Source organism: Magnolia sinica, chromosome 14 (assembly GCF_029962835.1).
Source record: "Magnolia sinica isolate HGM2019 chromosome 14, MsV1, whole genome shotgun sequence".
Lineage (NCBI taxonomy): Eukaryota > Viridiplantae > Streptophyta > Magnoliopsida > Magnoliales > Magnoliaceae > Magnolia > Magnolia sinica.
The window spans coordinates 69,878,298-69,950,386 of record NC_080586.1 but is presented as its reverse complement, the minus strand read 5'-3'; the positions used below and the strand labels follow the sequence as shown (position 1 = coordinate 69,950,386).

Genomic DNA, 72,089 nt, shown 5'->3' with positions numbered 1-72,089 from the left:
TTGTATCAAGCTGATATTTGTTTTTTTCCCTTCATCCAGATATGCATGATCTTATGAATAGGGAAATAAACATTATAGCAGTCATTAAGGTTGGTCCTGAAAAATTTTTAATGGTGCATTCAATACCACTCTTTCCTATGGTATGGTCCACCTGTGACTTGGACCTGCTCCATAAAATGAGCCGGCAAAACTGATGGACGGCATGATATACAATACATACATTAAGGTAGGCTCCACGGTCAGGCCAGGATGGTGTTGGGTAAGGCCGGGCCGCATTTAATCCACTCCCCATTCTGCCACAATAGCGAAGTGTTTCTCGTGCAGGAATGGCTGGTTTGAGTGGTAGATTTAGTGGTATCAATGCGCCAGACTCGGGCCTATCAAAATGACAATTTTAAATAAGCCCAGCCCAACAACCCGGCCTGAAACAGTTCAAAATCTGGGACGAGCCAACCCCAGGCCCGGCCCATTGACAGCCTAGGTGGATTGAACAGAAAAGGACGAGAACTTTAATACTCTGGCAGAGTGTGATCGTTCATGTGCGTGCAACATTAATTTGTACGAGTAGCGTTCCATTTAAATCAAACCGTCGAAATTGGGGTCAAATGTTAGATGGACCCTTAAACAAAAAAGTAAGCTGAGCTAGTGTTCTAACCGACCGATTGATGGGCCTTTAATGGACCGATGGTCTTTATTCAGCCGAAAATAAGTTGTAGCAAAGGCTGCCGGAGTTGGTTTATCATGTGTCTAATTTCCAGAGGCATGGATATGATAATGCTCCTTGCCACAGAGTAAGGGCTCTCAATGGGTTCCCAGACCCATGTATACCCACTGGATCGGACCCGATTTTAATGGAAACGGATTGGCTACTCCCCTGTCACCAGCCAATGGCTGGTGGTCGGTGCTCTGTGGGAGCCACCATGATGTATGTGTTTCATCCATGCCGTCCATATATTTTTACATATCATTTTATGGAATGAGACCAAAAATGAGTTATATACCAATCTCAAGTGGACCACATTACAGGAAACAGTGTTGAATGAGTGTCATCCGTTGAAAACCTTTTGGGGGCCATAAAAGTTTTGGATCAAGCTGATATTTGTTTTTTTTCCCTTCATCTAGGCCTGTATGACCTAATCAACAGATTGGATGTCAAATAAACAATACAGTGGGCCTTAGGACGATTTTAATGGTGGATATCAAATCACTGTTGTTTTCCTGTGGTGTGGTCCACCTGAGATTTATATATCTCTCGTTTTTGGGATCAGGCCCTTAAATGATCTTTAAAAATGGATGAAACATAGACATCATGGTGGGGCCTACAGAGTAATGACCATCAGCCACCGGGCTGGTGGCAGGGGGAGTAGCCAATCCGTTTCCGATTTTAATGGGTCTGGGTCCCCTCCTTTGGGGCCGTTGAGAAATCGGTTCTAATTTAGGTCTCATCTTTTGGACCTGCTTGACAAAGTCCTGTCGGGTCCGGTCTCACCCTTTGAGCAGCGGGTTAATTGAGACCCCAGGCCCTTACTGGGGAGCCCACCTTGATGTATGTATGTATTCTGTATCTAAGCCATTCATCCATTTTTTCATATTATTTTAGGGCATTATGCCAAAAATGAATCAGATCCAATCGTCAGGTGGACCATACCATAGGAAACAGTGATAATTGAATGCTCTACCATTAAAAACTTCTTAGGCGCACATTAATGTTTCTGTGTTATTTATTTGTCATCCAATCTATTGATAAGCTTACATAGGCCTTGATGAAGGGAAATAACAAATATCAGCTTCATTCAAAACTTTTGTAGCCCATTAATGGTAAATCACCACTGTTTTGTAATATGGTCCACTTGATAATTGGATCTGCTTTCTTTTATAGGATTATGCCTTAAAATTATATTTTTAAAAATGAATAGACAACATAGATAAAGAATATGTACATCAAGGTGGGCCTCACAATAAGAGCCGCACCATCTTGGGTGAGTATAGGAGAAGCAGATTGCGTACCGCGTAAAGTAGGTGAGGCTCACCCTGATTTATGTATTATATCCCCTCTGTCCATCCATTTTCTCATATAATTTTAGAGATTGGAACCAAAATTGAAGAATATTCAAATGGACCACACCACAGGAAACTGTGTGAATTGAACTTATACCGTTGAAAATTTCTTGGGCACCGTGGAAGATTTGGATCAAGCTTATATTTGTTTTTCGCCCTTAATTTATGTCTATATGATCTTATGAAGAGGTTGGATGACAAATAAGCATCACTGTGGGGCCTATCAAGGTTTCAACAGGGGAAATCATTATTCCCACTCTTTCCTGTGGTATGATCCACTTGAGCTTTGGATTTGCTTCAATTTTGGTCTAAACCCTTAATGAGCTGGAAAAATAGGTGAACGGTGTGGATAAACTATCTACATTCACGGTGGGCCCAACTGAGTTTACTCAGTATGATAAGATCATACTGAGTAACTCAGTACACAATCCGTTTTCGTCCATTCATTTTGAAAAAAAATATAAACAAATAAATAAATCATTTTAAGTCATGGGTCAAAAACAGAGGTATATCAAAGGCTCCAATGGACAACACAACAGGATGCAGTGGTGATGATGACCTCCACTGTTGAAACCTTCCAACGGGCGACCGTAATGGTTTTTTTTTTTCATCCAACCTGGCTTATAATGTTTGTTTATTTTTAATCCAACCTGTTCATAATGTCGCATGGACCTGGATGAAGAGAAAACATAAATACCGGGCACGGATTAGCAACTGACAGGTTGAGTAGAGACCAGCTACCAAAGTGACATCATCAAGTTCCATGGGCCCCACCATGATGTATGTTTTATACCTTTCATCCATTCGGAGAGATCCTTTTAGGGCAATATCTAGAGAACGAGTTAAATCCAAAGCTCCAGTGGTCCTGGGCAGAGAAAACAGTGGGACAGTGACGCCCACCATTAAAAACTTCTAAAGGCTACAAGGTTTTAGATCAAGCTGATATTTGTGTTTTCCCTTATTTCATGTCTTTTTTAACTTTTGAACAGATTGGATTTCAAATAAAAATTATGATGGGCCTTAGGATAGTTTCAACCGTGGAAATCACTCTCCCCACCGTTTTCTTTGGTGGGGTCAACTACAGATTTTTATTTTGCCTCATTCTTTGGTTCACACCCTAAAATGATATCTAAAATTGGATGGACGGTGTGAATATAACACATACATCATGTTGGGGCCCACACCACAGAACCTGGTGATGTCACTTCAGTAGCCGACTCGCTACTCAACATGTCAGTATCTAATCCGCATCCATAAATACCAGCTTGATCCAAAACTATCGTGCTCGCAGGAGGTTTTTAATCTGTTGGTATTCAATCCTCACATTTTCTTGTGGTGTGGTCCATTTCAGCATATCAGTCTCAGTCTTTAACCCATCACCTAAAATGATTTTTCAAAATGGATAAATAGTGTGATAAAACACATACATCATCCTTAGTAGGGTTAGTACTAGAGGTGGGCAACTTAGGCCCGATCCGGTGGATCCGACCCGACCAGACCCGACTCGGTACCGTTCCGAACAGAACCGACGGTTTGATCGGGCCTGATCGATTCTGATGGTCCAGATCTGAAAGTATTTTGAATCAGGTTTGGATAGCACTGTATCCGAACAGATTCGGTCCAAATACCCGGACCGAATGGGTCCGAACCGACCCGGTTTTGACGTCAGGTATATAATAAATATCAGCTTGATCAAAAACTTTTATAGCCTCCAAAATCTACTTTTTTCCATAATATGGTCCACTTGAGCTTTGGATATGCATCAATTTTGGGTTCAACCACTAAAATGATCTGGAAAAACGAACGAATGGCACCACATGCATTCATGGTGGGCCCCAACAGAGTTTACTCAGTATGATAAAAGAGCCCACTGAGTTATGAAAGCGGATTGGCTGGTGTAACACACACCAGCTATATAGTTGTTGTAGGTACGTGTCGTGTGAAGACGAGTACTGATGCTCCTCGAGCTCCGAGTTATACGAACGGTTCAAAGGAGATCAAAGTTATATAAGCCCAATAGTGATGTATTTATTATATCCACATCGTTTATATATTTTTAGAGATCATTATAGAGCATTATTCAAAAAATGAATAATATCCAAAGATCATTTGGACCACACCACAAATAGCAGCAAAAAATGAGTTTCACTGTTAAACCATTCGTGTGGTCCACTTGATAGTTAGATCTGTCTTATTTTTCGTCTCAAGCCTTAAGACGAGCTTGCCAAATGGATGAACAGTTTGGATATAACATCTACCCCATGATCAAATCTACAAAACTCGCTAATGTGGATACACAATTTGAATTTACCCGTGCTTGCGTGAAAAGCAAGTAAAAGGTTTCGTGAAGAGGAAGTAACTTTAAAAGTTAAATAAAAACGTATACACGGAAACCGAATGTTCTTTCAGAGCCATGTGGGGCCCACCTTGATGTATATATTTCATCTAAGCCGTTTATCCATTTTGAAATATTATTTTAGTCATTGAGCACAAAAAGGAGATATATTAAAGGTTAACTTAGACCACACCATATGAAATAATTTGATTTAATTCATACTGTTCAAATCGTACCTAATGCGATCCGGCTCGGTTTTCCTGACTGAGGCGGACTCGGTTCGGGTAATGTCAACCCAACATCGGGTCTGTCCGAATTAGGTGACCCAGATCCTATCTTGGATTGGATCGGGTTCGGGTCTAACCATGGGAAATTTGGATAGGATCGAGTTATACCTAATTCGATTCGATCAGGACCGATGCCCAACTCTAGGGACATGTGCTCCATTCCACCACATGTGGCCTTAGCCCAGTTGTCCTTACTTCGATCCCAACTGGGAACTTCCCACGAGGTCGAGTTGTGTCGGCCCGCCATGATGCGTGACGTGTGTCAAACATCTACCCCATCAATAAGATGCACCATTCCATGGTAGGCCTTGGGGTTAAAAATCAAGTCAATTCGTGACTTTTGTGGGCCACACCAAATAGAAAAGTTGAGAGGGGTTACCCTCCATTAAAACATTCATACTCATTTTTTGGGCCCACCGAGATGTGGTTCACAAATCCAGCCCATCCCTTATGTGTGTCCCACTTGGATGAGGGGTCAGACCAAGTTTTAGATGCATCCAAATTTCAAGTGGGCCCCACCAAGTACTTTTATATGTTTTAGGCATGTATTCACATGATTTTAGATGGTATGGCCCACCTGAGTTCCGTACACAGCTGATTTTTAGGATATCCCATAATTTAAAGGGAACCCATCAAATGCACGGTGTTGATGTTCGACATGCATCACCGTGGGGCAGAGCTCAACCTCATGCTCGACTGCGTGTGTGTGTGTGTATGTGTGTGTGTGTGTGTGTGTGTATATATATATATATATATATATATATGCACCGTACACATGTTAAGGTGGCACATGTGTTTATGATGACCTAACTCACAAAGGGATCCAAAGATTGGACTCCAGAGTCATACTTAAGACTCGATGGGACTTGATGTAAGACTAGGCAACGATTCACTCTGCCTGTTTGATTCTCTGGCTCAAGTGTAATGACCCCGTCAATGAGTAATCATTATTTAGCAAGGTAATTACTTCATCTTTCGCATGCTTACCTGACCATTTACTTTTTAAACACTTAAATTGAGAAATTTGCAAAATAAATATGGGGCCCACTGTAATGTGTGTGGCTTATCCACACCGTCCATTCATTATGCCAACTGAATTTAAGGCACGAGCCCAAAAATTAGGTAGATACAAAGCTCAAGTGGACCACACCACATGAAATTGTGAGAATCGAATGCCTACCATTAAAAACTTATTGGAGCCCTTAGAAGTTTTTAGATTAAGCTTATATTTATGTTTTTCACATATCAATGTTATGTGTCCCTATGAACGGGTTAGATGGTAAATAACAAATATCAGCTTGATTCAAAACTTTTGTGGCCCATTAATGGTAAATCACCACTGTTTTGTATTTTGGTCCACTTGATAATTGGATCTGCTTTCTTTTTTGGGATTATGCCTTAAAATTATCTAAAAAATTTAATAGACGACATGGATACAGAATATGTACATCAAGGTGGGCCTCACAATAAGGCCGCATCATCTTGGGTGAGTCAGGGGAAGCCGAATGTGTACTGAGTAAACTATGTGAGGTTCACTGTGATTTATGTATTGTATCCACTCCGTTTATCCATTTTCTCATATAATTTTAGAGATTGGAACCAAAATTCAAGAATATTCAAAGATCAAGTGGACCACACCACATGAAACCGTGTGAATTGAACTTATACAGTTGAAAATTTCTCAGGCGCCATGGAAGTTTTGGATCAAGCTTATATTTGTTTTTCGCCCTTAATCCATGTCTACATGAACTTATTAAGAGGTTGGATGACAAATAAACATCGCTGTGGGGCCTATCAAGGTTTCAACAAGGGAAATTATAATTCCCACTCTTTCCTGTGGTATGATCTACTTGAGCTTTTGGTTTGCTTCAATTTTGGTCTCAACCCCTTGAATGAGCTAGAAAAACGGATGGACGGTGTGGATAAACCATATACATTCACGGTGGGTCCAGCTGAGTTTACTCAGTAGGATAAGAGCATATTGAGTAACTCAGTACACAATCTGATTTCGGTCCATCCATTTTGAAAAAAAAAAAATCATTTTTAAGTCATGGGCCAAAAAAGAGGTAGATCAAAGGCTCTAGTGGACAACACAACAGGATGCAGTGGTGATGATGACCTCCACTGTTGAAACGTCCCATCATGAGGTATGAGTTATATCCAAACCATCCTTCAACTTGATGATCCAAAAAATAAGACAGATTAAAAAATCAAGTGGAACATACTGTAAAAAATAGCTGAGGATTGAACGCCCTGCCATTGAAATATCGGGCGCGGATTAGCTACTGCTGACAAGTTGAGTCGCCAGACTAGCTACTGAAGTGACGTCAGCAAGTTCTATGGGCCCCACCGTGATGTATGTTTTTTATCCATACCTTCCAACCATTTGGAGAGATCATTTTAGGGCAATATCCAAAAAACGAGTTAAATCCAAAGCTCCAGTGGACCTCAGCACAGAAAACAGTGGGACAGTGACACCCACCATTAAAAACTTCTAAAGGCTACAAAAGTTTTAGATCAAGCTGATATTTGTGTTTTCCCTTATTTCATGTCTTTTTTAACTTTTGAATATGTTGGATTTCAAATAAAAATTATGATGGGCCTTAGGATAGTTTCAACGATGGGAATCACTCTCCCCACTATTTTCTTTGGCGGGGTCCATTGCAGATTTTTATTTTGCCTCATTCTTTGGTTCATACTAAAATGGATGGAGGGTGTGGATATAACACATACATCATAATGGGCCCCACATAACTTGGTGGCAAAACAGTAGTGATTGGACATCCACTGTTAATAGACGTCACCATTTTCTGTGTCAAACATCTACCCCATCATGATGCATGTCAAACATCTACCCCATCAATCAGATGCACCATTCCATGGTGGGCCCAAGGATTAAAACTCAAGTTAATATGTGACTTGTGTGGGCCACACCACATGCAAAAGTTGAGAGGGGTTACCCTCCATTAAAACATTCATAATCATTTTTTGGGCCCACCGAGATGTGGTTCACAAATCCAGACCATCCCTTATGTGTGTCCCACTTGGATGAGGGGTTAGACCAAGTTTTAGACGCATCCAAATTTCAGGTGGGCCCCACCAAGTGCTTTTATATGTTTTAGGCATGTCTTCACATGATTTTAGATGGTACTGCCCACCTGAGTTCCGGCTGATTTTTAGGATATCCCATAATTTAAAAGGGACCCTTCAAATGCACAATGTTGATGGTCGACACACATCACTGTGGGGCCCACACAACTCGACCTCATGCTTGACTGCATGTTATGGGTGGCACATGTGTTTATGATGACCCAACTCACAAAGGGATCCAAAGATTGGATTCAAGAATCATACTTAAGACTCGATGGGACTTAATGTAAGACTAGGCAAAGATACACTCTTATGGCCTGTTTGATTTTCTGGCTCAAGTGTAATTACCTCGTAAATGAGTAATCATTATTTACCGAGGTAATTACTTCATCTTTCCCATGCTTACTTGACCATTTACTTTTTAAATAATTAAATCGAGAAATTTGTAAAATAAATATGGGGCTCACTGTAATTTGTGTGGCTTATCCACACCGTCCATTCACTATGCCAACTGAATTTAAGGCATGAGCCCAAAAATTAGGTAGATACAAAGCTCAAGTGGACCACACCACATGAAATTGTGAGAATCGAATGCCTACCATTAAAAACTTATTGGAGCCCTTAGAAGTTTTTAGATCAAGTTTATATTTATGTTTTTCACTTATCATTGTCTATGTGACCCTATGAACGGGTTAGATGGTGAATAAACCTCAATGTGGGCCCAGTAAAAGAATCAACTTTCAATGGTGGACAAATTAAGTCCATTGTTTCCTTTAATGTCGGCTAATTGAGCATTGAATCTTCCTTATTTTTCGGCTCCTGCCCTAAAATATTTTAATAAAATAGATGGACGACATGGATATATCATATACATCACGATGGGGCCCACAGATTTGAGTCAAACATTTTTTGATCGGTTTTCTCGGTGGAATTATTCACTCATTTTCAAACAAGTGAAAAAGTGATAATTACGTATTTACCAGGAATTTATCATTATCATGGAAAATCAAATAGACCCTTAGCATGGCTAGACCAAAAGAAAGACAAATGGAAGCGAACTATAAATCCGTAGTCGAGGCTCATTCTTATGTAGGGCACGACATAATTAGACCTCATGCGCATCTAAATTGAATAAATTCATTTCGGATCGAAAGAAATTATCATTCTAAGTGCTAACCATAAATTAGTCATAACTTTCAATTTGGGTTGAGTTACAGGACGCACAACCTATAAATTTTGACTAGAACAAGAAATTTAGGGCCAATCGACCCACATTGTGGATCATGTCTATCCATTTCGTGAGAAAACATGCACTTCCAGCTCAAAAATAAAATTTTAGGAAAAAAATTATTATTTTTAGTATTTCTGATTTTTGTAGTATTTCTTTTTTCTTTCTTTTTTCAGAATTTTATATTTTTACCTTTTTTTACAGAAATTACTTTCATCATGTTAAAACTCTTCTAGTAAGGTTTATGTGAACTTTTTATTTTCGAAAACTAAGCTTTAGAAGAGTTTTGTTAGAATTAAGACTTTTATTATGGTTACAATTATGCTATTTTTGGTAATTATGAATTTTAATTTATTTTTTTCTTTATTAATTATGTAATTGACAAAAATAGATATTAATCAGTAAATTATTTCGAATTTCCTTTTAATTCATGTGGATTCAAGAGCCATTACACCTGTGGATTCAAGGTTTTGCACACTTGAGGTAGACGATGATATTCCTCATTATCTCTTCACAATCTTTCTTGTGTCAGTTGGTATCAGAGCTAGATTTTTCCTTGATTTGATGGCATCTAACAATGGTTCAAGCAATAATTTCATGAACTGTGCTCCACGGAACCCTATGATAGTAGTGTCGTTTGAAGCTTTTTAGCAGGAGAATCGGCGAGCCATGCAAGGATTGTAGGCAACAATTGACCATTTAATGAGAGCTTTAGGACAGACTTGCATTCATAATGATGATCGATAGAGTTCCTAATCATTATGTTCATAGTGCGACACCAGTGATGAATCACATGCCACCATGCGATAGTGGTGAATCATAAGCCACCACTATGATCGTGAGGAAGCTGTTGCATACGCCAAATGAGGAGATATATCTGCAGCAATACAACCTCTTTCAAACAAGGTGCATCGTGCGCAAAAAGGTTTGTGATGTGATCATAGATGGCAGAAGCAGTGAGAATATCATGTCAAAGTTTATGGTGAAAAAGCTACAACCAGAGATTTTTTTATTTTTTTATTTTAAAAAAAAAGCACCCCTCTTTATACACGATTGGATGGATTAAGGAGATTAGCAAGACAAATGTAACTGAACAATCTCGTATTCATTTCTCCATCAGTAAATATTATAAGGAAGAAGTAGTGTGTGACGCGGTTGATATGAAGGCTTGTCACGTGTTACTTAGTCGACCGTGGCAATACTATCATGATGCCACAAATAGAGGTCAAAATAATATTTTTATTTTTGTTAAGGTGGTAGAAATATTATCCTCGCCCCTATGAGCACGGAAAACTAAACCAAGACTTCTAAAGTAGAGGGGAGTCTCTCATAATCGAATGGAATTTAGTAAAAAAATCTAAGGAGGCAAGTGGAGATCAATGCATTTGTTGAATGTAAAAAAAGAAGTAAAACTCATGAACATCTCAGAGAAGTCAAAACCAGCGTTGCAAGAATTCATGGAAAGCATGCTTGATAAATTTTCTGATGAGTTGCCTCGCATGCAGGATATAGAACATTATATTGATGTTGTCCTTGGGGCAAGTCTGACTAATTGCCCACATTATCAAATGGGTTCGAAAGAATGCGAGATCATACATGGACAAGTGGAAGAATTGATCCATAAAAACATACTAGGAGAGCATGAGTTTGTGTGTTGTGCTAGCCTGTTGAAGTCTAAAAAGTTACAAAAGTCTAATGCTAAGGAAGTGGCTGATAAACATTATCGCCATGAGGTGTTTGAAGTGGTTGATAATGTAATAATTCACCTATGCAATTAAAGGTTTTCGACTAAGGCATGCAAAAAGCAAATGAATAAGAAGATCAGTGCCTATGTTGTTGATCCTCTTGAGGACACGAAGATGTCATGGAATTTTATTATAGCAGACCAATATGAGTATCATGAGCCAAGTCGGTTGAATAACTTGAGGGCAAGTTTTTTTTTTTTTCGAAGTGAAAGGATCTGATGTAGGACGTGGCATAGGTACATTCTTAACATGGCTAGACAAAAAAAAAAAAAAAAAGGCCAAATGGAAGTGGACGTAGTTCGTCAAATCTCGAGCTCATTCTTATGTAAGGCATGACATAATTAGACCCCACGCGCGTCCAAATCAAAGAAATTCATTTTAGAATGAGAGAAATTGTCATTCAAAGTGCGAACTGTAAATTACTCATAACTTTTGATTAGGGTTGAGCTACGGGACGCACGACCTATGAATTTTGATTGGAACAGAAAAAAAAAAGAAGAAATTACTTGTAATCATGTTAGGACATTTCCAGTAAGGTTTATTTGGACTTTTTATTTTTAAAATTAGACTTTATAGAAGATTTTTGTTAAATTTGGGACTTTTATTATCGTTAGAAACTTGCTATTTTTGGTAATTATAAATTTTAATTTATTTTTTCTTTATTAATAGAGTAATAGAGAAAAATAGATATTATTGGACATTAATCAATAAAGTATTTTGAATTTTCCTTTAATTGTTATGGATTCAAGAGCCATTACACCTTGTGGATTCATGGTTTTGCATAGAGCTGTACACGAGTCGAGTCGAGCCGAGTATTGCCCAGCTCGTGCTCGGCTCGCACTGCCCGAGTCCCAGCTCGTACTCGGCTCGACTCGACCTTCGAGCTCGAATGCTTAGCTCATGCTCAGCTCGTCCGAGTTCGAGCAGAGTTTTCGAGCAGAGTTCGAGTTCGAGTCTTTGGATGGACGACCAGCACCGTGCAGGGCAGGGACGAGCGGCAGGGATGAGTTGCAGCACCGAATGAGCTGCGACACCGGACAAGGGCACCGAGCAAGGCAAGGACGACCGGCACCGGACAGGGCAATGTGAGAGAGAGAGAGAGAGAGGGAAGAAGAGGGAGCACCGGACGGTCACTGTGGCCACCAGAAAGGTCGACGGATAGGTGAGGGAAGAAGAGGGACAGCCGAACAGGGCGATCGAGCGGCTGGGACGGCCAATGGGAGAGAGGGGAACCAGCGCCGGACTCCGAACGAGCCCTGGGATGGGCTGGATGACCGATGGGATGGCTGAGAGAGGGTAGGGGCTTAGGTTTTTTTTTTGAAGGGTTGGGGTTTTTTGTTTTGAACAGGCGCTGGGAAGTAAGCGCTTAGGGTTTTTTGAATGGGCACTGAGAGAGGTTAGCTTAGGGTTTTGTTTGTTTTAGGGTATATATACCCCTGGTCGAGTACCGAGTTGAGCCGAGTCGAGTCGATTTCGAGTACTATTCGAGTAGAGCCAAGTCGAGCAGGGTCAAGCTCGTGCTCGGCTCGAACTCAATTCGAGCACTAAAAATCAGCTCATGCTCGACTCGAACTCATTTCAAGCTGAGTTAAGTCGAGCGAGTTACCGAGCAAACTTTGCTCGTGTATAGCTCTAGTTTTGTACACTTGAGGTAGACGATGATCTTCCTCATTATCTCTTCACTCTTCTCTGCATAAAACCCAAACCCACGAGACCAAACCTGATTAGCCTTGGTATGGGTATTATAGGACTCCACATGGATGACAGTCCTACACATTCTCATTCTCACCTTCTTCTTTTCTTTTCTTTTCTTTAAAATTTTTCCCTTATTCCTTTCCTTTTTAGGTTGGCTATGGCCTTTGTATATGATTCTTGTTTCACGATCCAAACCATTTACAAGATGAGTGAGGATAACTAGTAATGAACTCTCTATTGGATGTCTTTAGCACTTTGGTTGTTTATGTATGATTGACCATTGTTTTGTGGCCATTGATTCAATAGTCTAGGATTTTCATATCCTGAAGAAGTTTGAGCTAGTTACTAAATTCGCCGTATCGACAGCTTGGATTGCTGAATATGATCCCATATCCAACTTCTATACCCAGCAGACCTAAAGCTGACCCAAATAAGCCTTTTCTTTTTCTTATTTTAGGATGGTTGTGGCCTTTAAATCTGGGTAACATTAGGAACGGACCTTAGCTAGGAATAGACAGGGCCTATAATGACTGTTGATGCAGAAATCTGGTTCACCCTTCGCCGAGCTCCGACCACTTGAGCCTAGCCCTGTGTGCCTGCACAAGAAAAGGATAAAGGAGACCCTGGCTAGAGCCGGGGAAAATGTCACCTATCGTTGAAACCTTCCTAAGGCCCACCATGATGGTCAATTTTCATCCGACTTATTTATAAGGTCACATAAAAACACAAATATCAAGTAGATCCAAAACTTACGTGGCTCTAAAAAGTTTTCAATGGTAAGTGTTTAATTCCCTTTGTGTGGTCCACTTGAGTCTTGTAACTACTCATTTTGGGCTTGTGCCCTAAAATGATATAGCAGAATGGATCTCCTTAGCGTCCACATGCTTCCTCTTTTCTCTATTTAAATCAACCAGAGTTACACATGCCTTGTGATGCTGTCACACATGCTCCAATAATTCAGGCTAAGGCATGTTTGCTGTTGGGTCGGTGCATTTCATTACCATGCGATTCTTGATGAGCGTCCAATTGACAGGCGGTCGTTAATTTTTTGTAAATGTTTGTAAGTTGAAAGTAGATGTTTGTAAATTAAAAGGGTATTCTTATGGATAAGGCATTTTAGGCATTTACAAAAACATGACCTCTGACTCATTTTAGTTGCCATTAGAGAAATATAACCAAAGGTATGAAAATGATATTACCTTAATTAATGAAGTAGTTAATTAAAAGGTTTTTTAATAGGTATGAAAATTTAAATTATATAACCATCAGGTTGTATTTAATATAAAAAAAATAAAAAATCTTTTTTTCTTTCGAATTTTTTGGACACCACTAACCACAACACATAAAAATATAAAATGAGGCAATGTACAAGGTGCCCTTCACCTTAGATGTGGCTTATGTGAGAAAGGAGGCCGCCTTTTGTTATCTTGGGTTAAGGATGACAGAAGAAAATGGATAGTTAGAAATGAATACCCAGATGTATTCACTCCACAGCTGAAGTGAACGAGCCTTTTCATAGAGTTATTATTATTATTTTTAAAATTTTATGAACAGTCTGGATCTGACATGTGAGTGTTAGATAGTTCACTTTAGATGTGTGCCATGCAAGAAATCAGCCATCTTTCATCATTTTTGGCTATGGATGATAAAAGAACATGAATGATTAGAAATAGATATAAAAACATTTGGAGCGACCTTTTCACTATTGAGTCAAAAAATATTCTGGCCTATGATGAATAGTTTAGATCTTGCAATGGATGGTTCACCTTAGATGTGCCCTATGTGAGAAATCAGACTGTCATTTATTATATTGGGTTAAGGAAAATAGAAGAAAATGGATGGATAGAAATAAATACCCAAGAGTATGCACTCCACATATAATTGCATTTGGAGCCAATTAACTTTTCTTTTTTTTTGAGTAAAAAATTATAATAATAATAATAATTCAATCTCATGAATAGTCTTGATCTCACATATGAGTGTTGGATGGTTCACCTTAGATGTGTCCTATGCGATAAATTAGGCTGTTTTTATTAGCATTATTTTGGGCTAATTAAGGATGATACAAGAAAATGAGAAGGCAGATTGGGTCCGACTTTGGTTTGACCTCCTTTAAGTGTACAACCATATTGGTGTGGGAGCCCACCATGGTATATTTATTTATCCATGCAGTGCATCCCTTTTCTTAGATCAAGATAAGGTATGGACCCAAAAATGAGGCAGTTTCGGTGCTCTAGTAGGCCACACTAGAGGGACACGTATTAGCTACTAGCACATTGAGTAGCGAGACTCACTACTGAAGTGACATCATCAAGTTCTGTGGGCCCCACCATTATGTATGTTTTGTATCCACACCGTCCATCATTTTGTAAATATCATATTAGGACATGGTCCAAAGAATGAGTTGGATCCAAAGTTCGAGTGGACCCCACCACAAAAAACAATGGGGAGAGTGAGGCCCATTACCATTAAAAACTTCCAAGGGCACGGTAGTTTTCAATCAAGCTGATATTTGTGTTTTCCCTTATTTCATGCATGCGTTAACACATTAACAGGTTGGATCTCAAATAAACATCATGGTAGACCTTAGGAAGGTTTCAACGGTGGATGTCACTCTCCCCAATGTTTTCTATGGTGGGTCCAGTCTAGCTTTGGATATACCTCATTCTTTGGATCATGTCTTAAAATGATCTGTTCAAATGGATGGACAATGTAGATACAACACATATATCATGGTGGTGCCCACATATCTTGATGACGTCACTTCAGTAGGGACTCTGGCTACTCAACTTGTCAGGAGCTAATTCGCATCCACATTAGATATGACTCTTGCATTTAATACTTGGTATATTTAATGCAACCTTCTTGCATTTAATATTTTGTGTTTTTAATGCAACTCAAGCTTATTATTTCATGTCATTTACTAGAGCGGTGAATTTGCCTCATTTTTATGTTCATACCTTAATTTAAAAAAAAAAGAAACCAGCAATGTTGATAAACAGATGCATCACGGTGCCCGACACAGGTTTAGTAGGATGTTTAAATGTCCAATTACAATCAAACATAATTTACATTTTTTTTAAAAAAAGTATGGTTAGAGACAAATATTCAATTAATCTTTTCTCTTACCTTAATGGCAGACATTGCGTGTCTTATACATAAGGTCAAGGGTACAGAAGTCCATGGAGTGATAATGTATTTTTCACGTTTAAAATTTTAATAATAATAAATATTAGAAATATGCTCTCAACATATATAAGCATAGGAAGCAAACTGTCCTTTCCTGGAGTAAAATAAAATAAAATCAGTCTAATGAACAGTCTGGCACATGAGGGTTGAATGGCCCAAGAAATCAGGCCGTCTCTCGTTATCTCGAGTTAAGGATGATGGAAGATAATGGATGGTTAGAAATGAATATCCAGCAGTATGCACTCCACATATGATCGCATCTGGAGCGAACTAACCTTTTTATTGAGTAAAAAAAAATTGCAGTCTGATGAACAGTTAGGATCTCGCACGTGAGTGTTGGATGGTAGTATTTGCTCTCGTTTATAATTCAAGTCTTACTCGCGCGAGTAGCATCTGAATTTCTTTTGACGTGATACTTTATTTCCCTGCAAATCTGAAATGCATGTGGCTTACCGGAAGGAAATCATGGGAGGCACAAGTGCAAATCTGGAACGCTTATGTGTGGGGCCCAGAGTACAGGTTCCCTATCCATCGTGACGGTCCGTTAATCAGGTCTTAGAAACGCGTGTGAGAAATGCCTAATCAAGGATTAAGTAATAATGGCCAATTCAAACGTATGAATATTAGGTACTCACGGATAGATCAGCTTGAAATATGGTAGAAAACATTAAATCAGTGGGCCACACACGATGAATGGTCCAGATTACTGACACGTGTGGAACGTAAGCATGTGTGTGCCACGCATCGCTCCTTCTCATCTCTCCCGCGAATTTCCTCTCGATTAGTAATGCTAGCCGGCCAAGGGTAGAGTATTATATTATATGATCGGCAGCCCAGTGAAATGCAGTACTCGGGCTTCAAGTTTCTACAAGTGAACAACATGGTTCGGTAATCCAGAACGTTGATGTGATGGGACCCACCATGGATGGGTCATGGCCCAAGTTTCTCTATGGAACTAAAGATTCTACCCAAGAATAATGGGCCTTCTTTCAATTGAATTGTGGACCGTTGCAGAATTTCCTTTCTTAATCGATTTACAGGCCAGACGTCCGACACTTTGAAAGGTCAGGATTTTCGTATGGAGGAGAATTTTTGAGATGGTTCATCGGTGGAACGGCCAGATACCAGTGGTACGGATCTTGAATAGTGAGCCCACGTTTATATCTACGGTCGAGGATCCTTAGCTTGTGAAATGGGGGAGCGGATCATGTGTTCCCCAGTAACAACTCTGTGGCTGTTGCCCTGGGAAGCGGACTGGCTGGTGTACCACACACCACCGATCTAATTGGTGTGGATACGTGTTGTGGGAATACGGGACGCGGATTAGCTACTGCGAGACGGAAACAGATTGGCTACTCCCCCTGACACCAGCCCCGTGGCTGGTGGTCGATGCTCTGTGGGCCCCACAATGTTGCATGTGTTTCATCCATTCCATTCATCCATTTTTAAAGATCATTTTAGGGCTTGATCCCAAAAATGAGAGGTATATAAATCTCAGGTAGACCACACCACATGAAAACAATAGTGATTAGATATCCACCATTAAAATCCTCCTAAGGCCCACTGTACTGTTTATTTGACATCCAATCTGTTGATCAGGTCATACAGGCCTAGATGAAGGGAAAAAACAAAAATCAGCTTGATACAAAACTTTTATGGCCCTCGAAATGTTTTTAATGGTCGACGCTCATTCAACACCTTTTCCTATAATGTGGTCCAATTGAGATTGGGATATACCTCATTTTTGGGCTCTTACAATGAAATGATCTATAAAAATTGATGGATGGCATGGATGAAACACATACATCATGGTGGGCCCCACAGAGTACCAACCATTAGACATTGGCCGGTGTCAAGGGGAGTAGCCAATCCGTTTCCAAGACACAAGGCCCACTACTTAAGTCACGTCACCAAGTTCGGTTGGTCCTACCATGATGTATGCTTTGGATTCACACTATTCATCCATTTTAGAGCATGAGCCAAAGAATGAGCTAGATCCAAATCTCTAGCATTTTCACCATTTTCTACAATAAGGAGAGAGAGAGAGAGAGAGAGAGAGAGAGAGATGTGATCTTGGTGGGCCATCATCAATCTCATCCCTTCCATCTATCTCAACCATCCATCCCATCAATCCTGTCATGCCCCAGACTCGGAAACCGGGCTCATAAAATTTCCATTCGCCGAATCCGATGCCAACAGCCTCTGTAGTACCCCATTCTTGGCTCCCAACACGTATACGCCAGATTCTGATCCTCAGATCCTACAAGGAGGATTTTCCAATGTACATTTATCCCACAAGAAGCATAACCACAAGTATACCCAAATCACAAAGACAACGTCATCATCATATATCCACTAATATAAACATTTGAATACAATGCCGAAAGGGAAATACATATGTCAAAATCAAAGCTCCGGAAGGCCGCACGCTCCAAGCTCAATGCCTGCATCCTCGTGTCACCGCACGCATCTATCGTGCATAAGCTTATGAAAGCTTAAAGGGTGATGTAAGTATGTGTGATGCATGTGCTAAGCATATAGATATCAGAGTAAGCAGAAATACTGCAAGTCTATAAATCATTTAATATGAGAATATGCAATACGAATCAACTATGCAAATGTAGAATCATAGAGAACTAAATATCAGATGCCGATGATGCCATGCAATATGTAAATCCTGAAGAGCTACGAATATCATCAACCTCTTCTAAGCCATACATCAAACTTGCGCATATCGCGCAATCATGTGGGGATAACTCCATCTCACAAGGTGTCTCATAAACTTCTCAGCCCAATGGCATCTGCTTTAATCAATCATCCATCACAACATGCATACGAATGATGGAGGTCCACAAAAGGATGGCGGATCTAGTCCAAATATCAAGACAAGTTTACTGATTTAAAACGCTTCATGATAGTTAAGGAAAGAATTCAACTTATAGCTACCACAACATCGGACGATGCTCTCATATGGGATAAAGTTCTGCCTCCACTGTGTGCACAGTAGCCTGCCAGCACAGTAGCCTGTCAATCACTGGTAGCTCGCTCAGGTCCTCATGCCCCGCCCACGTGTGATCATAGTGATGGAGCATCACAATATCCTCCACCGAGGGCAAATTCGAGTCTAAGTGCAATAAGTGGGCTTCCTTACCCTATCTATCGCGCAATAAACTAGACTTCCTATGGGGCTCAATAATTAGGGTCAACTAACTTAGAAAATGGTGAGAAAGGGCCTAATAAGGCCTAAGGGAAGGTCACAATGAGGATATTTAACCATCATTTTCCATTAATATGGACATTTAACCAACATTGCTCCCAAGGAGTGACTCACATAAAGCCAAACATATCGTGGGCCCATGGCCTTATACAAGGGCCGCATACAATCACAATGGGCCACATATAACCTCAATGGGCCTTACACAAGGGTCTCGTACATCAAGTGGGCCATATCACTTGGGCCTTAAATAGCTCATTAGGCCTCATCATATGGGCCTCATATACATCAAATGGGCCACAATACATAGGCCTCAGATACATCACAATGGGCCCCAACACATGGGCCTAATAAGCATCACGATGGGTCGCATTACATGGGCCTCGAATACATCACGATGGGCTACTCACATGGGCCTAATATACATCAAGCGGGCTACATTACATGGGCCGCACCAATGGGCCTCAAGTGAGAGCTTAGATTACACTAAAAATCATTTCAATAGTTGGAGGTGCAACATGTGTATCACTGCAAACTATAATTCTATGGGGTACATGGCTCACTAATGATGATCAGCACTGTCCAAACATTGTCTATGTAAATTAGCACGGTCCAAACATTGTCCATGTAAATTAGCACTGTCCAAACATTGTCCAGCACCGTCCAACACAATCTGGATGGTGTGGATGAGATAAATACATCATGGCGGTCCCATGCTGGCAAAACAGATGGACGGGTTGGAGGAATACATGCATCATGGTGGACCCACGAGATGGACACAATGGAAAGAAGCACAAGCATCAAAGTGGGGTCCACGTCCCCTAGACAGATGGACGACGTGGAATAAATCACATATATCACGGCGGGGCATGACAATACCGTCCAAACAATCCAACACCGTCCAGCACATCTGGACGGTGTGGATGAAATAAATACATCACAGTGTGGCCCACATGGCACCGTCCAGAGATGGATGGTGCAGATACAAAATACATACATCATGTAGGCCCCACACATGTCATGATGGGGCCACAAACTTGTTGGCGTGATGCAGCAGGGGCTGTTGGGACCCACAGAACTTGAGACGTCAATACAACAGCTATATAGCTGGTGTACACCAGCCAATCTACATCCACCGTCCATGGATTGGACGATGTGGATGCATTACATCAATATAAGGTGGGCCCCACACGTTTCCATGGTGGGGTCCACATCCAATGGGTGGATGGTTAGGATATAACACATACCTCAGATGGCCCACACAACTTGCTGACATCAGTCAGTAGCGGGACCCACTGTCTTGGACAAGTGGACGGAGTGGATATAGAATAAATACATCAAGGTGGGTCCCATCCCACACGTGCAGCACGTGTGGGGTGGGCCTCACACATTGCCATGAGAATGAATGGCGTGGCTACAAATACATCACGGCAGGGCCTGCACAGCACCGTCCACCAATGGATGATGTGGCATCCAGATACATCATGGTGGCCCCTGCACGGACGATGTAGATAAAATCCATACAGTGGGCTTCACGTCCCAAAACGGATGGACGGTGGATGATCAGACCCCACTTGCTGACGTTAAGGTGGCAGCATCTACATTAGAGGTGTGCATTTGTGACCCGATCCGGATCAATGCATACATCATAGTGGTCCAAACAGCACCGCCCAAATGGACGATGTTGATAAAACCCATACATCAGCGGTCGGCCCTACCCAGCACGTACAAATGGATGGTTGGATGACATGGATTTACTGATCAGGTGAGCCACATCATCACCAAAAAAAAAAAGAAGGAAAGAAAGAGAGATAGAGAGGTGGGAAGGGGAGGGACCCCGCCACTATGAGCCCTCCCTATACAATGCATACATCAAGATGGGTCCCACCACAAGTGGGCTCTCAAACCAACAAAACCAAATGCTATGAACACCCATATTTGATCATGAACTTCTCCTTCCACCGATGCGTTCTAGAGCTCTAAGGGATACATTTCAACGGTTGGGATGATCTTTGGAGGGTGGGATTGGATGGTAGGAAGGTGGGCCACACTAGTTCTCTCTCATGGAGCTTGGACGTTTCTCTTGCGAGCTTACTTGAAAATAGAGAAATGAGAGAGAGAGAGAGAGAGAGAGAGAGAGAGAGAGAGAGAGAGGATGAGATGTAAAGAGAGAGGGGAATGGGTGTGAGTGATGGAGTGATAGAGAGTGAGTGATGGGTGTACTTGATAGGTAAGGGTTGTAAGAGAGAGAGAGTTGACTTTGAGGGATGATGTTGTACTTGACATTTGATGTGTAATGTGTACTTGATTAATGAGATATATTCTTTTGGAATTTGCAACACGTGACGTTTTTCTCGAAATGAACGCGGGCCCACATCTCCTGGCCCGAGTATCGCCTCAGCGCGGGAGACGCGGCGTTAGAACCGCAACGACGGTGTAGTCCCAAGGGTACAAGTTTCGGGTTGAGCTGACTCTGGAATACGAGATACGACTTAGGGTCGTGCGCAACTGATATCTACACATCGCGGGTCATCGGAATTCTACCGGAAGGACCGTGGAAGCCTACGGAATAGTACGGACTAGGATACGGGTCTCAAAACATCACTCTTTAAACTGTTTTCTATGGTGGGGTCAACTAAAGCTTTGGATCCGCTTAACTCTTTTGATAGTGCCTTAAAATGATCTTTCTAAATGGATGAACAGTGTGGATACAGCACATACATCATAGTGGGACCCACATAACTTAGTGACGTCACTTCAGTAGCGAGTTTTCGCTACTCAACATGCCAATAGCTAACACAAGTGCTGCACTGAGTTGTACGAATGATTCAAAAGAGATCAAAGTTACATAGCCCCTAAAATGATGTATTTATTATATCCACACCGTTCATCCATTTATCGAGATCATTTTGGAGCATGAACCAAAAAATTATTCATATCCAAAGTTTAAGTGGATCACACCATATATGGAAGTGGAGACACTGATTTTCACCGGTAAAACATTCGTTAGGGCCCACCATAACATTATTTTCAATCCAATCTTTTTATAAGGTCACATAGAGATGGATTAAGATTAAAAAAGAGTAAAAAACGAAAAAGTTCATATTGATCCAAAGCTTCTGTGACCCTGTAAGGGTTTCAATGGTATGCGTTCAATTTCATGCTGCTTTCTGCAGAGTTGTATATTTGATTTTTGGATGTCTTTTTTTTTTTGCCTTAAGCCTGAAGATGAGCTCCCCAAATGGAAAAATGGTTGGAATATTACACATATTTTATGATGGGACCCACGGAACTTGGTGACGTCAACACAAATAGGTGGTGTGTGGTACACCAGCCACTTTGCTTACGTTGCCGTGACAGTAGGGCTTGCCCAAATGTATATTTTGTATATCCACGCAGTCCATCACTTTTTCCAAAATCAATTTTTTAAAGACCAAAGTAGATCTAAATCTCAGTAGACCACACCATATGAAACATTGGTCATTGAACTCTCACAATTAAAAACTTCCCATGGCATATGGTATCGTTTATTTCCATACCAACCTCGGTGAATCCATTCTAACACATTGACAATGTGACACACTAATTTGATGAAAGGAAAACACAAATATCAGCTTGAACCAAAACCTTTGTGGCCGTAGGAAGTTTTTAACCGTGGTGGCTCATTCCCCGCGTGGTCCACTAGATATTTTTATCTACTTCGGTTTTGATATGGTTATATAAAATGGTCTAAAAAGACAGATGGATGAGTGGATATACACCACATACATCAAGTTGGCTCCTAGTCAAGGAAATGGATGCTGTCTGGCAGCTCGCTGGTGTAAAAGCTATGTAGCCCTATCATGATGTATATGTTTTATTTACATTCATTTATATTGATAGATCATTTTATATCATGCTCTAAAAATGAGGCATATCTAAATTTTAATCGGACCACACCACATAAAAACAATGGTGATTGAACATCCATCATTAAAAACTTTCGAAGCCTACTGTAATGTTTATTTGTCATCTAACCTGCTGAGAAGGTCACACACACCAGGATGAAGGGAAAAAAAATAATGTCAGCTTGATCCAAAACTTTTGTGGCCCAAAAAGTTCTCAACTGTAAGCATTCGATCCTCACTTATTTACCGTGGTGTGGTTTGTTGATGTAAAAATCTGGATAAACTATACAAGGTATACTAGTTATACAAGGTATGTGAGCTGTCTAACAAAGGAAACCCTGGCGCAAGCAGGAGACCCTCCGATGCCTAACTCAGGCTAGGAAAACAGGGTCTAAGTGGTGTAGAGTAGAGTGAGGGTGCGAGATGTTACGTACCTGTATCAGTAGAAGTGGCCCATATTTATATATGAGGATTGTAATGAATATGTCAAATAATTTCGGCACGGTCATCACCACTACATGAGGGCTCCGCGCTCGCAGTCGTCGGCGGTTACTCGAAGTTCATGCTACGAGCATTACTCCAGTCATGCATTACTGCTTTCGCTGAGTAGAGAAGCTCGGCTCGAAGGAACACTGGATGGACAGGTGATGCTTTCTTGCATTCCGAGTCGACATAAGCGAGTCGGACGTGTTGTTGTAGCCCCGAGACTCGACTCGTAGGATGTGCGATGACTCATTCCGAGTCTTGGATTGGTGTCATAACTCTGTAAGAGTCCTCGGGTCGGATACTCACTTCGGGTCAGAGATTTATCAGTCCAGGACCTTGCTCTTCGGTGCCAAACTTGACCTTAATGCGGCTGGTCCGGATTTACCCATAACATAACATGGTCTACATGAAATTTGGATCTTCCTAAATTTTGATATCATGCTCTAAAACGAGATGAAAATATAAATGGATGGAGCAGATTTTATATATATATATATATATACACACACACACACCATGGTAGGCCCACGCAACTTTGACACCAGTTAGCTAAGTGCGGTGTTGGGTCACTAGCCAAACCGCGTCCCGAGGAAACACAGTTCCCGAGTAACACCTTATCCGCCCCCGTGAATTGGTTAGCCGTGCAAGCGACGATAATGGAGACTGAATCCTGCCGTCGCACAATATATCCGTACTCGACCCAAGCTTCGCACAATATACACGGCTTTTCAGTTTTGAAGAGCGGGGGCCATGGTTCCGTAATCCAGACCATTGATCAACTGAATCCTACCGTCGATAGAAGTTTCCTCGAAAATCTCTTCATCATACAATAACAACTTTTGAATCTGTAGTCTACAAATAGACGGTTAAGAAGAGAAAACATCATATCCCCACATCAATGGTTGATGATGGAATCTCTAAATCCAGGATTGCTTTGTATACTCAATCCACCCTTGCAAGAAACAAACCAATGGTCTGGATTTCTGTATCATGGGCCCCACTTCTCAGCACTGATATCCGAACATTCCACAACGTACTCGGCTTCTCGATTCTTAATCCAGACTGTCTATATACTGCATCCCTTCGATGGACCACTCTCCAAAAATTTCCCAGATTAAAATATTCTAATTCTAACTCATCTCAGGCCTTTAGTTTCAGTTGAATATGGACGGTTAATTCAAGCCTAAACTCGAATGGCTCCAATTTTCTTAAAGAAAGGTGGTCCACCGTCACGAAACAGACGGGCGGTTCAGATACACTCGCTCTCTACCGAAAGCTAGGGAAGCACGGCTTCGGTTAGTCGCCGCATCCAATGAGGTCGGTGGGATGGTGGAGCGCACCTTGATGTTATCCCTTATATCTACACCTTCCATCTGTTTCACCAGTTTATTTTAGTGCATGAGATAAAAAGTTAAGCAGACCCAAATCTCCGGTGGACCCCACCACACTAAACAGTGGTGATTGACCGTTAAAAACTTCCTGTGAGCCACAAAAGTTTTGGATCTTATAAATTGGATGACAGATAAACATTCTGGTGACCCCTTAAGAAGTTTTTAACGGTGGTTGTTAAATCACTACTGTTTATGTGGTGTGGTCCACCTGACATTTGGATCTACTTTTATTTTTGGGTTCATGTCATGAAATCAGGTGGCAAAACGAATGACCTGTGCGGATAGAAGACACATACGTCATGGTTGGCTCCACAGGGATCAGGGGATCCGATGGATGTGTGCTGATTTTTGGGTTCATCTTCTTAACCGTTTGGACGGTTAAAAATAAAAGAAATATCAGATGGCCTTATTTCAGACAATATCCAACCAGTGGGTTTTATAATTTATTCAGGTTAATTTGAGTTAATATATGCCACGTGTATGCATTTCTTAGTGCTTGTGTATTAAGTGTCGTACACATCTAGAGTACTGAGTACCTAATAACAACTCTCTATTAAATTATTATCATTGGACGGGGATTGCCTGTGCCCCAGTCACTGAAATATTCCTATGCCCCCTGTTGTCTGAAGCTTTGTCGCCCCCACATATTTCTGTGTTAAATCCATTCCGTCCATCAGTTTTTCAAGACAACAATAGGGCAGGAAGCTAAAAATCTTTAAGATCCAGAACTCACATTAGACACATCAAACGAAACAGTGGGAACGGAAACTTCCACCGTTGAAACCTTCCTGGAGCTGACCATGATGTTTATATTCCATCCAAACCGTTCATAGGGTTATTACCACCCACATAAACTGTATTTACAAATATCACCCTGATACAAAACTTCCGTCGACCCCACAAAACTTCCATTGGTGGACGTTCAATTCCCCGCTTTTTCGTATGGTATGGCCCACATGTTTTGGATCTGACTGATTTTTAGAATCCTGTTCTTCTGTGGCCTTGATAAACATATGGACGGAGTGGATCTGTCACGGGAATCTATGTGGGCCCCACACGGCTTCCACCTTCCATTGTCAAAAAGGGTAGAAGCTGAAGCAGATGAGAGAGAGGGAGTGAGGTGGTGTGGTGAGAGATAAAATAGGGTTTAAATTTCAAAAGAAAAGGATTAATTGTAATAGAAACGATACAGAATTGGCGGGGAGAGGGAAGGAGAGGGGCGAGGACGCCAAAAAAGGGGGGTAAATCTGGCAAACGTAGGAGGGTTAAGAGCGAGATCTTCGTGGAAGCAGGAGGCGATTGGAGGGGAGGAAGACGACGTGGAGGACTGTAGGCCTTGGCGTCGCAGGCTGTCGATGGCGATCACATGGGGTTCCGTCTTCCGGATTTCCCTTCTCCTCCTCCTCGTTGCTGCTATTACCACCGCCTTTGTAACTCTCCCCGTCGAAAAGGTTTTATTTCTTCTTTTCTTTTTTTAGTCTCCAAATTTGAATTTGGATTTTTGGGTCTTGTTGGATGATTGTGGGATTGATGGGTATTTGGGATTTTTTATTTTTTATTTTAAATTGTTTTGTAATTTTTTGGTTTTTTGTTGGATGAAATTGGCTTTTCAAGTGGTTTATTTCATTTATTATTATTATTATTATTATTTTTGTTTGTTTGGTTTTGTGGGTTACTGATTTTTCGCATTTTTTAAAAATCATTTGGGTTTTGTCTGATGAATTTCGATTTTTGGATTTTGTTGGATGATTGTGGAATTGATGGGTTATGTGGAATTTTTGGATTTTTTTTTTTTTTATAAATATTCTTTTGTGATTCTTTTGGGTTTTTGTTGGATGATTATTACTATTATTTGAATTGCTTGATTGGTTTTGAAATTGGATTGATTTCCTGGTAGAATTTTGGATTTGGGATTGATGGGTTATTTGAAGTTAAGGTTTTCTTTTGTGATTGTTTTTGGATTTTTTTTTAATGGATGAATTTGGTGTTTAATTGAGGAAATGAATGGGGCAGTTACCAGTGGTTGCATTATTCTCTCTCTCCCCCTCTCAATTCAAAAGATATATATATATTTTTTTCTTTATGTATTTTAGTGCATGTGATCATTTTTTTTTTTCTTGGGTTGTGACATTGGGTTGATTTGGGGTTGGAATTGTGGGGTTTGGATTGATGGGTTGCTGGAATTTTATTATTATTCTTAAACTCTTTTGGGGGTTTATTGGATGGATTCTTTTATTTAGTATCTGTCTTTTTGAGTTTAAAGTCATTATTCTCTCTCCCCCTCTCAATTCAAAAGATATTTGTTTTCTTTATGTATTTTAGTGCATGTGATCATTTTTTTTTTCCTTGGGTTATGACATTGGGTTGATTTGCGGTTGGAATTGTGGGGTTTGGATTGATGGGTTGCTGGAATTTTATTATTTCTTAAACTCTTTTGGGGGTGTTTAAAGTTATGATCAAATAGGGGAGCGAACAGTGGTTTTGATTCAAAATATTGGGGGGATGGATTGAGATCGTTTGGAATTAATATAAAAAAAAGTTTATTTGGAATTAGAGTTCTGGGGTATAGGAATGATGAGATGCTGGAAGTTTGAGGTCTGGATGGGGGTTAGAACATTATGGATATTGGATGATGCACTTGGCTGCATTTGGTTGCACAAATGAATTGGGGGGGAGGAGGATTGAGATCATTTGGAATTATATATAAAAAAAAAAGATTATTTGGAATTAGAATTCTGGGGTATAGGAATGATGAGATGCTGGAAGTTTGAGGTCTGGATGGGGGTTAGAACATTATGGATATTGGATGATGCACTAGGCTGAATTGATTTATGATCAATGATCATTCATTACAAGAGGAAATGACAAATATTTATGATGTCTCCTACCATTATGAGGAGTTGTTACATTCCTTTCAATTACAAGGAACATGTTTGCAATTATTTTATGCTTTATTTGATTGATAATTGTGATTCAATCCACTTGTGAATCCGTATGCATCCTCACCGAAATGCGAGTTGTTGGTTTGATGGAATGTTTGGATTTTTTCTTTATTTATTATCAGTGGTCAAATTTCATCTTGCATTGGTGGATTATGTATTTATTTATTATGCATTTAGCCTGGTAGTAACACATTAGCTGGTCCGAAGCCCTGATTAAGTAGAGAGGGTCAATATTAAGTAGGCAGCTGGTCCCCGAGCTTTCACCAAGCAATAATGAAAGCCGAACCCAAATAACTATCTCTGAACGAGCTAGGAGAGGCTGTACATTGACCTTAGGTATTTGGACCTTCAGGTAGTTCTATCAGCAGCCCCCCCGCTAGCAGTGTTCAAAATATTGGCATTGTGTTACGTATCGCATCCTTGGGATAGAGATACGTATTGAGTTAGTGCACGGGATATACAGTTTGTATCGGGTAATTTATCGCACTTTTTGGGAAACATGGGGAAACGTTGAGAAAATGGTTGAATTTTTCAATGAAACTTCAGGGATTGTTAAAAAAGACCTTATTAATACACACTTTTTAAATCATAACATCTAAAAAAGAAGTGCACATAATAGGTTTCCTTTGTATAGGGTCCTAAGCTATGCGCTGTTTGACTTAACTAATGCAACTATATTCAAACTAAATGGATAATGTTTAGAGTGTATGTGATGATCATTTCATCGAACGCCCCTAAATACTTCGAAATTAGTCTCAATTGACAGCTGGTACAAGGGAAATTTCAAAAAAAAAAAATATTTTAATAATTTTTTTTTATTAAATTTTACTTAAAAATGATTTTTATTTTCTGAAAATTGACAAGGACTTAACAAATCAGTACATCGGCCCTCATACATGCTTGATTTCATGTTTGGAGTGCAACATTGCAAGCAATTTGGGAGAAATTGGGGAAAATTTGAATTTCGTCCCCAATTTTCCCTAAATTGGATCACCTACACTCAAATTTCAACATTAGAATGTATGTGATGATCATTTCATCAAATACTCCTAAATACTTCGAAATTAGTCTTTATTGATAGTTGGTTGAAGGAACATTTTGGAAAATAACATGGAGAACATGAAGAACCAATGGATGTTGAAATCAAAGCTCCAATTCCATGATTTTTCATGCAAAACATGAAGAACCAATGGATTTTTAACCATTTGACACCGATTTAACATAATTTCAACAAAAAAAAAAAGGATCGTAAATTGAAAATGCTCACCGGATCGAATATGTGGGATAGATCGGCACTACTTGTGTGTTTCGTATCGCACATGTGTGATATAAGATATATCGGCTGATATTGTCGATATTTAAAACATTGCCTGCTACAAGTTGATGACGACGACGATGATTGGTGGATTATTGTTTGGTGATTTCTTTTTTCTGGTTTTGTTTATTTCATTTTAGGCTTGGGTGGTTTGCTGTATTTCTGTTCTCTACCCTTCAAAGATGAGTTGGTTTCGGTGGCCAAATCTTAATTGACAAATACACTATCATTGGAAGAATGAAATCTGATGCTTGCTTTTTTTTCTTTTTTTTTGGTGGTTAACAAACTTACTTCTTCTTTTGGTGGGAAGAAAATGACTTCGTTGGAATGAAATGGTTGAATGTAATTGCCAGGCTAGAAGTACTTAAGAGGAAGCTTGAGCAATCATGGGTAGAACCCTGTTGGCAGCTTGGCATGCATGCCTCCTATGTGATCCCTTGTCATGGCTGGTTCTAGAGCCCGAGTAAAAGAGGGAGGTTGTTGTCTAGGGTTGCAGATGATTGTGAAACTTTTCCCTATCTACAAGTTAAAAGCCAGGTTCAAATTAATGGGAGAGAGGCTGTGGTAGGAGGGATGGAGTTGATCAATTGCGAGGTGGAGTCGGCCTTGGTCTTGGTGACCAGGTGGATCAACAAAATGATTTTATTTATTATCAAGTGAATAATAGAAAAAAATCATTAGAGAACTGCTATTAATTAGTGCTTCTTTTAATGGTCCACTATTAATTAATTCTATAAAACCCGGTGCAAATACAAATGGGGACTATGGGCTGCATCATTCCCTCTTAGATGCGAATAACTCTCCATTATGTTTGACTTTCAGTACATGTTGATCATACCGAACGCCTCTATGTTGTGTTACCATCAGCTTTGATGAGAGCTAAAAATGTAAGCCCAACCATTCAATTGGCATGATCATCAAGGGACACCATGCTTCCTCTGTTTTCACACAACCTGAGATTGTGGCCATGCTTTTGATTTGCTGTTGATCTACGAACACTTTATCTTGATCTTTGTCGTTGGCACACCGTATCAAGACTTTGTCTCTTAATCTGTCTTTCAATTTTCTGTCAATCTGGCCATTGATCCATTTATTGACTTTTTCATCCAGCTGTTGATCTGTTTTCTGATCCATCTGTTGATGCTTTCTTCAGTTTGTTTGCTATCTATCTTGTATTTCTTCTTCTGGGAGCTTCATGGATTGTGTGGTCTTCTTAGGGGATGGCTTCATGATCAACTTGTGATTTCTCTTGGAAGAAATTAGGTGAATGGGTTGGAAGAGGTCTACTGTTAGTTGCAGGAACCTTGAACTGGAGGCTTCACTCCTTTTCTCACTTCATAGTCTTGCTTCCACTCTCTTGCTCACTTACACTTCCACTTCCTTGGCCACTCTTGCACCTAAATCATCTCACTACTTGTGAAACTATGGGTATACTTGACAGTTGTTTCTTTGTGCTATCTTCAGAGAATGAAGTGGCCTCCCCATGCTCTAACAACCAGGTTGCCCATCCCTCATCGTGTGATGACTTTCTTAGTTAATCTGTAGTAATTATGTTGTTTTTCTTTTCCTTGATTGTTTGTTTGGATTGATGCTTTGTTAGATTTGTTTGATAGGAGCATAATTGATGGTTTCGTGAGGTTTCCTTTTGTTGGAAAAAGTGTAGGGATCAAATGCAAAAACAGTAGATAGATCTTTTCCGCATTCCTTTACCTTTTACAAATTTGCTTTTATTTATTTATTATTATTATTTTTTCAGCTGTAAGTTTGATCCAATTAGAGAAAATTATCATATTTTTTTAGCCTCTTTTTTTCGTTTGTAATTGTTTGTAATTCTGGTGTTGGGTAGGTTTCATGATCCTTGGTTTTGGATTTTGATTTCTTCTTTGGTTGTTGCTTTCATTGGTTTAAAGGAGGGTTATTTTTAAGGTTTCAAAATTTCTTTTTATTGATTTAGACTAGATTATTTCAGGGTGTGTTTGGATTCATGGAAAAAAGATTTTGAGGAAAATGGTGCTTTTCCAGAAACACTAATAAAAAACAGTGAGAAATGAGAAGTCATTTCCCTTGATTGTTTTTTAACAATATTTTCTAAAAAAATCTTTCTTCATTTCCAAATTTGTTGTTTGACAAAAAAGAATTTTTCATGAAGAATTTACTTGAAGATGGAAGGTGATACATGTGTGCACTGAAAATGAATTGTGGCACGTGTCACATTGTTCCACGTGACACATTGGCACGTGTGGGACATGGCACGCGTGGGATGCTTGAAGATGGATGGTGGCATGTTGACACATGTGGCGCAAGTGGATTGCTTAAAGATGGATGGTGGCGCATGTGGCGTAATAGCACATGTCATACATTTGCACATGTGGATTGCTTGAAGATGAGGGTGGCACACGTGGCCCATGTTGCACATGTTATGCGTTGGGGCATGTGGCACGTTGATACATTTGACTATTGATGATTGTACATGTGGCACATTGGCACGTGTATGGTGCTTTAAGATGGATTTTGGCACATGTGGGGCACTCAAATGGGCATTTGCACATGTGGGGCAATTGAAGGTGGTCAGTGGCACATGTTGAATATGCTGCATGTTGGCACGTGTCGAATATGCCACACATTGGCACATGTCACACATTTGACATGCTTAAAGATGGATGTCGGCCATGTGGCACATGTGGCTCAATGGCACACGGCATATGTAGGGCATTTGAAGATGAGGAAGGCACATGTTGCACATGGCACATGGGGGTGTGTCACTGATTGAGATGTGGGTCATAAAAAAATGGGCGATGGCACGTGTAGCACATGTGGCATCATGGCATACGTGTGGTGCTTTAAGATGGATGGCAGCACATGTTGCACATGTGGCATAATGGCATATGTGTGGTGCTTTAAGATGGATGGTGAAACATGCTGCAGGTTTTGGCATATTGGCACATGTGGGGTACTTGGAAGATGGATGGTTGCATATGTCGGGCACTTAGAAGATGGGCGGTGGCACACGTGACTACTATGTGGGGGCACTCTACAAAAAATGGGGTCATTTCCCTCCATTTCGTGGAAATTTCAATTCTTAAGTTTGGGCAAGGAAACGAAAAAGGGGACATTTTTCAGGAAATAAGAGGGAAATGTAAACAACATTTCAAAAAAATTTACAAAAACAAACAACAATAGTACCATTTTCATGGAAATGACATTTCCTCAATTTATATTTCTATGAATCCAAACAAGTCCTTGGAGTAACCCTTTGGGATGCAAAATCTCAAATGGATGGCAGGACCTAGGACAAATAGGTTTGTAAATGAGACAGCTCGTGTGATTTCTCAGTTAGATCCTTGTATGCGGTTATCTCTTCCAATTTGCATCAGGGTGGCTGAGATCCTTTGTTTCACATCTGGAACTATAAAGGGCCCCCTCATTTCCTTGCTTTTTGTCTGTTTTGTCCAAAAAAACAAGATTCTTACGATGGACAACCTGGGGAAGAGGAACATGGTCATTTTGAATGGTTGCCCCATGTGCCTAAGGGATGTGGAATTGGTCTGCTGCCTATTCTAACATAGTTCCTATATCCAAGAGATTTTGGTGGAAAGTGTTTTTTGCCTTTTCAAGGATGTTTGGGTCATGTCGCAATCCATGGACATTTTCCTTTAGGCTTGGCATGGTGGGGGAAGAGTGAGTAGATTGAGATCTTCATTGTGGAGACCCTGGGTGGTAGTAGTTTTGTGGACAGTTTGGCTAGAATGCAACACCGGATTTTTCAAGATAAATCTAATCTTCCAGGCATCATCCTCGTCAAAGTTAGAAGAAGTGTGATGGGGTGGGTCCATGTGGCAACAATTATGGGGGATATTAGGGGACTTTTTAAGGGTCTTCTCTTGTTTTATTTTGTTGCCTTTGGGATGACACGACAGTTTGTCATCTTTTGTAACTTGTATGCTTTAGCTTCTTGAATAAAATCGGAATCCTTCAAAAACAAAGTTGAGTAAAGTACTACTGTATTAGCTTTAAATGATTGGTCATAGAAGGTGACTTTTTCTTGGGGTTGCGCTGGCAATGTACTGTAAACCATCATATTCTTGTTGTTCAGATTTCTGAACCTAACTGTAAAAATGGCTGAATAGTTCCTATTTTCACGTAAAGATCATAGGTTTACATATTTATGCCTCCTTGGTCCAAATCCTCATTTGATAAATGGGTTTGCTTGCTGCAGATTTTGAAGGATTTTTTGTTTTGGATTGAGCAGAATCTTGGGCCTTGGGGCCCTCTTGTGCTGTAAGTGTCAAATGATATTTCTTAATTCTAATGCTTGTTGCAACTTCTTTTTAATTCATTGCTGTATATCCAGTGTGCATTTTCTGTTGAGCATGATTTTTTTTAACCTGGTTTCTTTCCTCTTCAGCTACCAATTGATCTCCTTGCGCATTTTCCTCGCCTGCAAGTCTTTGTGCAACTGTATAGTTTCATGTAGTTTGTGTTCACTCATTCATCACAGAGATTTCTGGTTTACTTCAAAGTTGGTTTGACCATATCATTGCCTAAGTTCATGCCGTGCTTTAGGCAGCGTTTGGATGTACAGCCAATTGTGGTTGTCAAGGCTTCCCAAGCATATTTGAAACTATGGCCAAATTGTGGATTGCCACTTTGCTGCCCTTGGACTCAAATCCGCTCCCCTCGTGCTTTGTGCAACTAGCTCCTGGGTTTCTTTGACCAACCAGGACTTGATGAATATCAGCATTTATGGATCTCTGTTGGTTTCAAATATCATTACACTTATGTGCTTAGCAAATGGTCATTGATGCCTTTCTTAGCCTACTCTTGTTGAACTTATGTTTCCATTCCAATTGTTAATTTTCAATACAATTGGTTTTTCTTTGCCATTACAATGCAAAAAAGCCTCGTAGGTGTCCAAATCACTTTCTGCATGGTAGCAGACCGCTCTGAATTCCGTCCCTGGATTTGTTTCCATACCAGAAAAAACCCTTGCTGCTGCTGGCCTTGATTCATTAACTACTTGATCCTGGATATATATATATATATATATATATATATATAAAATTATGAATTGTAAAAAACAATTAAATTGCATCAAATAAAGGCAAATGTATGAAGTGTAACAACACTCCTATGCCCGAAGCATTGAGACATAAATATTGCTGAGCTAGATTCTTCTATGTATAAATCATCCCTCTCACAGAGTCTTCTAGGTATAAATCCTCTCCCTCCACCAGACTAAAGTCACTAAACTATAGTGAAGCCACCCAAGAGATCACAATTTTATCGGCAAAGGTCTTGGATGAATGTTGGCTCTTGTAGCACATGAACTATGAATGCTGAGTTGAACCTTTTAACTGGTGATGAGTTACGGTGGACCTTGAAAATATCTGCGTAACATCCATAGTTGTACATCTCACTTGAAATTTTGAAGGCTAAAATGTTGAAATAAAAGACCTACAAGGTTGATAGTAAACAGAAATGATCATGAAACCCATCCATTGGGCTTTTGGGGTGGCACGGAATGTAACCTGCACAACGTGGGATTCAGTTCTCTTGATTTTTCTGCCCCAAATCGGTTTTGGTTTCTTTTTAGTAAGGAGCTGAAAAGAAACTGATATTGTTTTGCCTAGAGTTCACCCGCTATCCAGTGGGACACCAAACATACCCTTCAATGTTTTCTAGTCTATGCCAAGTTATGAATGCAAGTTGTCAGCTTGTTGTGATTGATATAGCAATGTATTACACGTCTCATAAATTTCCATCAAGAAATCTGTTGTATGTAATGCCTTGTGGTCATATTGAAAATTCCTAGTTTTAGTTTTCCTCCTAGATTCTTTGATTTTTAATATTAATATCATCGCATTTGGTGGATGGAGGTAGTTAAAAAGACTTGATGACCTATAGTCTAACTGAAGGTGTGGCCCTTATAGAGTAATGGGACTCGTTTAGCTGACCCTATTAATTGGGACAAGGCTTAGATGGTGATGATGATCATAGGCGTTTAGGTCGGTTTATGCATGTTTTAATTGTATGCAAATGTGAGGGACCTGCCATTACTACTAGAAAAATTTCAACATTCATTGTGCCACATACTCATATGCTGATACAGGTCAATTATAACAGAAACCGTTGATGCTTGAAATGTTAAATTCTTATTTCAATTTTTGCAGGGCCGTTTCGTACATACCTCTAACAGTTCTGGCCGTTCCAGCTTCTGTACTTTCGGTAAGCATGGAATCCTCCCATTCTATGAGGCAGCCAAACTAATCCATGTTCATCTCTGATGGTGCATTATGCATGAATCTCATCAAACGTGGAAATTTGATATTTTCTTCTAGTTTTTTCACTTCCAGCTCATGAATTGGGTTAGAATTATTCATCAAAAGACAAATTTTTCCTCCTTTTTGAGTTAGAATCTTGAATATGCTTCTTTTACAGCTCACAGCTGCAAGGCACATGTTTCCTTTCTGTCTTTTAATCTTCACCATTCTATTTTCTCAGGAATCATTGTTCATGATTGTGAATCTCAAAATTGGGTTGCTTGTTTTTGCAAATTTATTAACGAATTAGGTGATGTAGGACAATTAACCACTTGCTCTAAAAGCTCGAACTGATAGAGCTTGGAGAATTAATCCCCTTATCTCATAGCCCAGGCTCCACATCCATGGGTTAGGTCCTCGGCCGAACCCTCCTCGTGGGCCCCAAATCATATGGGTTCTGCCCCCTTGTGGGCCCCAAATCACATGGGTTCCGCCCCACACGAGCCACCCACTTCATACGGGCCGCCCACCCCGAGTGTGCCCCCGCATTTCACAGGCCACCCCACTCGAGCCCGGTGTGAAAATGCCCCTACATTATTAGGACTACGAAGTTCACTGCAAATCTATGCAAGAATAAAATTGCTATTGCATGGTAGAGGGTCATTAATAAAATGGTTAGGCTCATATCCAGATTGCAGATGATTCTAGAGCTTTGCGTGCATTAATTTATAAAAAAAGAAGAAGTGGTCAGACTCACATTCTGACAAATATTTCAAAGCATTGCCTGACATAAGCCATTGTACATGTATTCCATTGAGAGAGGAAGTCAAATAGTACCATTTGATTTATCATCCCATGGTCCTTTATTGGCGTTCTCTGGTTAGTTTTCAAACCATTGGTGAGTTCGGCCTATATCAATTTTCCCACATGTGCCATATGGTCTTCCTTGGACTACACCTTTTACAAGATATTGATGATATGTTGTCGATATCTGCTGATATATCATGAGATCTGTGTCATTCCCAATATTGCTTGTAATATTTCCGATGATATTTGCAATATTTCCTGTGACTGATTCATTGATCGCCTATTCATTCACTGCTTTTTTGTTCAAAAGTTATGGGAGCACTTCATTGTTTTCTTTCATGTTTTCTTTCATATCGATTGGGTCATGCCAAAGACAGTTGAAGATCTTTTATGGGCATGGCACGGGGGCGGGGTAGGGAAATCTGAGAAAGCAATATGGAGGCTTCTCATTATGGCAATTCTCTAGTCTATCTGGGGTGATTGAAATAGGCACTATTTTCGGAACAAGGGATCTTCCCTGGCAGGAGTCATTAGAAAAGTTAAGAGCTTGGTTTTGGGTTGGGCATCCCATGTAGGACCCAGAGTTCGATCCTTCATTCTGTAAGGTGGGTTTTTCTTCCTTTTGTTTCTAGTTAAATAAACTAGAAGACTGCTGGAAATTAATTGTACCATCCGTTATTGGATATTTTCTTATCTATTTGTGGCAATTAAGTGTGAGTGGTTAATCTACAACTGTTATGTACACTTTTTTTTTGCCTCAATTTAAGTTCAATCCCTCGCCAATTAAAAAAAAGAGGAGTTCAGTCCCTTTCTTTGCTAGCCACAAGGGTGACAATACGATTACTTAACAAAAATTATGAGTGAAGTAGTAATCCTATAACTTCTTTGGCAGATGCGATCCTATTCGGGATGTATTGCCACCGATATGCCCAATACAGCCATAAAGGCCTTCTTTGTATTTATTTATTTATTTTTCACTTTTTTTTTTGGTTTATAGAGGAAGCTTGAAAATTATTTAGATTAGTTGTAGACCTATTTTGGCAATCAAAACACTAGATTTCAGTGGGATTCGAAGAATCAAAGCGGAATGGATTGTACTGTTTTGGAAAGCAGGGGTAAACAGGGTGTCCCATATCGGTTATGTATCGACCGATACGTAACGGTAACGGTGGGGTCCGTTACGCAATACGGGGTCAAAACGGGCACCCCCCCCCCCCTTCCGATTTTGTGACCGTAACGGCCGTTACGGACCCATAACGACTGTTACGGGCCCAAAGGAAATAGGGAAAACAAAAAAAAAAACACATACCTTTTTTTTTTTTTTTCTTTTCTTTCGTTCTTCTTCTTCTCCTTCTTCTCGGGCTGCGGCTGCGGCCCCCCCTCTCGTTTTCTCCTTCTTCTCCTTCTCCTTCTTCTCGGGCTGCGGCTGCGGCCCCCCCTCTCGTTTTCTCCTTCTTCTTCTTCTTCTTCTTCTTCTCGCATTGCGGCTGCAGCTCTTATTTTCCCCTTCTCTCTCATTTTCTCTTTCTTTCCCTCTCGTTTTCTTCTTCTCTCTCCATTTCCCTTTCTTTCCCTCTCATTTTTTCTTTTTCCCCCTCATTTCTCTCTCCCTCTCTCTCGGTCTTGGTCGGGAAAAGAAGGGAAGCGGATTGGCTAGTGTACCACACACCAGCTATATCGCTGCTGTAGGTACGTGTCGTGCGAAGTCGAGCACTGACGCTCCTCGAGCTCCGAGTTGTACAAACGGTTTAAAGGAAATCAAAGTTACATGGGCCCCACAGTGATGTATTTATAATATCTACATCGTTCATCTATTTTTAGAGTTCATTTTAGAACATTAACCAAAAAATGAATCATATCCAAATATCATCTGGACCACACCATAAATAGTTGCGGAGATAATGATTTTCACCGTTAAACAATTTGTCGGGCCCACCATAACGTTTATTTTACATCCAATTTGTTCATAAGGTCAAAAATACCTAAATGAAGAGGGAATTTTTTTTTCTTCATATTGATCCAAAACTTCTGTGATCCCAAAAAGGGTTTCAATGGTAGACGTTCAATCCCCCATTGCTTTTTGCAGTGTGGTCCACTTGATAATTAGATCTGTATTATTTTTCGTGTCAAGCCTTAAGACGAGCTCGTCAAATGAATGGACGGTTTAGATATAACACATACCTCATGATCAGACCCACAAGACTTGCTGACGTCAACGACATCAAGTGAATGGACTACGTACGCGGCACGCTTTTATCGGACGGGTTAATAAAAGTACACGTGCCACATGGGCCCCACTATGATGTATGTATTTTATCCATGCCGTCCATCCATTTTGCCACATCATTTTAGTTCATGATCCAAAAAATTAGTAAGATTCAAATCTCAGGTGGACCACAGCATAGGAAACAGTGGTTATAGAATGCTCACCATTAAAAATTTCTTAGGGTCCACTGTAATGTTTATTTTCCATCTAACTTGTTAATTGGGTCACACTAGTGGTTCTCTTGAGATCTGGATTTACCTTTTTTTATTTTTTCCAATTGTTTTTTGAAATAAGACCATTTGATATTTTTCATTTTTCACTGTCGAATAAATGTCCACCTGAGCTTTGGATCTGCCTCATTTTTGGGCTCATGCCCTAAAATTATTTGGCAAAATGGATGGACGGTGTGGATATAACACATTCATCATGGGTGGGGCCCAAAAAACTTTGACACTCGTGTGCTACACTCCACAATCCAAGTCCCGCGTAATTCGGGCCCTTAAAAAATTGTACACGAGACATGTATTAACTTAAAATTTACCAATTAAATTATGGACTATAATTGCTAACTCACAATGCTAAAATCAAATTGTTTGAATAGTTTTAATTGTTAATTTGTGGACGCTTATTTTTTAAAATAGGGCCTTTTGATTTTTTTAATGATTCACTATCCAATAAATGTCCACCAATTCATAAGTGAGATAATGCCAATAAATTGCATGAATTTGAGGTTGATTTGGGGCATGTATTGGTCCTCTAAGTCAGCCCCAAATTGGCAACGACATATACCTAAATTTAATTTCATTTTTTAAAAAAACTATTGGGAGAAATGATATCAAATTGTTGAGTATATAAATTAGATATTTAGAAAATTAAATATATGAATTTTGTAGTCAAATTTAGGTTATCTGGTTCATAAATTCATCAGACAATTCGATACAACTTCTCACCAAAGAGTGGACCGTTACACCACCATAAACATGTTCCAATTTATAAATGAATGCATATTTGGAATGCTTAGAATATTTTGGATTTAATCCATATTTTTTCATATTTTTTTGGCAAAATAAAAATAAAAATTGCACCGTTACGGGCTGTTACACCCCCGTATCGCCGTTACACCCCCGTATCCGTATCGGTATCGAAGGGCATTGTTACGCCAACCGATACCGATACGGGATACCTTGGGGGTAAATCATTAATTTCTTTTCCATTTTTCCATTTTTTTAATTTTTTAATTTTTTTTAATGTTGCGTTTTAATATAATGTGCCACAATCTATCGAATCTTGCTTGATTTTGTAGATGGTGTGCTAACTGAGTAATTAATTCAAAAGTCATATACAACTAAAAAAAAACATAGAAATGACACGGGTGAGACAAAGATGGACCTTTTCTGGATGAGTTGGTTGGGAGACTCATGATGTGGAAAGGATCTTAGAGAAGGATCGAGGATTCTTTCTGTTTTTTTTTTAATTTCTTGGGAGTCCTATCATTGAGGACTAGTTGTTATGTCTTGTGCTAATGTCAAAACATTGGAGGGTTTGCTGTAATTCTTCAAGAATCTTTACCTATTTCTGGGTGAAATATATCATTTGCCCATATGTTTATAGAGAAGCTGATGAAATGGGTGATCGTAGCCAAAGAGGGTGTGTTTGACGAATGTTTGCATCAAGAACCCATTTCCTCTTCTCCGATGTTCTTTCTTTCTTAGCTTTTTGAATTAAACTTTATTTCCTTCCAAAAAAGGATGTTTCAATATTCTTTACAAACATATACATAGGCCAACAAGTGCACAAAATACATAACTATGTGCAAGAATGGAAATAATCTGTAATGTAAAACAGGTGTTGTTGCTCTCAACTGGTTGCCCCTGTATTCTAGGTAAAAAAGTTTCCACTTGATAGTCAATAATTGAGGATGATTTTTTTTTTAGTTCCTTGATAAACTGTTACTTCTCAAAATAAAAAAGGGAAAAGATGGGTTGTGGTTAACCATATAACAATGCATGTTATTTGACAATGCTGTCAAGAGAAACATTCACGTCATGCACCAGTGACATGGTCAAAGTTTTCGTTGGTGGCACTAAGACATGCTTCCTGTAAATCCAACCTAATTTTGCATGTATTAAGACTGCAACAGTAACCCCACAAATAGGCTTAGATGAGTTCTGAAAGTCCTTGAATCCTTATAGAAGCAGTCGCATGGTCCATGACCTCATACTGAAGTCTCAGGTGTTTCTCTTGCATCTGAAGCATATTTACTCTAATGATTTCAATTAATTGCAAGTTGCATCTCCAGAGCTATATTTATTTTTTGTTTCTAGTCCACACTTTTTATGCTTGTGCCGTTGTATCCAATTAGTGTTGGCAGAGATACTCAACCGGCATGAACTTGTTTTTACTTCCCTCCATTTATTTGTTAAGCAGAACCTTATGCAGTATCTGTTGTTCATTTTCCAGCTTGGAGGTGGTTACCTGTTCGGGTTGCCCATTGGTTTTGTTGCTGATTCTATTGGTGCTACTATTGGTGCAACAGCTGCATTCTTGCTTGGTAGAACAGTAAGTTTCTAATACACGTGGACTTTTATTTGCAATTCTTCAAAGTCTCTGTACTAAACTACATTATCATTGCAAGAGGATCTCTCTCCTTTTTCTGTGTAGACACGTGAGATGTTATCTGCTAATCAGTTTTCGCAAGGATCTAGGAAAATTTTCTCTTCCTGAATGTTAGTTTCTTTGTTTTCTAAATGCAACTTTTCTTTTTCATTTTTGCATTCCTCTCCACATCTTTTTTTCTGGCATAAAAATCCGAGCTGGTATCTAACCTTCTCTTGTATGGGATTTTTATGGTTACTTAACAAACAGTATCTATTTTAATATGAACACTTTGATTACGTAATTGAATCTCTTGCATGACCTGGTCCATCACGTCTACCTTACATTTGACATCCAGCCTTTCATCAATGGACACAAAGACACCAGGATGCTTGACTGATCTCTGTGCTCTTATTGGTCAGTAAGTGTTCTTCCCAAATCTCAGTTGCAGCAACCTTTGACTGGGAGTGCAGCTCCTGCTTCTCCACAGTACTTGTGCCCCTGCTCTTGCTTCCTCAGGATTGACACTTGCAAACATTTTTAAACAGATGCTTCCCTGCTCCTGCCCCCAAATCCACTCCCACTTCCCCTTACGCTTTGCAACTTATTTCCGCTCTCCATTCATATGGCATAAATAATACTGGTAGGGGTGGCATTGGGTTGGGTTTGGATGACCTGTTTGCTAAGTGAGTTGAGAATCCAGGTCGGGGCCCAACCTGTGACCTGTGATTTGGTGACTATGCCCTGACTCATGAGCAGATTCCTGAGCACAAGCCCAGCCTGACCTGACCAGCTTGTAAAAGAAATTGCATTTACCCGTCACGGGTTTGGGCGAACAGCTTCGGCCATGGGTTTGCTCCCCACAGATACGAGTTTGATTCCCCTCCCTGTGGATTACCCGAGGCACATGGTTGGCGGGTGATTGCGTGCATCCGCAGGGAATAGTCTCGCCTTAAAGGGGCGAGGACACCTTGTCATCATTAAAAAACAAAAAAAAAAAAACAAAAGAAGAAAGAAAAAAGAAAAAGAAATTGCATTTGGATGACTTGAACTCTATTAGCTTTGCAAGTTTCTATTCCTCTACCGCCAAAGCAAGCATAAAATTGTTGAGCACTACCTATTGAATATAATAATGTATATGGGTGGATTTGATCAGTGCCAAGCTCAACTTGATCCCTAACTGATTTGCTTAATTGTGCCACTTTTTCTGATCTGAGCCCGAGCGGAACCTGATAGACTCAACCCAAAGCCATCTTTTATGTGGCTGGAGTTGGTCGGCTTGTCAGTCAACGCATTCCTGGCCCTGAATACTTGTCTGTTTAGGAGACTTTGATCCTCAGGTTGTTATTTGGATGACACTTTGATTGGGCACTCATTGCTAGCGGTATAAGTTGCTGGAGGCCTAAATAAGCCGCTTAATATCAATATTTACAATATATGAACCTTGGCACTTGGCATTCTACAGGCTAACATGATCCGGGTAGGGAAAGAGGAGACCCAACTAGATGTCTACTTTAAGAAGGAAAAAGATAAAAAAATCTAGATGCCCTGATGATTGGTTAATGATATTATTTTTGTTGGCTATTTCTCACAGAATTTCCCTGAATACAGGTGTGTTAATCTTGAAGAAGTGGGAGTTGCTGTCCCATGCATGGAAAATGTTTCGTTACTCTCATCTAGTTCCTTTTTTTATTTTTTAAATTGAGAGGAATTTTATGACCCTTGACCTGATGATATGCACCACATAGTTTTTGTTTTTTATTAACTGCAGTGATCCAAACCATTGGTCTGTTGGGCCCCTCAGTAGATGGATAATGCCCCCAAATTTCACAAATTGGACGATCCTAGCCACCAATCTTGGGTCTTTTCTCAGTGGAACTTGGATTGTTGCTGACCTTCTATTTTCACACCACAAATGAAAAGGCTAGGATTTTCCAGTATATTATTTGCATTTGAAACACTTGTTTCTACATTTGCATCATCACTGTCATTCTTACAGCTTTTCTTGTCCATGATGAGTGTAGGTGCATTCATTTTTACTAGGTCCTTGGGCTGGTGGAACTGATCAGCTTTGTGGTTGATACTTGATAGAAAATAAACATTTTTATTCGGAGATTCTTGACGATAATAGATGCACTTCAATCAGCATCAATTACTAATTCATTGGAGTTGTATGAAGGCAATAAAAGGATCTTCCATATTCTGTTACTCTTATGCAGATTGGTAGGCCATATGTTATTTCAAAGTTGAAGGATTATCCGCAGTTTCAGGCAGTTGCTATTGCAATTCAGAGATCTGGATTTAAGGTTCGAATGCCTTACATTAACTCCCCACTGAAATTCTTTACATTGCCGCAATTGTTTGTACTTGATTGGCCTCTTCAAGATACTTGATTCTTAGAGTGGCACCATTGTGATTCCTTTCCTCGTTTTGTAGATTGTACTGCTGCTTCGACTGGTTCCATTGCTTCCTTTTAACATGTTGAATTACCTCCTGTCCGTGACTCCTGTTGGCATAGGAGAATACATGATGGCTTCCTGGCTGGGAATGATGGTATGCTTTCCACTTGAGCTACAGACTTTCATGTGGCCATCTTGGCCTGGTTGGATGTGCTAAGTAACCATTCAATATAATGACTATAACACCCTTGTTTGCCATTTTGTTGGAAGCTTCCACAAAACGCACATAACTCTTTGTTATAGGATTTGCCCAACTGGCTTCACACCACATTTGCAAAGTATTTGATGCAGGACATGAAAATTAAATATGATATGCAAGATCTCAGGCTTTAGATTATACTAATTCAGAAACAATCACATAAAATTCCACAACCCACACAAAAGTTCAAACATTCAAGCAAGGGGAATCTGTGCGGGTCCAGGCTTACACAGGCTAGGACTGGATTAGTAAAATTATGGACCAAATGATACTCAAAGGGAAGTAAAAAATCATCCACACATGCACAACAATCAGTCCCTAATCCAAGGGATTCATCAATTCCAATTCAGAGAACCCTAGGGTAAGAAAATGGGCAAATAAATTGAAAGTAATGCAATATAGGGTTAGAGTTAGGGAGAATAGGTATGAGATGAGTAAAATAGGCGGATATATGAACCTGCAGTTAGTCCCCGCGCGCGGACAGCGGGCTGGGCCTATCGCACGTGCGCAGGGGTCTGGCCGCACATGCAAGGGGCGCCGAATGCGGAAAGCACCTCCTTGGCTCTGGTCGGCCAGGGGAGAGCTTCAAAACCCCCAAGTTTCGTGTCGATCGGATGCGCGGTCTGTGTGTGATGTTCCTCCGAAGTTTCAGCCCTCCTGCAGGGCCAGAATTTGGAATTCTGCTGTAAAGAAGAAAACTGTTGCAATAAAGGACAGATTTGAAGCGCGAATGGTGGTAGGAGATGAGAAATAGATGGTAGAGGATGGGGGCGAATCGGGATCGATGTGGCTTCGCACCACGGTAGTTAGCCCTTCGATGAAGGGAGGGCTTCGCACCCAATTGGATTTCCACAACTAGAGAACTCAGAAGAGTAGAAAAACACAATTTTTATAAAGCTTCAATGAGAAAAGAAAAACCTACAAGGGGTGCCTATTTATAGAAAACCCTATACCCCAAAACTCGTGCTATGTGTGCAACCTATTACTTGGCGATGAAGTAAACAAAAATAAAAACTAATCAAAGAAATCTAAACCGTCCATGATACTCTAAATAACATTAATAAGCAAAACCTAAAATATGAGATTAATCAGATTAGTGGGCCATAATCATGAGATTCCATGATGGGCTTTACTTGACTATCGAACCCATTCCAACGAACCGAAATTCCGTCTTCTAGCTAGGAGGCCCTCCTTGGACGTCGTCATCAATCCAGATCGACGGTGGGGCCCTCTTTCTCCTTGCGTACGTGCGTAGGAGGGGCGGCGTGCGTGTGCGTGTGCGCGTGATGTCCCCATCAGTATTTATTATTTATTCCTTAGGAGCTTCCATTCGAACTGGCCCTAATTTCATGCCTCTAAAAAAATTAATGCAATTTGAATTTCTTGTTTGAGGTCTCAGGTTCTTAAAAAAAAAAAAAGCAGAACTTATTTACAGCTTAAGTTATTCATCAATTTAGAAACATTATAGCTGCATCCTTGAAAAAGAGAAGAAACTACTTGAAAATTCTAATTGCTAGGAATTGATTATACTCAATGCATAAATCTATTAGAGAGTTGGAGCCAATGATCTGCTATTGAATAATAATGTGTGGAGTTACATTTCTTTCTGTTTACTGTGCAAAAAAGAAAATGTTACATTTTCCCATCTGATTCAAGATATGCCTTCATACTGATATTGCACATGTTTCTACTGATTGTAAAACTTTTCCAAATCTACTTTTTAAAAGTGGCCCAAATTGCTAAGCAAGGCTAAGGTGATGATGATAATTTGATTCTCGGCCTGAGGACATCTTAAATATCCTCAGGTTTTCAGTTTGTACAAGTGGGGCCATGGTTTGGTGATCCAGATCATTTTTTGACTATAGGCCCTACCATCTATGGCCCATGCTCCCCATGGTTCACCAATCTATGGATCATTTTTCTACTAGGCCCCACCACGGATGCCCCATGAACCCCATGGCTCACTGGTCTATAGATCATTTTCTACCAGGCCTCACCATGGATTGGCCCATGCCCAAAAGTGGCCTAGATCATAAGATCCTTGCCACCAATTTGGACATTTTTCCATATGAATGAAGACCTTTTCCATATTTTTCTTTCTTCACTGCCTATTTTCAGGCCACAAATTGAAAGGTCAGGATTGTTCAATTGTGGAGATTTTTTTGAACATGGTCCATATAAGGTGGGTCCACCTGTTAAACATTGGGCATGCAAATTCTGTAAAAGATATCGAAGCATGATTCCTAAAGCCGACCGTGAAAAGCTGGGACCATGATGATGGTGGCTGTCAAAGGTTGGTCCCAACAGGCAAATGGTCAGATTCCCTGAACCATTGTCACCTACCTTGGATCAAGCATCATATTATTCCTTGAAAACTATAGCAGGCAGATTTAAGTTTCTCAGCCAATGTTTGCTAACGTCCCCAAACCTTTTAAATGGCACATAGGGTGACCTATTGTCAATCCAAATCATTCATTCATTCATAAAACAAGGAGCAAGTCATGGTGCAAAACTCATGGCAATTGTTGATCCTAAGCTTCCGATCGATAGCATGAAAATTAACAGTCATGATTGACCGGATGAACAAAATAGATCCAATTGTCATCTTGAAACATCTAGTAGATAGATCCCACTTTGTATTTCTTAGAATTCTATAGTAATCTTTTGATTTGATGATTCTAACCATGTTTATAGCTTGTAACAATGGACAGTTTAACAAATTGGCCCCATTTAAAGGGTTAGGATCATCCGATCAGCATGATTCTTGCATCTTGGCTTGCTCCTAGTTGTATGAATGAATGAATGGTTCATGACGATGATAGGTTACTCCATGTGGCATTTAAACAGTTTTGGGACGTTGCTAATTTCCTCGGGGGGGGGGGGGGGCTGCGGCGGGCACCATGATGTGTATGTGAAATCCACTCCAACCATCAGATGGTTCATTGCATGTTAGGCCCTGGCCCCACTCCAACCGAAAAACAGTTGCTTACCATTTGTTACACCAAGCCATGCATTATGTATACATTGTCTGCCTGTGTTATTGATTTATTTCTAGGTTATTCTTCTATCTCCAATCAAGTTCTGATATACCTTGTTGCCTTCCTGTTACAGCCAATAACTCTTGCACTTGTATACATTGGAACAACTCTAAAGGATCTTTCTGACGTGACACATGGATGGGGTGAGGTTTCAACAACTCGTTGGGTAAGTCATTCTCTTTTACAGATTTAATCAGCATAGTTTTAAATATCTGATACGATATGGCCATATTGTATCTGTATTGGTCTCCTCCGGCCACGATATGGGTGGCTGATATGTGCCCAAACCGGCCAGTAGGGGCTCCGATACTGATATTTAAGACCATCTTAATCAGGAATTGGATTAATGGGTGACCAACCATGTTTTTTAATGAAATCACTTAATTGCTGATCATACCTATTACTATCTTATATTTTGAATTTTCAACGAAGGAATTTTGGGTGTTGTTCCTTAAACATGCGGTAACTTTCCAAGTTTTCTCGTCTTAGAATTGTTGATGCTGTTGTGCATCTAAACTTGTAATAGATGCTCATATTCACCTCCATCAGAGAAGCTTCTCTTCGATTCATACTCTATTTTTTCACACTTGTGTCTTGTTAGGTTCTCTGGGAAGCATACGTTACAGGGCTCTTAAAGTTTAGAGCTATTACATACTGTCACTTCTTTTTGCAACTCAGCATATGACATGATCATCCCAAAGAATCAACTCCTTTTGGAGTGCTGAAGCACCTGCTCTTTGTTATGTTTTATTCTAACATTTGCATCATGGGTGCAGGTACTTATCATACTGGGACTTGTGGTATCTGGTAAGTCATGATACAAACAGTTCTCTCTCTTTTTGCTTATGTCACATCATGATATGCTTTTCGTGGGTGTGAAATCCCACAACTTGCAGATTAAAGGTTGATCCCAAGTTTTGGTGGGTCACCTACCTTCCACAAAATTATGACGTTGGGAAATTTTACTTAAACCAAACAGAGAAGAAAGAGTGGTTTCTGTTGATTTATTTTCTTCTTCAAAGAAAAAAAAAACATCTGTTGTTGTACTCGGCCACGTTTGACCATTCAACAACCTAGAACTCCAAGATGAGGAAAAGCTAATAATAGGCACTTGAACAACATAGAGGTTTGATATGACAAAACACTAAAAGGCTTGAAAAAAGTGCGTAATACACAAACAAAATCAAATGAATAGCTATATATGACTTTCTGAGTGAAGTAGATGGAAGATGCCCAATCATATTCACCCCTGATATCAATACTAACAAAGAACTACTTGGAACTCCTAATGAGGTTTTACAGAAACTAAAACTTGAAGATTCTATTGTACTCTATATATGTAGCGTACCATGAAAGCCTGAGAAATACAACATTTACCATTTAGCTTTTGAACTTCCAATTCAAGATATAAAATTCAAATTTCAGCCCGGGACATAATGAGGGGAGTCGGACTTCCTACCATCTTTTGTTAAGGTCCAGCTCCCAGTGTTGTCAGCCAACAGCTTCATGATTGCAATTCTTATAACCAGCAACTAACTAAACATGGTTTTCTTTTCTTCGTTCTTCTTCTTCTTCTTTCGGTAAGATAAATAGGCAAGCATTCTCTAATTAACTTCAAATTTCAAAAATTTTGGTTTCCTTTTGTTCTGTCTGAAGGGTAAGGTTTGTAGTTTTGTTTAACCAACCTAATTGATTAGCATGCTCTTAAGTTGCACAAACCTTCTTGTAGCATAACCGCTCCTGCTCCAGATCGCACTTCAGATGCAGACTCCCACTCCTGCATCTTAGCTAGTTGCTAACAATTTGAAACAGTTGCCTCTTACACGTGAATCTATTGCCACTTCCCTCAATGCTTTCTGTAACTATAGTATGCCCAATCTATGCTAAATTTCCTGACTATGCACTTCGTTGAAAACTTCAGAGATATTTAGAACATTAATGACCAAAATGTCCTCACATGCTCAGACCCAATAATAAAATATAAATTTAAATCGGTAATATTGCACCAACCATACTTTTTGAAAAATTCCAAGTTAATTACGAAAATTCAATTAAAAACTGACATTTCTTTTTCCCCCCTTTTCTGTAGTGGTTTTGATGGTGTGTGTTACTAAAGTTGCAAAGACTGCTTTGGACAAGGCATTGGCTGAAAATGGGGAGGTCGAAGGCATCTTGGCCTCGCCTCAGCTACACACCACAGCAGACCCTCCATCAGATCTTCGCGAACCTCTCATAATCAAGATCGACTCGTCGGCTAACAGTCATGAAAGCTAAACCTCTCCTTCCATGTACATTCTTTCTAATCTTGTTGCTTGATTCCTATATATTGTCCCGTAGGCATTGGCATGTACTAGGTATTCCACCTTCTTGGTCGTTGATTTCTATCTTCACTTTACATCACTGTTGGTACACATCTGTAATTTTTTAGAGAAGGAATGGATGATTTTTTTAGAGGAAAAGAATGTGCGTTGAAATGTGATGCTGTTTTGACATGCAGCTTAATCTTGATATGAGTATGGTGAGAGGGGTGTAAAGTGTAAAGCAAAACGCCCTCTGGCAAAAGGGGGTAAAAGCACTGTAAATGGAGACATAACTTTCAAGTAAAATGGATAGAATTCTATATTAATGTAATAATGTATATAGGTAACTTTTAGCGCCCTTTTGGATACCACCAAATAAGTTATAAGTGACTTATTTCAGATAAAGTTTGGTTTATGATTAGTTATAAGTAACTTTTTTACTTAAAAGTACATAATCACTTCAAATAATTTATGTATATAGGTAACTTTTAGGGCCCATTTGGATACCACTGAATAAGTTACTTTTTCTACTTACAGCAGTAGATAAGTGACTTATTTCAGATAAGCAAGTTTGGTTTATGATTCGTTATAACTTTTTTTTAAAAAAAAAAACTTAAAAGTACATAATCACTTCAGTTAATTTTTTTTAAATCTTTTCTACTTTTCATAAGTTGCTGAAGAGAGGCATCAGGAGATGAAAGACAGGAGAAAGTGATAAGCATGTTGTTTGCCCAACATACTTATCTTCTTAATAACTAGAAACTAAGATAAGCTACTTGTGGAATAAGTAAGTTATCTTAAGCAACTAAAGATTCAAACGCCCCCTTAAAATATCATTTGTTGACTCTCTCAAATCCTTCACTTTTAGGTAATCCTTCCATAAAATTTCCACCTACTCAACTCTATATATCATGATCATCATCTAAGCCTTATCCCAATTAATTGGGGTTGGCTACATGAATCCTGTTCAGCCATTCCACTCTATCAAGGGCCATAATTTAAGTTAGACCATAGGTCATCAAGTCCGTGTGGACCGGACATGCACTCACACCACAGCGAACCCATGACCTCGTGCTGAAACTCTGGTGAGTCTACCACCGAGGCATGAGTAAGGACCCAGTCATCAAGTCAAGTCTGTTTTTACCACCTCCACCCTTCCCTGAACTCCTTTATAGCCTTCAACTTGTATCAAGTCATTCCTAACTGACCCAGTTCTTGGTCTCCATTGCACATCACCAAACCATCTAAGTCTTTACCTCCTGTTACTACCTATGGGTGTGGGCCTCAGTTACTCATGTCTGATCTCGGCTGTTCATCATTCATGCTGAAAAGCAGCGATGGGTAATTTTCACTTTTTCCATGTGCACAACATCTAGGCTGTCAGTCACGCACACCTTGCATCTGCCATGCTGTTGGGTCTGGTCCCCAGGTGGACCAATGTGTATAAAAATAAATGGTTAGTTGATTTAAAAGAAAAGCAAAAGATCAGCAGCACACATTCAGCATCCACGGTCCACCTGCTAGAAAAAAGATCAGCAGATCACATTTTTAGTATACACAGTCCTGCTTACCAGACTAGCCTTATTTTCAGTCCATGACAAATAAAGTGGGTCCCACCTGATGAATATTTGGGTGGCAGACACATCAGAGTAGGATTCAAAATGCAGACTATGGTGACTGGCCTCTCAACAGTGATATGAACTAAAAGCACCACAGAAGGATTGAAGCATATCCAATGCTCAAGTACAAACCATAGTTCGAAAACTTGAAAACCTGACTCTATTCAAACTCCAGCTGGGTTGGAACCTGATTCAGTCCTCACTTGACTTGGTATTTAATAATTAAAGAGCAATTTACCAAAATAAATTCATTTTCTGATCTTTTTGGTTTCATCAAAATTCTTATGTAGCAGAAAACTAGTGGTCTGTCCAGTGTCAATTTGATGACTTCACCGTCAACAAAGAAATGGCAGTAGTGTATTGATAAGGGAAATTACTCTTCATCAGTCGAAAAGACTATTACAATGCAAGTGTTAAAATCAAACGTTCACATGAGAAGAGATAACTTACACTTATAAAGTCGGGGATGTTGGTCAAGACTAACAATCACAGCACAATAGTTGGATCATAACTACTCATTTCTATAATCAGATTTACCGATAATCCTAGGGCAACTGCATAACAGGATAGATTATTCTTTTTGATCTAGGTATAATAGTTGGATCTTGGTAAGGCCTTAAAGCGCAGGGGCAATTACTTCACCAAAATCCAGAGTCCCAAACACTCTCGAAGCTAGATAGGAGGGCCGAGGTTGGATCCTTGTAAAGCCACCAAGTGCAGGGTGTGTTTGGTCCGTGGAATTGAATGGTCTTGAATTGTTTTAGATAGGATTAATATCATTATTGCACGATGATTGCATGTCTGGAAATTCGATGGTATTGTAGCCATCCAATCTCATGTTTGGGATAAAATTTTTGCTACGGAAAAACACTGGATTAAGTAAAATCATGTTTCACTGGATTAAGTAAAATCATGTTTCGTGGACAATGGAATTGTAACCAACTGACCAAATTTAAAACGGATGTTATTCACTTGTACACATATATAACTAGAATGTCACGTGTAAACGGTGTATATGGATGGACGGCATGGATAAATGCATGCATCAATGTGGGGCCCACATGTGTAGTGGATTTCAAAATCCACTGAAATCTTGCATGGGACCAAATGCAATTTCATGGGACTAAATGAAATTCCATCCCACCTAATCCCAATCTTTCCCATCCTCTCCAAATGTTGGATGGAATTGCACGGGACTAAATGCAATTCTATACCACCTAATCCCATCTAATACCCTGAGCCAAATGCCCCCTAAGGTACACTTGAGTTCTTTCTTTGTCAATCGATTGGATTTTACTACTTTTACACCTGACTGGAGTGGTAGAGTGCCTATCAGATTTGATCACTTCTACGGACCGAAGTGGTGGAGTGTCTGTCGCTTTGGCATTTAGTAGCACGTAACCTCTTTTAAAGAGAGGCATTTGAAGACATCTCATCCAAATTAGGAGATTGCATGCACAAGATCTAGACCCAAAACCCAAACCTCAACTTAAACCCTAATCTGAAACCTAAACCTTATTCAGAATTTGGAGCCGAAGCTTCAAGATCTACAACCCATAAAACCCTGTCACATTCAATTTCCAAACATCATCACATCAAGAGACATGGTGGCCCGCCCTTGCATGCATGTGTCAACAAGGACTACACCATGTTTTATATGTAAATCCACTTTTTCCATCAGGTGAGAACCATCATTTAAACTGTACATAGAAAAGATCAAGCGAATAAAGACTTTGATCGGCCACACTAACGGGAACAATGTAATATTGCTCCTAAAACCTCTAAGTTCACAAAAGTGTGGCCCACCTAATATCTTGATCTGACTAATTTTTGTATTTCCACTTCATTCTAGGGAGTTATACCTGATTAATGGCTCCAATGAAATATACACACCATGGTGGCTCCATAAACAAACTTATGGTTGGCATTTCATCCCCTTTGTGCTGTGATCCACCTAAGTGGATCTCACTAATTTTTCTCCAGGTACTAGAGTTAAGGATAGAACTTTGTGGACAGAGTAAACTTCACACATACATCATGGTGGGCCCCACAAGCCCATGTGTCTCATGCATTGCGTAAAACAGGGTTTTTGGCAATAATTTTCACGAGGTTAAGATGATTTAAGAATTATTTACTATTTAAATAGTTTTTAAATTAAAAAATTAAAATGATTTTATTTTGGATAAAATTTTCATAATTAAACTAAGTATATTTAAAGTAATGAATGTTTAAAATCATTAGATAGAGTGAAAGATTATAAAAGAGTGAATAGAGCAAAAGAATGATGGTAGTGGTACTTGCTTTGATAATGGATATTATGAGTTTGAAAATCACGAAAAATTGAGTCTGGAGTCATCATCCAATTGTGTTAGCATCTAAAGATGGGTTGATTAAATCAATTGTTACAGAAAATCATTCACACATGATTGATACAAGCAAAGGAAAATCACAAATGAAAATAGCAAAACTAAAAATCAAAACTTAAAAAGAAAAACATAAGAGTGAGGCATAGAAATTTATGTGGTTCAACAGTATACTTATGCATATGAGTGTTAATACAAATCTTATTTCTTTACTAAGGAGACAAATAAAAAAAATACAAGATTTACATCTCTCCCATTTTTTCACCATACAAGAAATCACTTACTAGGAAAACACCGTGTTTGCTTTTTCCACATGTTTCCCTTATTTAGAATAAAAAATACGGAAGTGGATTGCGTACTGAGTAACTCAGTACCCTAAGCATACTTAGTAAACTCCGTGGGCCTAACTGTCATTCATGCATTTAACCCATTCTTTCCATCTCTTTTAACAGATAATTTTAAGACTTTATTTTTATGCCGTTGAAAATTTATTGGGGGCCTAAGAAATTTTACATCAAGTTGATATTTGTGTTTTCCCTTCATCCATGTCTGTCTGATCTTATGAATAGGTTGGATGACAAATAAACATCACTGGGGGCCTTAGAAAGTTTTCAACGGTGGAAATTAATACTTCTACTTTTCCCTGTGGTTTGGTCCACTTGAGCTTTGCATATGCATCAATTTTGGGGTTTTTTTTTTTCCACACGACACACACACCCCACACGCTCATGCTAGTGGAATTTCACCACCTATAGATACTCCAACCCTTGACCGGGTGTTGAAAACTCCTGAGCGTCTGCCACCCGAGCAAGAGTAAGGATCCGCATCAATTTTGGGTTAAACCCCTAAAATGATCTTGGAAAAACGAATGGACGGCGTGGATAAACCAGATGCATTCACGGTGGGTCCAACAGAGTTTACTTAGTACGATGAGAGCCGACTGAGTAACTCAGTACGCAATCCGATTTCAAAAAATACAGGGTTTACACACCCCCCAGTTGAAGGAAGCGGATTGCGTCCTCAGTAACTCAGTACCCTAAACGTACTGAGTAAATTCTGTGGGGTCCACCATGACTTGTGTATTTTATCCACTCCGTCCATCCATTTTACCAGATAATTTTAGGGCTTGAGTATAAAATTGAAGTATATCTAAACTTGAAGTGGGCCACACCACAGGAAACAGTGTGAATTGAACATCTACCGTTGAAAATTTCTAGGGGGGCACAGAAGTGTTGGATCAAGCTTGTATTTGTTTTTTTCCCATCATCCATGTCTGTGTGATGGTATGAACAGGTTTGATGAGAAATAAACATCACTGAGGGCTCTAAAAAGGTTTCAACATGGAAATCATTATTCCAACTGTTTCCTATGGTATGGTCCACTTGATCTTTGGGTATGATTAAATTTTGGGCCCAACCGTTAAAATAAGATGGAAAAACGGATGGACGGTGTGGATAGACCACATACATTCACGGTGGGCCCAACAGAGTTTACTCAGTACGCTGAGTAACTCAGTAGGCAATCCGATTTCCCAGTTTTGAATGTTCACCATTCATCATTTTAATTTTCACTGTCCATTTGAAAGCCCCAACTCACACGGCAAGGATTTTCTATTGGATGTAATTTAAACCTTGGACCATCTTAAAAAGCTAGACCCAGGTGCACGGTCGATCTGAACCGAACCGACGTACCTGCGATATTACTGAACTGGTAGGCCAATAAAGCCTTTAAAGATAAGGGGCCATCATGGTGGAAATGGATTGGCTACTCTCCCTGCCACCAGCCAATGGCTGATGGTCGGTGCTCTGTGGGCCCCACCATGATGTATGTGTTTCATCCATGCCGTCCATCTGTTTTTCTAGATTATTTTAGGGTATGATACTAAAAATGAGAATATCCCAATCTCAAGTGGACTACATTACAGGAAATAGTGTTGAATGAATGTCAACCATTAAAAACTTTTTGGGGGCCATAAAAGTTTTGGATCAAGCTGATATTTGTTTTATCCCTTCATCTAGGTCTGTATGACCTAATCAACAGACTGGATGTCAAATAAACAGTACAGTGGGCCTTAGGAGGATTTTAATGGTGGATATCCAATCACTCTTGTTTTCATGTGGTGTGGTCCACCTGAGATTTATATCCCTCTCATTTTTGGGAACGAGCCATAAAATGATCTGTAAAAATGGATGAACGGTACGGATGAAACACATACATCATGGTGGGGCCCACAGAGCACTGACCACCAGCCACCGGGCTGGTGGCAGGGGGAGTATGTGGTGGGCCTCACTGGTGTGAAAAGACTCAAATGAACAGTAGACGAGCTCTTCCTGAAGGTCCAAAATCAATCTCACTTCTATCACTGATCATAAAAGTTGATTGTGATTAATTATTAAAACTATGATAATTGTAAAAACTTCCCTTTTACTTTCTGATAATTATAAACAGCACTACTCTATTTTAAATTATAAGAAATACTAGTCTTATAAAATAAATTACATTAAATGACCAAAATATCATAATCTTAAGAGTTCGTTTTGCCCACCCCACGTGGGGGCCAGCATTACACATAAATGGTGTCCAACCTGTCCAACAGAAGCCCTCCACTATGAATATTGGCCGACAAGAGAAAAACGCTATTCCAATCATCAAGTGAGCCACATCCAAGAAAAACCTCCAAATCTATGTGGTGGGCCAGTTGACAATTGAATCAACCTCATTTAAAAAATTTTCTACTTTCATAGTAGGGTGACCATGCTGAATTGGTTGGATGACATAAACCCAACTAAGGGTGTGAGGTTTGAGCCATGTACCATGTGGGACCTCACTTAAATTGATTTGAATCTTATGTATTTCTTTTTTCTTGACCAGTATGTTGGAGGCAAACTAGGGCCTCATGAATACCACTAGTCCTATGCGTACAACAACCAACGGTCTGGTGACCATGTTCCATGGCAAATTCTAGGCTGGTCCCCTCATCAGGTGGGCCATATGTGTACTTTGAATATCAATTGGTGGAGATTTCTTTTTAAGTGTCCATTTTTCTCGTAACTATGATTTATGGATTAAAGCATGGGTATCTTGTCTACATGTCACATTGTAACGTACTGAATTTTCACGATTGAGTTTGTAATCATGCCCGAGAATTCTAAGTGTTAATAATGTAATAATTAAATACTTCAAAATCGCATATGGTTTTTACATCCATTTACATTCACGAAGGTATCCAATCACAAGAATAAAACCAAACATATTATAAATCTTATTCCATTTTAAATATAAAAGTTCAATAAATAATTTAATGCTCACTAAGGTGGAAGCTTATTACAAATATCTAAAATCGCATCATGAAACATAAATAAAGCTAAACTAAAATGAAAATATCAACAACATAGTCTCACGTCACTCGTAATCGTTCATAAGGAGATCATGCATCACCCATATCTTCAACCTGTGTATCACCTGTATAATTTATATAGTTGGAGAGGGTCAATACTCTACTCATAGTGATGATTATCCTTCAAGATTAACACAATTCAAGTAATTTCTCAAAATAATAATGTAATTGTTGCGATACATGTCGTACTTCACTACTACGAATTGTATCAATATGTGCAATTAATTTATGCCTAGCATAGTATGTGTGGCTCATCATACATAATGACCACCATATTGTGTAATATAATTCATAAAAATCTGACACGCTCCGCATCCCATAACTACGAAGATTCATCAGCGTGTCCAACAATATCGTATATTTACGTGAACACCTTGAAACGGTACAACACATGAATTAGATGAATTACATAACACAATTTGTTCATGTAGCGACTATTTGTGACATCCAATACCAAAAGGTGATGTAACACATATTACGGATTACTTATATTAATTTGTGTACTAGTACCCAAATCCATGGATTTACGCATCGACCAATAGGGTCACTACCTAAAGTGCATCACATACACGATAAATACATATAAGTCACTAGTTATGAGTCCTTCAACATGTCACTTGCATCAATATGAAAATAAGTCGAACTAAGAGAGTTTTGGAATTCTAAGACATGAGTCCAAGCCATAAAATAAGGGAGGTCATACAAGGCTAACCTGTAATAACCCAAATAAATCTTGATCGTCAAATTTTAACCATTGACCAATGTATCCAATTAGCCTGATATGACCGTCGATCTACAAGATCAATTGGTTCAATCTCAACCATTAATTTGGACATATCCAATCCAACTGTTCGTTAACTAATAAATCCAACCCTATATTTAACCATCCATCCAACAATACAACCATCAAACCGTCCAAATGGTGAAATCATCAGAATACTTGTCCATCCATCTACCATCCATCTAAACTGACCGTCCATCTCACCAATAATCCACAGGTACATAACAAAGTCCATTCTTCGATCTCATCTTGCCGTACATTTATCCATCCATCTACCCATACATCCATTCGTCCATCTATTATACATTGATCCATCCATCCATCTACATCATCCATGTACCATCAAATACATCCCAATCACACACATGCACTAAACACATCATGCACACATACCTTTCACACGTGGCATACATGCATCAAATACATCGCATGCATCACATGCACACACATGTGGCACATGCATGAGGCACACACACTTACACATGTGTGGCATGTACACACATTTGACAAATGTGTGTGGCACACACGTGGCAGTTGTGAAATGCATGGTACATGTATACACTAGACAGTAAATGACTATAAATGAAAAAGAAAAAAAAAAAACATGGCCAAAAGAAAATGAAAACGGTAGTAATAAAGGTGAGAGTTTCTTTAATGCACGTGCCTACAACTACACTATAAATCAGAGGATCGCTCTTAACCAAGATGTGAGTGTGAAAAGTGAGGAAGTGTGTGACGTGAGGAGAGATAAAGAGCAAGTGTAGGGACGTGAGAAGAGTGAGGAGAGAGAAGAGAAGGAGAAGAGAGAAAAAAAAAAGTTGCTAGACATTCACGTTGGAAAGAGAGGGAGAGAGAGAAGAGAGAGAGAAAAAGGAAGGAAGAAAAGAGGAGAGAGAAAAAGGAAGAAAGAGGAAGAAAAGAAAAGAAAAAAAAATACTTTTTAAGAAAAAAAGTGAGTTTTCTCTCACTTGATATTTATGAAAACTTTATATAATTTAATTTAATTCATTTTATTTGTTAATTCAATTGTACTTGTAATACAAAATTGCCATCTTGGATGTACTTTTTAATTTGACGTAATTACTTACCCTGCTTTTTAAAATGTTGTTTAAATTATTATTTTTATTGTCATTGCTTTAATATGATTTCATTGAAGTTTTATAGTCTTATTGTTAATCCTATCTAAATATATATATATATATATATATATATATATATATATATATATATATATATATATATATATATATATTATTTATTTGCATTTAGATTTTGTTTTGTTAAAAGTTATTGCAAAATCTTGAGTTTATATATATATATTTTTATAGATCTTAAATCGTATAAATCATGTTGCATGCTTATCTTTTTAATCAAGATTTAATAAATCACGTTGCATGTTTATTTTTTCATTGTATTTTAACCATGATCTAATAGATTATGTTGAATGTTTATTTTATTTTTATGTAAAATTTTAATTATCTACATACAATTTACATTGATTGAAAATTTTATTTTTAGTTTATTAAATCATGTACATCAAGTATTATGGATTGACCAAAGAATAGTAGTCATTGAAGATATTTAGAAATATTTGATTTATGCAATATTAAAATCATGCATCATTAAAACAGTTATAAAACACCAGAAAATAGGTGAGGCGATCAAGTCCTCTGGGTTGAAAATCCCTAAAGCGTAAATAGGTAGGGCGATTAAGACCCTTGGGTTGAAAGTCCCAGAAACTCAACTGGTACCTTTTGGAACATCTACCGTACCCTTTGAGTGGGTGAGCATGTCAGGATTGCAAAAGGTTCCCACTGCCAGGTTCGGTAGGGTAGTAGTTTGACCAGCTAACGTACAAATGGGTCCCTCACCAAGTGCCCTTTGGATGGGTGAGCATGTCATGCAAGAGGTTCCCATTGCCAGGCTAGGTGTTGTATTGGCGCGGGTGTTGGCCAACCGGTGTAAACTGGCCCTGGTGTTAAAAAGAATAAACCACACCTTTTATTATGGAGTATATCATATGTTGATTTCATTCATTCATGTTTCTTTGAATTTACGTCGAAATTTGGTGTTTATTAGATCTCCTCATTTGTTGTTTTACCTAAATAGATATTGTATCTTTTAATACTTTTATTCATGTTATATGAGGTTATTTTGAAACCTGTGTTGAGATTACTCACTAGGCTTCGCAGCTTACCCTGTTGGGATTTTAAAATTTCAGGATCAGGATCACATGGAGGAGCTTAAAGAGATTTTCTTTTATTTATTTTGTTTCTTTACCATTTTCTAAATAAGTGTAATGAACATTTAGTATGACAACATTATGATGATATGTGTTTGATGATAATCTTGAATAGTCGGAACATGGACATTTTTCTTTAAATAAATGTTTAATTATTAAAATTTTGGATTGTTATATTTTATGAATGAGCTTATTTTGTCAATATATGCGTGGAATATGAAGTGTAAACATACAAAACATAAGTCATGCCTGCGGGTACGGAATCGGGGTCGGATATACCCAGGTGCCGGATTTCGGGGCGTGACATAACCTAATAAAGAAGAAAAATAAAAAATAAACTAACTCAATAAAATAGAAGAGTAGCAATATACTAACTCAACAACAGAAAAGAGTAGCAATATGATAACTCAACAAAATAAGAGAGGAGAATAAAAGCCAACTCAATATAGAGTGATACACGAGTCGCTCTCAAAATCGGCGAAGGGTAAGACTTGTATTCATCACTCCACATGAATTCATAAAAATTGAGTATAATCGAATCATATCTTAACCATAATTCTCACAAGGATAAATAATTTATAACGGTCTATCAATTAATTGCATGAAAAATCATAGTAAAATGAAAGTATGCAAAAATGAGACAAATAATGTATAAATCACCTCAAATTAGTATAAGCTTAAAAGAATCTCTCACTTTAGCCTTAGACGCAAACCCTATGTATATCTCGATGTAGGAAAGATTCTACATGAACCATGACATCGCTCGACCAAGAGGAAAACAATACACATGTGGAAAAGGAAGACAATGAATGAGCATCTAGGCTTGGACGTCTCTCTCTCTCTCTCTCTCTCTCTCTCTCTCTCTCGCACGTTTGGAAAGGTGGGCGCGCCTAGGACTGTGAGTGGAGAAGGGGAGTACGCCCCTTTTGTAAGGGAGCGAGTATGAGAGGGTTTCTCAAAAAAAATTTCTAGCGATCTTTATTTAAAACTAATTCATTCATGGTGTCGGGGTCATCGAATAGGGTCAGGGTATGTGTAACATCCTGGATTTTCACTGTTTTGGATTTCCAAAAATCCTTGAATTTTTTTTATTAATTAACTTATAATACCACTTAATGACCATTAGCACTCAATGTTAGTTTATATAAGGTTGGTACCAGCAAAGAACTGCATAAGTCCTATTAAACAACCGTAGGAAGCCAACGTATTCGCCCGATTACTTGAACATCAGGTGTAGCCCCATGATTTACTCACATAGAGCCCAAATCTAACCGGCCCATCGCTAACTAATCAGACGATCATAACCAAATTAAAGATCTAACCGAAGCCGAGTCAGATAAGACCCGGATCTTAGCTAATAGGCCAAATCAATCCCGTTACTCTTTTAGCTTAAAACTGACGGTTTAGAGTAATCATGACCAAATCTCTACTTTCACTAGTTATAAATAGGCCACACTATGAACGTAGTTAATCCAAACCCTAATCATTGTCCACGTGAAATCTCACTACCAAATTCATTTCAAAAATGCCCCGATTTTCTGAACAAGCTCTAGACTGCTCGTTAGTGGGCCACTAGTTCCAAACCTATACAATAATGTCCATCTCACTGGGCTTGATGTCCACATCTAGTCGAGATCGTGAGTCGGATCGCTCAACTTGGACTTACAAGGTCGGTGCATGAGAAGTGCAAATATCTTAAAGGAAGAAGTTGAAACTTAAGTGAATTGGATCGTCTACTCTTACGCAAAGTTTAGGGTTTTGGACCGTCGGTTTACGACCAAACTTCACATGTAGAATAATGATATTTTTCTGCTCATATCTATATAACCGTGGCCCCGATCGCCCAACACTCTAGAGCGCCGGTGCCCAATACTCCAGACCCCCGGCGCCACAACGCTCGAGCGGGCACCACCAGCACCGGATGTCCAGCGGGCCAGGCGACCCGTTTTCTACCGTTTTTAGTCCGATTTCAAAAATTCATATCTCCTTTGTTACAACTCCGATTTAAGTGATTCAAAAGTTAAATTGAAGCTTAACAAGCATAGTTTCATATAAAAATAAAATAAAAATAAAATAAAAATTATAATATAGTTATATTTGAAATTAATTGACAACTGTCTAAAAATCATTAGCTTTAGACGGTGGTTACTTCTAGAATTTTTATAATTTATTATAACTCCAAATGATATGAAATTTTGTGAGATAACTTAAAAATTGATAGTAAATCATTATAAAAATTTTAAAAATAATCTAGTTACTAAAAGTATAAGAAACGTTATAAGATAGGTCTCCTCCTCCCTTTCAATGTACACATGAGTGGGGCCCATTTCCCTTGTTATTTAGGACTATCTAGAGTCAATAAAACCTATCTCTACTACTCCCATTACCCTCCACCATCCATTTTAAACCCTAGAGAAAACTCTCACACTCCCAATCTCACAACCCAATCCCCAAACTCGTCATCTTCTTCTTCACTCTAACCCATCTCAATCCTCATTCTCTGAAACGCTTTCCAAACTTTTCTCAATATCATTTCTTCAACTCATTCCTAATCACTTCTCAACTTCCATCCCTCAAATCTATATTCTTAAACTCATCTCCATATTCATCCCACTCAACATCTCCAAACCTCCCAAATACCTTAGAACCTCGACTATTCCTTCATTCTTGAAATTTATGAAACCAAAGTGTAGTCTGCGATTAACCCACTAGCCATAGGATTGAAACGGTAATTCATATAAAATTTTATGCCTTTAGAAACTTATTAGGATAATCTTTGACCATAAGCATATCGAGAGATTTATTAATCACCAATTTGGATATCAATTAAAACGAGAATTCTCGTAAACTAAGACCCAAAGGACAACCTTATAAATAAGAGATTTAAACTTTCCAATGATGGCTAAACATTTAGATTAATCGAACTACGAAATTACGGAAGTATACACCTGCGAAGCATTCGCAGCTTGACCCAATTCTCAATCCTGGGTAACTACCAATGGACTCACTGCTTTGACCGAGCAGAAGACCAGGATCCACTAGGACGAAGAAGGGATACGATGAGCCTTCTACCCTAGTCAGGTAGATGATCGACGTATCAGGTTCAAGCCCACTACCACCGTCTCTCTGTATTGGTCTAATATTGAAAATAAATATTTTTACTCTAGATAGGAGGAAATCGTCGTCATGAATCTAAATCTTAAAAAAAAATAGATAATTAAATAAATTGTAGTAAGCCATCAAAGTGAAAAAAAAAAGTTTTAAGGGGAGTAGACAAAAATGAGTCAAACTAGTATAAATAGTATGCACCTTACCAGGCATATAAACTTGAAATCAATAAATCTTACGCAAATGAAATAATAAAATCTTTGCTTATTACCCTTGGGCAATTTCGGGGATGAAATTATTTTTAAGGGGGGTAGATTGTAACATCCTGGATTTTCACTGTTTTGGATTTCCAAAAAACCTTGAATTTTTTTTTAATTAATTAACTTATAATACCACTTAATGACCATTGGCACTTAATGTTAGTTTATATAGGGTTGATACCAGTAAAGAACTACACAAGTCATATTAAGCAACCGTAGGAAGCTAACGAATCCGCCCGATTACTTGAACATCAGGTGTAGCTCCATGATTTACTCACATAGAGCCCAAATTTAACCGGCCCATCGCTAACTAATCAAGACGATTATAACCAAATTAAAGATCTAACCGAAACCGAGTCAGATAAGGCCCGGATCTTAGCTAATAGACCAAATCAACCCCGTTACTCTTTTAGCCTAAAACTGATGGTTTAGAGTAATCATGACCAAATCTCCACTTTCACTAGTTATAAATAGGCCACACTATGAACGTAGTTAATCCAAACCCTAATCATTGCCCATGCGAAATCTCACTATCAAATTCATTCTAGAAATGCCCCGATTTTCTGAACAAGCTCTAGACTGCTCGTTAGTGGGCCACTAGTTCCAAACCTATATAATAATGTCCATCTCACTGGGCTTGATGTCCATCGCGAGACATCCAGTCGAGATTGTGAGTCAGATCGCTCAACTTGGACTTACAAGGTTGGTGCATGAGAAGTGCAAATATCTTAAAGGAAGAAGTTGAAACTTAAGTGAATTAGATTATCTACTCTTACGCAAAGTTGAGGATTTTGGACCGTCGGTTTATGACCAAACTTCACATGTAGAATAAGGATATTTCTCTGCTCATATCCATATAGCCGCGGCTCCGATCGACCATTGATGACCGTTTAACAGACTTCTAATCATATCAGTCGATCGGCGCGTCCAAATGGCGGACAGATTGTGTCCATGCATAGATCATCATTAAGGCCAACTATCCAACGGTGGGTGTCGACCCCTACTCCCCATAGTAAGCCCTAGAGCTTAGAAAGACCTTCCCATAGGTCTAGTATAGTAAAAACCTAGCCCTTGGGGCCATTTACACCAAATCTGGCATTATAAAAAGGCCTCATTTGGAGCACCCCTCTTCCCATACGACTTTCCATCTTCAAAGGGGAGAAAGAGAGAAGGAAGGAGAGAGTAAAGAGAGAAGAGAGGGAGCAAGGAGAGAAAGAGAGAGTGAAGGTGAGAAAGGTAGACCCTAAATTGAGATGGGGCCCAAGGAAATCAAACCCTACAACTCTCCACCTCTTCTCCAAGAAGAAACTCTCCTCCGCGACCGCCCATTCATTCCGGTGATCGCTTAGGTAAGATCTATCACCCATTTTTCTTGAAACCTTTGAGATGAGAGGAATTTACATGGGATTCTAACATACAAATGTATGCTCTAAGGATTCTGGCCGCTCGACCCCAAAATCCATGCTCCTAGGTCGTTTCCCCAAGCCTACAACAATCCGAATGTGCGGACTATTGTTCTTAGGTGGCCTAGCACCAATTTTAATATGAGTTTAATGATTTTGCTTGCTTGGATGATACATTTGGAGAATCTAGACAAACCTAGGAAAGACCCTACCCTTAATCATATCGATTCACATGGAATGGTTATGGAATGTTGTTGCCTTTCGTATGATTTGGTTTAAATGGATGATTGCATGTACTTGTCTTGTTTGGTTCTCATATGATGTTGCATCATAGTATGTATGATCCATTAACTCTTGTGTAATTTGGTTCTATTAGATTTAGGAAGTGCTTAGCTTCCTCACTAACCCACACAAAACACATGCACTCTTGTTTCATGATATTGGTAGCTTTGCTTGATAGGAAAATCTAGATTGTATGTTGAGAAAATATAAAACATGATATTTTTTTATGCTAGATAATAACCCTGTTAGTTGGCATGCTATAGATTACCATCAAATCCTTGGGTTGGTCAGGAATATGAGGAGAGTGAAGGTAGTCCCGTTGGTAGGATTGTCCTAAGGTTAAACCTATGGATTTGGGCGGGTGCGTGTGGGCGACAGTAGTTAGGCTACATGGGTCGCTCGTACCCGATGTCATCTGTCTCGTACTCGCCTAAACTCATGCGGTGTAACCTACTTACAAACCAACCTTATTCGTTAACCCTGTTTGCTCACATATGTATGGAACTTAGAACACCCTACAACCGTTGTAACTCATCGATAACCACCTGAAGTCGATCCACTAACTCGTGAGCCGGACATGGTGGAATGAGACACTTTGGCTTAGCTGTCGGCCTACGCTGGGGTGACGCGCCTCCCCACACTGACCGCGAGCTATCCCATATTTCACCACTCCCCATGTGCTTGAAGTCGGGGATGGGAAAAACCCGCCTGGATCAAAGATCGCGGGGTCTCGACCTCACACGTTGGGGGGCCTTGGCATTGCAACCAGTTTAAGGCATTGATACGTGAGGTGCATCAAATTCCCCAACCTGCTGGATGAATGGACTTAACTAAGAACTAGGCTAACACGATCATTGCATCGCACTAGTTAGGGTGGCGACTCGGCAGTCGAGGTCGCTCTGAGGGAGTGTTGGTCATACACGATCGTTAGATGGAGTCGCTCGAGGGAGTGTTGTGGCGAGGGCATGCATCATATCATCTATCATGTATACACATTAATAAGATTAGTTCGGTATTTTTGAATGATTTCTTTTCATTAAATTCATATTATAACTTATGCTTGTTACAACTTAAGATTAATAGCACCCACTGAGTTGATCACTTACTCCCACTCTGGAGCGGTGTTTTAAAACACCAACCAAACCCTTTTCTAGATGCAGGTGAGGTAGAACTCGATGAGCCGAGCGAGGTGAGCAAGGATAGGGAAGATGAGCTTCTCTGCTACCAGACTTTCGATGGATCCGTTTAGTTGAGTTCAGGCTACCACAGGGTATGGACTAGGGCCCTAGTTGCTTTAGGTCGTATATGGGTGGGACTAGTTTCCTATTTAGATGACTTTGGATTCATTGTCTGATTATTTTTATAATTAGTAGTAATTGATACTGCTTATGAGATCATCCTTCATTGTTTATGAGATCATTGTTTATAATTAGTAGTAATTGATACTGCTTATAAGGTACTTCTGCTTCATGCCTTGCTAAATCCTTCATTGTTTATGAGATCATCCAAATGTAATTAAAATATGAAGCCTATTAGGGCACTCATGACACCTGGGAATTCAAGAGCCAAGTTCTTACACGACCCCTGAAAACGCGGGGTGTTACAGTACGTGATTTTCTTGGTGATATGAAATTTAGATTGGCCTATCAAAAAAATTTCCTAGGGAGTGTTAAAATAGATTTCATCTCAATTACAGTCTACGCTTAATGATCATGACTCTATTTTAGAAGAAATGTGTAGTCAAGATAGAAAAATGATTGAAAATTTTTTGGTGGTTGATCAATGATAGAAAATGCCTAAATTTGAATTTTCACCCGTTACACTTAAAGGAAGGAATTGACTTTAAGGTGGTCAACATTCAATGGTGTAAGATCATACATCAGAGTTTAAATTTTGTATGATCTTGTATTTGTATGAAGCCAAAGTATGATTTAAATTTGAGTTGCGATTGGCAGTGTAAAGTAGGTCAATCAGAAGGTCCATATTTAGAAAAAGTTGGTAAGCTTAAAAGGCTAACTTCGCATTTAAGGAAAAGCAACCAAGGTAGAGTTCTCACATTCCACACTTGGTCCATATGATGGGTAACGCAAGTCGTTCATATGAAGGAAAATATCCTACTACGGCTACCCACGAGATTTCCTCACTCGATGGACACCAAAATTAATGATTAAAGGGACAATTTATTAATTGGGCCACTTTTACATTGATCTAAGGACTGAAATTCGACGTATATGGTTAATTTATAATACATAAGCATTTCATAAAATTTGACATCAAACGGATCATGAGAAACATGTGATCTAGAATTCAATAGTTTATGTTAATGACATTTTCATAATTATTGTTAATCTAAGAGTTTTGGAAAATCTAATAATTTTACATGATAATATACAAGTTTCTAAGTAATTCTTATAAAAAAAACTCAAATCTAAATTATTACAAATAAAGATTTATTTACCAAATAAGTTAAAATTATCGTTAATTAATGACATATACATATATCAAATACTATGATGGATGGCCAAATGACATGTCAAAAATAGAAAAACTTGATGGTTAGTATTCTGACCATTTATGTAGGTAGATGTACACTCAATTTCGTAAACAGATGGACACAAAGTGGGTTTTTGTAGTGATCAAGAGGTAGAACATGTATATCGTTAGATTCAAGTGACTTGTTCACATATATAAGTTCCTCGTATTATAGTTTTGAATGTGGGTTAAGCATATTCGTAAGTAGTGAACAAGATGAATGTATCAACATCTCGATTCGATACATGTACGAGCGGATGTAGAGATCAAACAGTTAGTTTACTATGATCGGGTGGTCCAAACTCAAAATGGACGGTCAGATATCTTTACCTAGCCGTGAATAGTTGATTGAACGGTTAATTATGATAGACAAGTGAGAATACTTGGATTTATTATGATTATGTCTTAAAAATCAATAGTTGGATGACTTCATATATGAATAAAAATTATTCCCAACGATCAGATTTAAGGTAAAGAATAGATGTAAAGTGATGATAGACTAAATTGGTGACATACACATGTATATATTAAATTAAATTTCATGATAACACTCGAGAACTTTCAATATACTCGAGTATTGAAAAGTTCAGAGTGTTACACACATCTTCGATCTTATTTCCTTATCCTTGTTTCAATCATAACCAACAGAATCTTAACCGTTCTATCTTTAAAATTTCTATTTCGTGACAATTTCATAAATAAAAAGAGGAATCCCAATAGTGGTGGTGTAAATTTCATAAAATTTCTATCTTTTGAGAGAATCTCGAGACTTACCATCATATATGTAGGCTAAATTAAACCAAATTACATTAAACTTGTATTGTCTTGTTTGCTTTATGGTGTCAGAGCCATTAGACTCACATCCTTCTATCTTTACTGGTTGGATTCAACCCTTCCTCATCCTCTTCATCTTCTTCCTCCCATTGTGTAATGTTTCAGCATTTCCTCACCACCAAACTCAATCAAAACAACTGTTTACTGTGAAAATCGTAATTGTTTCCCCTTCTTTGAAGACATGACCTCATTGGCTCAATCGATTGCACAATGTAAATAATTTAATCAATATGCCAAAAGCCTCAAGACTGATGGAAAGATTCGAGTTGGGCGATTAAATCCTTTGGATCTTAACATTCCACCACACTCCGTAATCAACATCTGTAGTGGCCCACTCTTTAGTGGTAGTCACTCTGGTGTCTTTTTAAGTAGCCCTTACTCACAGAAAATATAGGACTGGCGTTGGCTCTTACCAATTATCAATATCAACATCGACCCTTCTATTTTTGAGATTTCTATATTGTAACAACTTTGTCACCAATACAATGATAAATAAGTAGAGCAATTCCATCGGTAGTAGTGTGGGAGACTTACCATTGTGGACCTATGTTAAATTAAGCTGAATCGCATTAAACTCATGTTGTCATGTTTTGCCTTAATTGTTATGGTGTGGCAGCCTCTGGGTCGTTTGGCATCATAGATTAGGGAAGATTTGAGGGTATTCGAAATCCATCGTTTGGTGGGATGAATTTGAGGGTATTCTAAATCCATGAGATTTCAAATCCTCACTTTTAATGAGTTCTGCAAACTTTCCCTTTTGGTTGGATTACCAATCTTGTTGTTTTTTTTTTTTGGGCTCATTCACGAGAGTCACATTTATAATATATATGTCATTGGGTTACTAATCTATTGTACGAGTGGGCTGTTGACGATATCCCAAAATAATTAGATTATCAACTACATCACTAAAATTAGATCGATAGAATAATCTAAGCAATCCAAACATTGGCCATGTAAATCAACGGTTAAAAAACATAGTTAGTCGAGCGGTTGCGTTGCTATGCTTGTGGCCAAGCTTTGAATTTTATCATTTTTTGCCAAAATATAAATTTCAATGGGCTTATTACAATCATTGTGACAAACATCACATATCTACACTAATTAGAGATATTAAAGTCGATTTTGTAATTAAATTTAAACTTTTGTAAATATACTATCATTACTAATAATGTCAACACTACTGCATTTAAGAAATCCCTATTTATGGCAAGCAAATTCTTTTAGATTAGGATTCTAATTCAGGGTGCCAAACACACCGGGCAAATTATGAACCCGAGGTATTTCAAATCCAGGTATTCCAAATCCACCGTGCAAAGTGAGGCCTCAATGTGGATTACCCTAGATTCCTCTAGGGTAATCCAGACCATCCAGAGAAGACCAAAATATAAAAATGTCAAATACTTTCAGCATTAAGATGTACGGTCAGGAACAATGGGGCAGCGACCACATTCAGCATGAACATTTTCACCAATGGGATGCATGTCCCACTCTACAAGGTGGCCCATAGAAGCCTGGCCCCACATATCATAGTAGGTGGGTCCCAATCACTTTACATCTCTTCTCATAAAAGAAAGTAGAGAACACTCATCATGAATGTGGGAGCGGATCCATTGAAAGGAGAAAGTGACTACAACATCCATCATTACTGTCTTTCCCCATTGAGCAGCTCAGAAAAGGGGCTCGGTCTACTGAAAATGGTAGGCCCGGTACCACCATAAAGTAGTGATCGCACCGGTTGGTCGTGGGCCTCACTTGGGGTGTGGATGGCATCCATCCAATCCGTCCAAAAGGTGCGTCCCACCTCAATCAGACCAAATGCCATCTCCTAGAAAACAATATACAACCAGCCGAAAATCGAATCTGACCCGTCCAAAAGGTGTGCCCCACCATAATGATGGGACTTCCCAAAATTTAGGCCAAGTGGGCCCACCTCTTGAATTAGGATTTCTTTGGCATGTTTTCATAATTTTCTATGGTGCGGCCTACTTGATTGTTGGGGCTACTTGATTTATGGATCTTTTGGATGGATTAGATGTTATCAAAACACCCATGTGGGGTCCAAAGCAGACAAGCATCACCGTTGATTATGGTGGTACAGGTACCACTATAGTACACCCTTTTAAAGTAATTGGGATAGATGAGTGTTGCTGCATCATTTCCTTTCTCTTTTTCATCCATGCTAACTTGAAGAGCGGGTAATATGCTAGTGGCCTTTGTAACAAGGTTCAAAATATCATTTGAACGCATTTCTGCCACATCATACCTTGATTAAAAATAAAAATAAAGCAAGAAAATTATGTTAGGATTTGTGTGGATGATATGGTGCAACATCTTTTAATAATCGTCCATCTTGAGTAGGTCCCAACCTTGCAATAAATGAGGCTAAGAGCGGTATTGGGTCCAAAATTTCAACCCCTTTGGTAAATAGGGACCTCTGAAAAAGATCCTGACCCAGCCCAACATGAACCCTTTTTTTTAAAAGATGGGTCAGATTATTATAAGAGTTTTATAATGATCAATGGTTTGGATCTATGGGTTGGATATTGTAAACGGTGGTACAAGTGGGTACACTTAAGTTATTATCAATCTCAAATTCATATAAGGAGTTTTGATGGATTTTAAACTCATCAATCCTACAACTACTTAAACAGACTAGTGGTGCATGATTTTAATCAGGTACGATTTCAATTCACTTATTTAATCTCCATACACAATGCATAACACAATTCTTTAATTAATTCCAGCCCTAGCCTGGTCTCAAGAGAGTATTTAATTACTAAGTCTAGAGAAAATTAATATTAGAGAAGTATCTAAAATTACAATGTTTATTAAGTACTTGACACACTAGAAGCTATCTGTAAAATAATATTAGAAATCATTTTCACTTCCTTTTCTTCTTTGACACCATTGGATCTTTTCAACTTTTTTATTTTTTATTTTTTATTTAGATATCATAAGACCATGTGCCCGAGCCTAACCAACACATATGATGCATTATTTATGTGCAATACCCGGGCTCATGAGATAAATCCGTCGGGTCTAGATCCTTGGCCCATTAAATGATGGGTTCTGTTCTTTTGACTTTAATCTGACTGAGACCCAACCAACATTTTAATCCGTTGGGGTGTTTGGGCCAAATTACAAACTTGATTATTAAATGGACTAGCTTCAAGACCACCCAACTCAATTGCTATGGCCAGAATCTGGTCAAATAGATTTGATCAATCATAGAGGTGCACCCACCAATGAACCTGTAAGGAAACTGGGAGACGTGGGCAAACGGGGGGAGCCAATGATGGCCATGAACGCTCCATTGCCTAAGATAGGTAAATCAGAATAAAAAACTTAAGTTTGAGTTTGTTTTCTTACCTCCCTTGAATTACAATGGCTATACTTATAGGGTTCTTAAGCAGTTCGACTTCGAGACATCTCTCGTGATCAGTTATACCTCCCGTATGATGGACCGGTCTAACTTTACCCACAACACCAGCCATTAAAATTATGTAGAGAGGAATATCTCAACACTTGACCAATTGACTCAGTTCAATCACCAAGGGCCTATTTGGATACCACCAAATAAGTTAATTTTTCTACTTATGGGCAGCAGTAGATAAATAACTTATTTGAGATAAGCTTGGTTTATGATCAATTATAAGTAACTTTTTTTATTCAAAGTTACTTAATCACTTCAATTTAATAAGTAAAAAATTAAAAAATTATAAGCTACTTAAGACATAAGTAACTTATCCTAGGTAACTTGAGATCCAAATGGCCCCCAAGCAAGTGGGTCAAGATGCATCTAGAATGCATCTGACTCAAGCAAGTGATCAACTTGGCCCATAAGAACTACGGAGGTTATTGAATTCCATTATAATAATCTTGAGAGGAATGTTCCCATGATCTATTTTACTACTTGTAGCAAAAAACTAACCATGGTTCAAAAACTTGACTCGATGGCTCGACTGGGTCTTTACTTAAAATTAAATTATTTAAAATAAAAAAAAGAAGTTCTAACAGTGAAATTTAAAAAAAAATATCTATTCCAATTAGATAAAACATAGATATATATATTTGGGTTGCTGGTTAGAGGCATCACCCCTCCCATTTTAATTTTGCCTGTTCACCAGTTATGTGGGATATCAAGTTGAGTTAACTCGGCCGAGACTTGAGCTGAGCTACTGAGTTTCAGGACTATGAAACCAACCATACGAATAAATACAAATGAAACTGTACACGCATAGGAAATCATAACTTTCCAATTCGATTATAATGTCCTGGTGTATCCAATGGTGAAGTGCCCAATTAGAGTTAGTGGAGCTTGGGCTGGCCTGTCGGGCTCCTAGGCTTGGCATGTTGGAGCTGGCATAGATGGCTCAAGGGGAGAGCTGGACACAAACCAAGCTAGCTTGGTTAGCTCGTTTGACTCGGCTTGACTTGAAAGTTGGGTTCGAGACTAGCGGAGCTTCTTTTTTTTTTAAAATA

General features: G+C 39.1%; 1 protein-coding gene across 1 annotated transcript; it reads left to right on the top strand.

Annotated features, from left to right (window-relative positions):
* Nucleotides 1–25,698: 25,698 nt before the first annotated feature.
* Nucleotides 25,699–48,982, top strand: LOC131226103 (uncharacterized). The gene is made up of 9 exons (XM_058221792.1): nucleotides 25,699–26,056; nucleotides 33,079–33,140; nucleotides 35,033–35,087; nucleotides 40,656–40,754; nucleotides 43,010–43,096; nucleotides 43,227–43,343; nucleotides 46,560–46,652; nucleotides 47,263–47,293; nucleotides 48,576–48,982. Exons 1-9 carry the CDS (start codon nucleotides 25,961–25,963, stop codon nucleotides 48,758–48,760), a joined length of 825 nt encoding a protein of 274 aa, XP_058077775.1. The 5' UTR covers nucleotides 25,699–25,960; the 3' UTR covers nucleotides 48,761–48,982.
* The last annotated feature ends 23,107 nt before the right edge of the window (nucleotides 48,983–72,089 follow it).

Bases quoted from the DNA above. Each gene is read 5' to 3' on its own strand.
- LOC131226103 (XM_058221792.1), top strand. From the start codon at position 25,961: ATGGCGATCACATGGGGTTCCGTCTTCCGGATTTCCCTTCTCCTCCTC. The intron at 40,755-43,009 runs GTAAGTTTCTAA...ACTCTTATGCAG, and splicing joins CATTCTTGCTTGGTAGAACA to ATTGGTAGGCCATATGTTAT. The intron at 46,653-47,262 runs GTAAGTCATTCT...TCATGGGTGCAG, and splicing joins AGGTTTCAACAACTCGTTGG to GTACTTATCATACTGGGACT.